At 39.8% G+C, this 72,089-nt stretch overlaps 2 long non-coding RNA genes and 2 other non-coding genes across 4 annotated transcripts; 3 read left to right on the top strand and 1 right to left on the bottom strand.

The window, feature by feature from the left end:
* Positions 1–11,742: 11,742 nt before the first annotated feature.
* On the bottom strand, positions 11,743–11,850 carry LOC130978287 (small nucleolar RNA R71). The gene has a single exon (XR_009085939.1). It is a non-coding gene; the product is annotated as a small nucleolar RNA R71 (small nucleolar RNA).
* A 7,136-nt stretch (positions 11,851–18,986) lies between these two features.
* LOC130977146 (uncharacterized) lies at positions 18,987–20,655 on the top strand. Its single transcript, XR_009084859.1, has 4 exons — positions 18,987–19,001; positions 19,098–19,223; positions 19,318–19,404; positions 20,562–20,655. It is a non-coding gene; the product is annotated as an uncharacterized LOC130977146 (long non-coding RNA).
* Positions 20,656–20,744: 89 nt separating this feature from the next.
* On the top strand, positions 20,745–21,838 carry LOC130976852 (uncharacterized). Its single transcript, XR_009084780.1, has 4 exons — positions 20,745–20,845; positions 20,947–21,060; positions 21,158–21,233; positions 21,724–21,838. It is a non-coding gene; the product is annotated as an uncharacterized LOC130976852 (long non-coding RNA).
* Positions 21,839–27,299: 5,461 nt separating this feature from the next.
* Positions 27,300–27,407, top strand: LOC130978701 (small nucleolar RNA R71). The gene has a single exon (XR_009086319.1). It is a non-coding gene; the product is annotated as a small nucleolar RNA R71 (small nucleolar RNA).
* Positions 27,408–72,089: the final 44,682 nt, after the last annotated feature.

The following is a 72,089-nucleotide window of genomic DNA, read 5'->3' on the forward strand; positions in this document are numbered from 1 at the left end:
GGGAGGCTGGCCATTCGGCCATGCCTGGACCCTATTCTTATGTATTTTCAACGGTGGAGTTTCTACACACCATAGATTAAGGTGTGGAGCTCTGCTGTACCTCAAGTATTAATGCAATTACTATTGTTCTTCTATTCAATTCCGCTTGTTCTTTGTCCAAGATATCACTTGTTCTTCAACTTGATGAATGTGATGATCCGTGACACTCATCATCATTCTCACCCATGAACAAAGTGACTGACAACCACTCTTGTTCTACAAGCATTCGAGGCTCTAGTGAATATCTCTTGCATTCACTAACGCCCCGCCTTCAGGAGTTTGAAGCATGTCACAGTCATTCGATCATTGAATCCTACTCAGAATACCACAGACAAGGTTTAGACCTTCCGGATTCTCTTGAATGCCGCCATCAGTTCTAGCTTATACCACGAAGACTCCGATTAAAGAATCCAAGAGATATCTACTCAATCTAAAGTAGAACGGAGGTGGTTGTCAGTCACACGTTCATAGTTGAGAACATGATGAGTGTCACGGATCATCATATTCATCCGGGTTAAGAGCGAGTGATATCTTAGAATGGAAGCAAGCATGATTGAATAAGAAACAGTAGTAATTGCATTAATCCATCAAGACACAGCAGAGCTCCTCACCCCCAACCATGGGGTTTAGAGACTCATGCTGTGGAAGGTACACAAAGAGACGTGTAAAAATGTCATGAGGTCATAAGGTTCTCATACAATGTTTAAAAGATCCTATTAATAGTAAAACTAGTAACCTAAGGTTTACAGAAATGAGTAAATGACATAAAAATCCACTTCCGGGCCCACTTGGTGTGTGCTTGGGCTGAGCAATGAAGCATTTTCGTGTAGAGACCTTTTCTGGAGTTAAACGCCAGCTTTCATGCCAGTTTGGGCGTTTAACTCCAAGTTTTATGCCAGTTCCGGTGTTTAACGCTGGAATTTCTGAGGCCGAATTGCTACGCAGGTTTGGGCCATCAAATCTTGGGCAAAGTATGGACTATTATATATTGCTGGAAAGCCCAGGATGTCTACTTTCCAACGCCGTTGAGAGCGCGCCATTTGGGCGTCTGTAGCTCCAGAAAATCCACTTCGAGTGAAGGGAGGTCAGAATCCAACAGCATCTGCAGTCCTTTTCAGTCTCTGGATCAGATTTTTGCTCAGAACCTTCAATTTCAGTCAGAAAATACCTGAAATCACAGAAAAACACACAAACTCATAGTAAAGTCCAGAAAAGTGAATTTTAACTAAAAACTAATAAAAATATACTAAAAACTAAATAAAAGATACTCAAAACATACTAAAAACAATGCCAAAAAGTGTACAAATTATCCGCTCATCACAACACCAAACTTAAATTGTTGCTTGTCCCCAAGCAACTGAAAATCAAAATAGATAAAAAGAAGAGAATATACTATAGACTCCAAAATATCAAAGAAACATAGTTCCAACTAGATGAGCGGGACTAGTAGCTTTTTCCCTCCGAACAGTTTTGGCATCTCACTCTATCCTTTGAAATTCAGAATGATTGGCATCTATGAGAACTTAGAACTCAGATAATGTTATTGATTCTCCTAGTTAAGTATAATGATTCTTGAACATAGCTAGTGTATGAGTCTTAGCTGTGGCCCAAAGCACTCTGTCTTCCAGTATTACCACCGGATACATACATGCCACAGACACATAATTGGGTGAACCTTTTTAGATTGTGACTTAGCTTTGCTAGAGTCCCCAATTAGAGGTGTCCAGGGTTCTTAAGCACACTCTTTTTGCCTTGGTACACAACTTTATTCCTTTCTTTTTCTTTTTCTTTTTCTTTCTTTTTCTCTTTTTTTTTCGAAATTTTTTTTGAATACTGCTTTTTCTTGCTTCAAGAATCAATTTGATGATTTTTCAGATCCTCAATAACAGTTCTCTTTCTCCTCATTCTTTCAAGAGCCAACAATTTTAACATTCTTAAAACAACAAATTCAAAAGACATATGCACTATTCAAGCATTCATTCAGAAAACAAAAAGTATTGTCTCCACATCAAACTAATTCAACTAGTTTCAGAGATAAATTCGAAATCCTGTACTTCTTGTTCTTTTGTGATTAAAGCATTTTTCATTTAAGAGAGGTGATGGATTCATAGGACATTCATAACTTTAAGGCAGAATATTTAAATTTTATTAATTATGAACTAAGAACATGATTCAAAAATAAATATAAGATTAGACTATAATAAAAAAAATGCAAAAATAGGCTCCTAATGATAGAGGTTTTCACAGAGTTAGGACTCAACAACCTTGATTTTGAGAAGTGGATGCTCCCTCAGCTTGAGAGGAGAGCTTTTGGCGTTTCATCTCTTGGAGTTCACGCCCCTGCTCCTCTTGCTCCTTCCATTGACTTCTTGGTGATTGAATGTTCAATGGGTATGAATTCATCTGCTTCCATCTTCACCCCAGCCTCTTTACAGAGCAAGGAGATCAAGCTTGGGTAAGCTAATTTGGTTACAGTGGAATTCCTATTTGCAATTGTGTAGATCTCACAAGCAATCACATGATGCACCTCCACTTCTTTTCCAAGCATAATGCAATGAATCATCACTGCTCTCTTGATGGTGACCTCAGAACGGTTGCTAGTGGGCAATATGGAACGCCCAATGAAGTCTAGCCAACCTCTTGCAATTGGTTTGAGGTCTCCCCTCTTGAGTTGGTTTGGGACACCCTTAGAATTGGTTATCCACTTAGTTCCAGGGAGGCATATGTCTTCTAGAACTTGATCCAACCCTTTATCTACTCTCATCATCCTCCTATTAAAGGAGTCCGGATCATCTTGTAGTTGAGGTAACTTGAAGATTTCTCTTATTTTGTCCAGATGAAAGTACATAACTTTCCCTCTGACCATGGTTCTGTAGGTATGGTAAGCAGTTCCAGTAGGTATGGTAAGCAGTTCCAGTCATTCTCTGCTTATCTGTTAGCCACAGATTTGAGTAAAATTCCTGAACCATGTTCCTTCCAACCTTTGTCTCAGGATTGGTTAGAACTTCCCATCCTCTGTTTCGAATTTGCTCTTGGATCCCCGGATATTCATCTTCTTTCAGATCAAATTTAACTTCCGGGATCACTGACCTCAGACCCATTATCTTATGATAATGGTCTTCATGTTCTTTGGTTAAGAACTTCTCTTGATTCCAAAGATTCTTTGGAGTAGTCTCTTTCTTTCCTCTTAAATTGGTTTGTTTTCCCTTAGGAGCCATGATCTTGATGAATCTTGGCTTAGTGATCACGGAAAAGCACACCAAACTTAGAGGTTTGCTTGTCCTCAAGCAAAAGAAAGGAGAGAAGAGAAGGGGAGGAAGAGGAAATTCGAATGGTGTGATGGAAAGAGGGAGCCAAACGTGTATTTATAAGGTGGGGAGGGAGTTTTCGAAAAAAAAGAGAGAAATTTGAGAAGATATGGAGAAAATTTGAAGAGAAAGTGAGTTTTTGAATGAAATTTGGAATTGATTTGAGATAGATTTGAAGAATGGTTTTGATTTGTGAAGATTTGAAAGTGAATGATGAAAGGTTGAAGTGCATTTATGTAGAGGAGATTGGGTAAGAAAAGGAAAGTTTGAAAAAATTTGAGTTGAAAACGAAATTGTGGTCCCCCCACCTTTCTGGCGTTAAACGCCCAAAATGGCACCCATTCTGGCGTTTAACGCCCATTTGCTACCCTTTTTGGGCGTTTAACGCCCAGCCAGGTACCCTGGCTGGCGTTAAACGCCAGAAATCCTTTATCACTGGGCATTTTTCTAAACGCCCAGGATGCTGCACACCTGGCGTTAAACGCCCAGAATGGTGCCCATTCTGGCGTTTAACGCCCAAAATGGCACCATTCCTGGCGTTAAACGCCCAGAATGGTACCCATTCTGGCGTTTAACGCCCAAAATGCCCCTTAATGGCGTTTTTTTTTCGCCAGTAAGCTTATTTTCTGCTTTTGAGCTGAATCCTTCTGTAACTCTGTGAATTCCTTCATTTTTGATACTTGCCTCTGTAAGACTAATCATATACCCTCCTAATGACTGGGTTGCCTCCCAGCAAGCGCTTCTTTACTGTCTTTAGCTGGACCTCTGCTGAGGATCACTCAAGCCTCAGTTTTGAGCATTCCTGCTCAAATTTCCTTCAAGATAATGCTTGATTCCTGTCCATTAACAATGAACTTCTTGTCAGAATCAATATCCTGAAGCTCAACATATCCATATGGTGACACTCCTGTGATCACATACGGACCCCTCCACCGGGATTTGAGTTTTCCTGGAAACAACTTGAGCCTGGAGTTGAAGAGCAAGACTTTTTGGCCTGGCTCAAAGACTCTGGTTGACAATTTCTTGTCATGCCACTTCTTTGCCTTTTCCTTATAAATTTTTGCATTTTCAAAGGCATTGAGTCTGAACTCTTCTAGCTCATTTAGCTGGAGCAGTCTTTTCTCACCAGCTAACTGTGCATCCATGTTTAGGAATCTGGTTGCCCAGTAGGCTTTATGTTCCAGTTCCACTGGCAAATGACAGGCCTTCCCATACACCAATTGGTATGGAGAGGTACCTATAGGAGTCTTGAATGCTATTCTGTATGCCCACAGAGCATCATCCAAGCTCTTTGCCCAATCCTTTCTCCGGGCCATCACAGTCCGTTCTAGGATTCTCTTTAGCTCTCTGTTAGAGACTTCAACTTGCCCATTTGTCTGTGGATGATACGGAGTAGCCACTTTATGGCTAATCCCATATCTGACCATAGCAGAGTATAGCTGTTTGTTGCAGAAATGAGTGCCCCCGTCACTGATTAGTATTCTGGGAACACCAAATCTGCTGAAGATGTTTTTCTGGAGGAATTTTAGCACAGTCTTGGTATCATTAGTTGGTGTAGCAATTGCTTCTACCCACTTAGATACATAGTCCACTGCCACCAGAATGTAAGTGTTTGAGTATGATGGTGGGAATGGCCCCATGAAGTCAATTCCCCATACATCAAACAATTCTATCTCTAATATCCCTTGTTGAGGCATGGCATATCCGTGAGGCAGGTTACCAGCTCTTTGGCAACTGTCACAGTTACGCACAAACTCTCGGGAATCTTTATAGAGAGTAGGCCAGTAGAAACCACATTGGAGGACTTTAGTGGCTGTTCGCTCACTTCCAAAATGTCCTCCATACTGTGATCCATGGCAGTGCCATAGGATCCTTTGTGCTTCTTCTCTGGGTACGCATCTGCGGATCACTCCGTCAGCACATCTCTTAAAGAGATATGGTTCATCCCAGAGGTAGTACTTGGCATCTGAAATTAATTTCTTTCTCTGCATGTAACTGTACTCCTTGGGAATGAACCTCACAGCTTTATAATTTGCAATATCTGCAAACCATGGAGCTTCCTGGATGGCAAAGAGTTGCTCATCCGGGAAAGTCTCAGAGATCTCAGTAGAAGGGAGGGACGTCCCAGCTACTGGTTCTATTCGGGACAGATGATCAGCTACTTGGTTCTCTGTCCCTTTTCTGTCTCTTATTTCTATATCAAACTCCTGCAGAAGCAACACCCATCTGATAAGCCTGGGTTTTGAATCCTGCTTTGTGAGTAAGTATTTAAGAGCAGCATGGTCAGTGTACACAACCACTTTGGATCCCACTAGATAGGATCTAAACTTGTCAATGGCATAGACCACTGCAAGTAATTCTTTTTCTGTGGTTGTGTAGTTCTTCTGTGCGTCATTTAGAACACGGCTGGCATAGTAAATGACGTGCAGAAACTTGTTATGCCTTTGTCCCAACACTGCACCAATGGCATGGTCACTGGCATCACACATTAATTCAAATGGCAATGTCCAATCTGGTGCAGAGATGACTGGTGCTGTGACCAGCTTAGCTTTCAGGGTCTCAAATGCCTGCAGACACTGTGTGTCAAACACAAATGGTGTGTCAGTAGCTAGCAGGTTACTCAAAGGTTTTGCAATTTTCGAAAAATCCTTTATAAACCTTCTGCAGAATCCTGCATGCCCCAGAAAGCTTCTGATTGCCTTAACATTGGCAGGTGGTGGCAATTTTTCAATTACCTCTACCTCTGCCTTATCCACCTCTATTCCCCTGTTCGAAATTTTGTGCCCAAGGACAATTCCTTCAGTCACCATAAAGTGACATTTCTCCCAGTTTAAAACCAGGTTAGTCTCTTGGCATCTTTTCAGGACAGTGTAGGTGGTTAAGACAGGAGCTGAATGAGTCTCCATATACTGAAAAGTCATCCATGAAGACTTCCAGAAATTTCTCTACCATATCTGAGAAGATAGAGAGCATGCACCTCTGAAAGGTTGCAGGTGCATTGCACAGACCAAAAGGCATCCTTCTGTAGGCAAACACGCCAGAAGGGCAAGTAAATGCTGTTTTCTCTTGGTCTTGAGGATCCACTGCAATTTGGTTGTAGCCTGAATAGCCATCCAAAAAGCAGTAATAATCATGACCAGCTAGTCTTTCTAGCATTTGGTCTATGAATGGTAAAGGAAAATGATCCTTTCTGGTGGCTGTGTTGAGCCTTCTGTAGTCAATACACATGCGCCACCCTGTGACTGTCCTTGTAGGAACCAGTTCATTTTTTTCATTATGAACCACTGTCATGCCTCCCTTTTTGGGAACAACTTGGACAGGGCTCACCCAGGGGCTATCAGAAATAGGATAAATAATCCCAGCCTCTAGTAATTTAGTGACCTCTTTCTGCACCACCTCCTTCATGGCTGGATTTAGCCTCCTCTGTGGTTGGACCACTGGTTTAGCATTATCCTCCAACAGGATCTTGTGCATGCATCTAGCTGGGCTAATGCCCTTAAGATCACTTATGGACCACCCAAGAGCTGTCTTGTGTGTCCTTAGCACTTGAATCAGTGCTTCCTCTTCCTGTGGATTCAAAGCAGAGCTTATAATCACTGGAAAAGTGTCACCCTCTCCCAGAAATGCATATTTCAGAGATGGTGGTAGAGGTTTGAGTTCAGGTTTGGGAGGTTTATCCTCCTCCTGTGGAATTTTCGAAAATTCCTTTATTTCCTCTGGTTTTTCTTGATCAGGTTGGGCATCTTTGAAGATGTCCTCAAGCTCTGATTCTAGGCTTTCAGTCATATTGACCTCTTCTACCAGAGAGTCAATAATGTCAGCGCCCATGCAGTCATCTGGTGTGTCTGGATGCTGCATAGCTTTTACAGCATTCAACTTGAACTCATCCTCATTGACTCTCAAGGTTACTTCCCCTTTTTGTACATCAATGAGAGTTCGTCCAGTTGCTAGGAAAGGTCTTCCTAGAATGAGAGTTGCACTCTTATGCTCCTCCATTTCCAGCACCACAAAGTCAGTGGGAAAGGCAAATGGCCCAACCTTGACAATCATGTCCTCTATTATGCCTGATGGGTGTTTATTGGAGCCATCAGCAAGTTGGAGACATATCCTGGTTGGTTTGACTTCTCCAGCCAACCCAAGCTTTCTAATAGTGGATGCAGGTATTAGATTGATGCTTGCCCCAAGATCACATAGGGCTGTCTTGGTGCAAGCACCTTCTAATGTGCATGGTATCATAAAGCTCCCAGGATCTTGAAGCTTTTCTGGTAAGCTTTTCAGAATAACTGCACTGCATTCTTCAGTGAGAAATACTTTTTCAGTTTCTCTCCAATCCTTCTTATGACTTAAGATCTCTTTCATGAACTTAGCATAAGAAGGTATTTGCTCAAGTGCCTCTGCAAACGGAATCTTTATTTCAAGAGTCCTTAGGTAGTCTGCAAAGCGGGCAAATTGCTTATCCTGTTCCGCTTTGCGGAGTTTCTGAGGATAAGGCATCTTGGCTTGATATTCTTCAACCTTAGATGCTGCAGGTTTATTCCTTACAGAAGTGGTTGAAGAAGCCTTGTTAGAGGGATAATTATCAGCACTCTCAGGTGTCTGATCTTCCCTTGGCGTTTGAACGCCAGGAATGGGTGAAGATTGGGCGTTAAACGCCAACTTCTCCCCCTTTTCTGGCATTTGAACGCCAGAACTGGGCAAGGAATGGGCGTTTAACGCCAGCTTTCCTTCCCTTTCTGGCGTTTGAACGCCAGAACTGAGCAAGGAATGGGCGTTTAACGCCAGCTTTCCTTCCCTTTCTGGCGTTTGAACGCCAATAACATTCCTCTCTGGGCTCTTACTGTCCTCAGAGGGATTTTGAACAGTGGTTTGGTCATCCTCTGTCAACTGTTCCTTAATTGACTTTTTACTCTTTTGAGCAGTGTTATTCAATGTTTTCCCACTCCTTAGTTGAACTGCTTGACATTCTTCTGTTATCTGTTTAGATATTTGCTGTTTTGCTTGATTCAACTGCAGTTCTATGCTCTTGTTAACAACTTTAGTATCATGGAGCATTTCTTTAAATTCTGCTAACTGTTCTGTCATCAGGAGCAATTGTTGATTAAGCTCAATTATCTGTTCTTGAGGACTAGGGTCAGTGACTATTGCCATGACATCCTCTTTTGGAGAGAACTCATTGCTAGAATATAAGTGTTGGTTTCTAGCAACAGTGTCTATAAGTTCTTGAGCTTCTTCAATTGTCTTCCTCATGTGTATAGATCCACCAGCTGAGTGGTCTAAAGACATCTGAGCTTTTTCTGTAAGCCCATAGTAGAAGATGTCTAACTGTACCCACTCTGAAAACATTTCAGAGGGGCATTTTCTAAGCATACCTCTATACCTCTCCCAGGCATTATAAAGGGATTCATTATCCTCTTGTTTAAAGCCTTGGATGTCCAGCCTTAGCTGTGTCATCCTCTTTGGAGGGTAAAAGTGATTCAGGAATTTGTCTGATAACTGTTTCCATGTCTTTATGCTTGCTGTAGGTTGGTTATTCAACCACCTTTTAGCTTGATCTTTTACAGCAAATGGAAACAGTAATAGTCTGTAGACATCCTGATCTACCTCTTTATCATGTACTGTGTCAGCAATTTGTAAGAACTGTGCCAGAAACTCAGTAGGTTCTTCCTGTGGAAGACCGGAATACTGGCAATTTTGCTGCACTATGATAATGAGTTGAGGATTTAGCTCAAAGCTGCTTGCTTTGATGGGAGGTGTACAGATGCTACTCCCATATGCAGCTGTAATGGGGTTAGCACATGACCCCAGAGTCCTTTTGGACTGATTAATCCCACTTAAGTCCATTATGGACAAAAGGGAAATGATAATGATTGCAAAGAGATAAATTTTGTTTTTTTTTTTTTTTTTGAATTAACCGAAAATTAAAATAAAAATAAAAGGAAAATAAAATGAAAAATTCGAAAATTAAAAGAAAATAAGATCGAAGCAAATTGAAAACTGAATCAATTAGTTAATTAAAAAGATTTTGAAAACAGCAATTAAGAAGATATGATTGAAAAATTTTTATGAAAAAGTTTTGATTTTTGAAAAGAGGAAAGAGAAAAACAACAAATGACACCAAACTTAAAATTTTAGAAAATCAAACACTAATTTTTTTCGAAAATTTTAAAGAGAAAAACACAAAGAGGACACCAAACTTAGAACTTTTTTGAATCAAAAAGGGACTAAGAACATGCAAAAATCGAAAATTAAAAGAAAAACAAAGGCATGCAAATGACACCAAACTTAAAATATGAACTAGACTCAACTAAAAGACTCTAAACCAACAAAAATAAAACAGTCCTAATCTAAGCAACAAGATAAGCCGTCAGTTGTCCAAACTCGAACAATCCCCGGCAACGGCGCCAAAAACTTGGTGCACGAAATTGCAATAACACTTTTGCAATCCCGCACAACTAACCAGCAAGTGCACTGGGTCGTCCAAGTAATACCTTGCGTGAGCAAGGGTCGATCCCACGGAGATTGTCGGCTTGAAGCAAGCTATGGTTATCTTGTAAATCTTAGTCAGGATATCAGAAGTTATCAGGATTGATTGTGAAAAGCAAAAGAACATGAATTGATTACTTGTTTTGCAGTAATGGAGAATAGATTGAGGTTTTGGAGATGCTCCATCTTCTGAATCTCTGCTTTCCTACTATCTTCTTCTTCAGTCACGCAAGTCTCCTTCCATGGCAAGCTGTGTGTAGGGTTTCACCGTTGTCAATGGCTACCTCCCATCCTCTCATTGGAAAGATTCCTAATGCCCTGTCACGGCACGGCTATCCATCTGTCGGTTCTCAATCAGGCCGGAATAGAATCCAGTGATTCTTTTGCGTCTGTCACTAACGCCCCGCCTTCAGGAGTTTGAAGCACGTCACAGTCATTCGATCATTGAATCCTACTCAGAATACCACAGACAAGGTTTAGACCTTCCGGATTCTCTTGAATGCCGCCATCAGTTCTAGCTTATACCACGAAGACTCCGATTAAAGAATCCAAGAGATATCTACTCAATCTAAGGTAGAACGGAGGTGGTTGTCAGTCACACGTTCATAGTTGAGAACATGATGAGTGTCACGGATCATCATATTCATCCGGGTTAAGAGCGAGTGATATCTTAGAATGGAAGCAAGCATGATTGAATAAGAAACAGTAGTAATTGCATTAATCCATCAAGACACAGCAGAGCTCCTCACCCCCAACCATGGGGTTTAGAGACTCATGCTGTGGAAGGTACACAAAGAGACGTGTAAAAATGTCATGAGGTCATAAGGTTCTCATACAATGTTTAAAAGATCCTATTAACAGTAAAACTAGTAACCTAAGGTTTACAAAAATGAGTAAATGACATAAAAATCCACTTCCGGGCCCACTTGGTGTGTGCTTGGGCTGAGCAATGAAGCATTTTCATGTAGAGACCTTTTCTGGAGTTAAACACCAGCTTTCATGCCAGTTTGGGCGTTTAACTCCAAGTTTTATGCCAGTTCCGGCGTTTAACGCTGGAATTTCTGAGGCCGAATTGCTACGCAGGTTTGAGCCATCAAATCTTGGGCAAAGTATAGACTATTATATATTGCTGGAAAGCCCAGGATGTGTACTTTCCAACGCCGTTAAGAGCGCGCCATTTGGGCTTCTGTAGCTCCAGAAAATCCACTTCGAGTGCAGGGAGGTCAGAATCCAACAGCATCTGCAGTCCTTTTCAGTCTCTGGATCAGATTTTTGCTCAGAACCTTCAATTTCAGTCAGAAAATACCTGAAATCACAGAAAAACACACAAACTCATAGTAAAGTCCAGAAAAGTGAATTTTAACTAAAAACTAATAAAAATATACTAAAAACTAAATAAAAGATACTCAAAACATACTAAAAACAATGCCAAAAAGTGTACAAATTATCCGCTCATCAACAACTCTCTGTTAAGGACCTGACCGAATTCTTCAAAGAAGAAGAAGCCATGGCAGCCGAAAACAACAACAATGCCAACAGTGCAAGGAAGGTGCTGGGTGACTTTACTGCACCTACTCCCGACTTCTATGGGAGAAGCATCTCTATCCCTGCCATTGGAGCAAACAACTTTGAGCTTAAGCCTCAATTAGTTTCTCTGATGCAACAGAATTGCAAGTTCCATGGACTTCCATTGGAAGATCCTCATCAGTTCTTAGCTGAATTCTTGCAAATCTGTGACACTGTCAAGACTAATGGGGTAGACCCTGAGGTCTATAGACTTATGCTATTCCCTTTTGCTGTAAGAGACAGAGCTAGAACATGGTTGGACTCACAACCTAAAGAAAGCCTGGACTCATGGGAAAAGCTAGTCAATGCCTTCTTGGCAAAGTTCTTTCCACCTCAAAAATTGAGTAAGCTTAGAGTGGAAGTCCAAACCTTCAGACAGAAGGATGGTGAATCCCTCTATGAAACTTGGGAAAGATACAAACAATTGATCAGAAAATGTCCTTCAGACATGCTTTCTGAATGGAGCATCAGAGGTATTTTCTATGATGGTCTCTCTGAACTATCTAAGATGTCCTTGGATAGCTCTGCTGGAGGATCTCTTCATCTGAAGAAGACGCCTACAGAGGCTCAAGAGCTAATTGAAATGGTTGCAAATAACCAATTCATGTACACTTCTGAAAGGAATCCTGTGAACAATGGGACTAATCAGAAGAAAGGAGTTCTTGAGATTGATGCTCTGAATGCCATATTGGCTCAGAACAAGATATTGACTCAACAAGTCAATTTGATTTCTCAAAGTCTGTCTAGAATGCAAAATGCACCAAGCAGTACTAAGGATGCTTCATCTGAGGAAGAAGCTTATGATCCTGAGAACCCTTCAATGGAAGAGGTGAATTACCTAGGAGAGCCCTATGGAAACACCTATAATTCTTCATGGAGAAATCACCCAAATTCCTCATGGAAGAATCAAGAGAGACCTCAACAAGGTTTCAACAACAATAATGGTGGAAGAAACAGGTTTAGCAATGGCAAGCCTTTTCCATCATCTTCTCAGCAACAGACAGAGAATTCTAAGCAGAACCCCTCTGACTTAGCCACCATGGTCTCTGATCTAATCAAAACCACTCAAAGTTTCATGACTGAAACAAGGTCCTCCATTAGGAATTTGGAGGCACAAGTGGGACAGCTGAGCAAGAAAGTTACTGAACTCCCTCCAAGTACTCTTCCAAGCAATACAGAAGAAAATCCAAAAGGAGAGTGCAAGGCCATCAACATGGCCGAATTTGGAGAAGGAGGAGAGGCAGTGAACGCCACTGAGGAAGACCTCAATGGGCGTGCACTGACCTTCAATGAGTTCCCTAATGAGGAACCATGGGAATCTGAGGCTCAAAATGAGACCATAGAGATTCCATTAGACTTACTTCTGCCATCCATGAGCTCTGATGAGTATTCTTCCTCTGAAGAGGATGAGTATGTCACTGAAGAGCAAGTTGCTAAATACCTTGGAGCAATCATGAAGCTAAATGACAAGTTATTTGGAAATGAGACTTGGGAGAATGAACCTCCTTTGCTCACCAAAGAACTAGATAACTTGTCTAGGCAGAAATTACCTCAAAAGAGATAAGATTCTGGGAAGTTTTCCATACCTTGTACCATAGGCACCATGACCTTCAAGAAGGCTCTGTGTGACTTAGGGTCAAGTGTAAACCTCATGCCTCTCTCTGTAATGGAGAAGCTAGGGATCTTTGAGGTACAAGCTGCAAGAATCTCACTAGAGATGGCAGACAATTCAAGAAAACAAGCTTATGGACTTGTAGAGAATGTTTTGGTCAAGATTGAAGACCATTACATCCCTACTGATTTCATAGTCCTAGAGACTGGGAAGTGCATGGATGAATCTATCATCCTTGGCAGACCCTTCCTAGCCACAGCAAAGGCTGTGATTGATGTTGATAGAGGTGAACTGATCATTCAAGTGAATGAAGAATCCTTTGTGTTTAAGGCTCAAGGATATCCCTCTGTCACCATGGAGAGGAAGCATGAACAGCTTCTCTCAAATCAGAGACAAGCAGAGCCCCCACAGTCAAACTCTAAGTTTGGTGTTGAACCCCCACATTCAAACTCTAAGTTTGGTGTTGGGAGGTTCCAACATTGCTTTGAGTATCTGTGAGGCTCATTGAGAGCCATCTGTCAAGCTACTGACATTAAAGAAGCGCTTGTTGGGAGGCAACCCAATGTTATATTTTATCTATTTTCCTTTGTTATTTTACTTTATTTTGTAGGTTGATGATCATGAGAAGTCACAAAATCAATTGAAAAAGCAAAAACAAAATGAAAAACAGGAAGAAAAATAGCACACCCTGGAGGAAGAACCCACTGGCGTTTAAACGCCAGTGAGGCTAGCAGTTGGGCATTTAACGCCCAGTCTGGCACCATTCTGGGCGTTTAACGCCTGAAAGGGGCACCAGACTGGCGTTAAACGCCAGAAAAGGGCAAGAACCTGGCGTTAAATGCCAGGAATGGGCACCAGCCCGGCGTTTAACGCCAGAAATTGCTCAAAACGCGATTTTGAATGCCATTTGGTGCAGGGATGACTTTTCCTTGACACCACAGGATCTGTGGACCCCACAGGATCCCCACCAAACCCACCACTCTCTCTCTCTTCTTCACCCATTCACCAATCACCTCAACACCTCATCCCCAAAAATCCTTCACTCATCAAACCCATCTTTCTCTTCACCACTCACACCTTAAACACTACTTCTTCCTACAGGATCCCCACCAACCACAAAGCCATCTCACTCTCCTCTATTTCTTCTTCTTCTACTCCCTTCCTTCTTCTTTTGCTCGAGGACGAGCAAACTTTTTAAGTTTGGTGGGGTAAAAGCGTTGCTTTTTCGTTTTTCCATAACCATTTATGGCATCCAAGGCCGGAGAAACCTCTAGAAAGAGGAAAGGGAAGGCAAAAGCTTCCACCTCCGAGTCATGGGAGATGAAGAGATTCATCTCAAGGGATGCACTTTCCTCCACAAGACTATTGGGAGCAAATCAACACCTCCCTAGGAGAATTAAGTTCCAACATGGGACAACTAAGGGTGGAGCACCAAGAACATTCCATCCTCCTCCATGAAATTAGAGAAGATCAAAGAATCATGAGAGAGGAGCAACAAAGACAAGGAAGAGACATTGAGGAGCTCAAGCACTCCATAAGACCTTCAAGAGGAAGAACAAGCCGCCATCACTAAGGTGGACCCGTTCTTTAATCTCCTTGTTCTTTATTTTCCTGTTTTTCGAATTTTCATGCTTATGTTTATCTATGTTTGTGTCTTATGATCATTAGTGTCTTAGTGTCTATGCCTTAAAGCTATTAATATGAATCCATCACCTTTCTTAAATGAAAACTGTTTTTATCACAAAAGAACAAGAAGTACAGGATTTCGAATTCATCTTTAAAACTAGCTTAATTAGTTTGATGTGGTGACAATATATACTTTTTGTTTTCCGAATGTATGCTTAAACAGTGCATATGTCTTTTGAATTTGTGGTTCATGAATGTTAAAATTGTTGGCTCTTGAAAGAATGATGAAAAAGGAGACATGCTACTGAGGATCTGAAAAATCATAAAAATGATTCTTGAAGCAAGAAAAAGCAGTGAATACAAAAAAAAAAGAGAGAAGGAGAAAAACAAAAAAAAAGGGGGAGAAAAAGAAAAAGAAAGAAAAAGAAAGAAATAAAGGTGTGATCCAAGGCAAAAAGAGTGTGCTTAAGAACCCTGGACACCTCTAATTGGGGACTCTAGCAAAGCTGAGTCACAATCTGAAAAGGTTCACCCAATTATGTGTCTGTGGAATGTATGTATCCGGTGGTAATACTGGAAGACAGAGTGCTTTGGGCCACGGCCAAGACTCAATAAGTAGCTGTGTTCAAGAATCATCATACTTAACTAGGAGAATCAATATCACTATCCGGATTCTGAGTTCCTAAAGAAGCCAATCATTCTGAATTTCAAAGGATAAAGTGAGATGCCAAAACTGTTCGGAGGCAAAAAGCTACTAGTCCCGCTCATCTAATTTGGAGCTAAGTTTCATTGATAGTTTGGAGTCTATAGTATATTCTCTTCTTTTTATCTTATTTGATTTTCAGTTGCTTGGGGACAAGCAACAATTTAAGTTTGGTGTTGTGATGAGCGGATAATTTGTATGCTTTTTGGCATTGTTTTTAGTATGTTTTTAGTAGTTTTAGTTGAGTTTTTAGTATATTTTTATTAGTTTTTAGTTAAAATTCACTTTTCTGGACTTTACTATGAGTTTGTGTGTTTTTCTGTGATTTCAGGTATTTTCTGGCTGAAATTGAGGGACCTGAGCAAAAATCTGATTCAGAGACTGAAAAGGACTGCAGATGCTGTTGGATTCTGACCTCCCTGCACTCAAAGTGGATTTTCTGGAGCTACAGAAGCCCAATTGGCGCGCTCTTAACGGCGTTGGAAAGTAGACATCCTGGGCTTTCCAGCAATATATAATAGTCCATACTTTGCCCAAGATTTGATGGCCCAAATCGGCGTTCAAAGTCACCCTCAGAATTCCCAGCGTTAAACGCCGGAACTGGCACAAGAATGGGAGTTAAACGCCCAAACTGGCACCAAAATGGGAGTTAAACGCCAAGAAGAGTCTCTACACGAAAAATGCTTCATTGCTCAGCCCAAGCACACACCAAGTGGGCCCGGAAGTGGATTTTTATGTCATTTACTCATCTCTGTACACCCTAGGCTACTAGTTCTCTATATATAGGACCTTTTACTATTGTATTTTCATCTTTTGATCATACTTTGATGATTAAACCCTCTTTGGGAGGCTGGCCATTTGGCCATGCCTGGACCCTATTCTTATGTATTTTCAACGGTGGAGTTTCTACACACCATAGATTAAGGTGTGGAGCTCTGCTGTACCTCAAGTATTAATGCAATTACTATTGTTCTTCTATTCAATTCCGCTTGTTCTTTGTCCAAGATATCACTTGTTCTTCAACTTGATGAATGTGATGATCCGTGACACTCATCATCATTCTCACCCATCAACAAAGTGACTGACAACCACTCTTGTTCTACAAGCATTCGAGGCTCTAGTGAATATCTCTTGGATTCTTTAACCGGAATCTTCGTGGTATAGGCAAGAACTGATGGCGGCATTCAAGAGAATCCGGAAGGTCTAAACCTTGTCTGTGGTATTCTGAGTAGGATTCAATGATTGAATGACTGTGACGTGCTTCAAACTCCTGAGGGCGGGGCGTTAGTGACAGACGCAAAAGAATCACTAGATTCTATTCCGGCCTGATTGAGAACCGACAGATGAATTCCGCTATGCTGTGACCAGAGCATATGCAATCGTTTTCAATGAGAGGATGGGAGGTAGCCACTGACAACGGTGAAACCCTACACGAGCTTGCCATGGAAAGGAGTAAGAAGGATTGGATGAAGACTGTAGGAAAGCAGAGAGACGGAAGGGAAGGCATCTTCATACACTTATCTGAAGCTCTCACCAATGATATACATAAGTATCTCTATCTTTATCTTTGTGCTTTATTCATTCATCATCTATACCCATTGAGTCTGCCTGACTAAGATTTACAAGGTGACCATAGCTTGCTTCATACCAACAATCTCCGTGGGATCGACCCTTACTCGCGTAAGGTATTACTTGGACGACCCAGTGCACTTGCTGGTTAGTTGTGCGAAGTTGTAGTGATCACAATTTCGTGCACCACCTGGCCGTGCCAAGATGCTGCGCCATGCACCAAGAAATGCTGCCCTGCCCTTGTGGAGGGTAGGGCAATGTGCCAATGGTGAAGTCCCACGTTCGAAACTCGGTGGAGGCACATGTTGCTCCTTTTTCCTTGGTTTTCTTGGCACCAAAGTCACGCCTAGTTCCTTACTTTCTCATGGTGCCGTGTTCGATCCTGGGCGATTGAAAGCAAGCCAATTTTTGGTTGTTTTCATTGTGCTTGAGCGCTACTCCTTTCCTTTTTGTCCTTGGGTTCGAAACCCATAGGAAGCATTATGAAGCAATTTCTTTTGAATTGTTCTTGGATGAAGCCCGATATTGCTCTTGAGGAGGGCAGGGCAGAGTTTTTGCTCCCTTTGGTCCTTGGCATCAAATTGTGCTCTGCCCTTGTTGTGGGCAGGGCAATGATGCTTTTCAAGGTTTGGCTCATTATGTTGCTCTCCTGGAGAGCAGTGTGCTCTCCTGGAGGGCAGTGTAGCTTCCTCCCTTCCATGCGCCACACTTCTTATCTCTTGGCCACACTTCTTAAGCCACGTTTTTCTTCTTTTCTTCCTTTCTTCACCTAAATGAAACCAAAACAACCACTCAAAGTATCTCTAAATTCATAAGGTTTATAATTCATTAAAAATCAATTAATTTTAGCTCAAACCTCATGATTTAGCATCAATTTAATGGTAGTTGCTTGATTTAAAGAAGTTATGCATTTTAATTCCAAATCACTTACTTAGGATGCAAGAAAGTGCATAAAGACTAATAAAACAAGTGAAATTACACTACAAGAAAAACACCCATTCAGCCACACTTTTTTTAAGCTACATTTGAAAAGCGTAGCCTATTCATAGAATAGGCTACGCTTTTCTCCGTGTTCCCCTTTTATAAGAGAGTAGGAAACACAATTATAGCATCATTTAAAAAGTGTAGCCTTAGATACAATAAAATTCACTTATAAAGCGTAGCCTTATGTTAATATCTATGGGTACACTTTTCATACCAAAGGGAACGCTTTTGAAGAGTGACATATTTGTTAGGATTTGGGTGCGCTTTAAAAGCGTTGCCTAATGTAAAAACCCCAAATACGCATAGAACACTTAGTGAAATTTTATTTTGTTTCCTTTTCATCATCGAAGCTTTGCACTCCCAAATAACAAAACCCAGCCGCTTCTCCAATCTCCCCGTCGTTGTGCCTTCCATTGTCGTGCGCCACTGTCGCCGTCTCGCTTGTCTACTCGTCGCCCTTAGTCGCGCTTCTGCCGCCGTCCGTCCATCTTCGCAGCTCTTCCTTGAAAGGATGTGAAAACCCTAGCCTCCATCGCGCCGCCATCAATCTCACCATCGCCACTCGTCGCGCTCAAGATCGGCACTAGGTTCGTCGTGGTCGTTCGTAATCCTCATGGTTCGTTGTTCTCGAGGGCCCTTGATCCCCTCGTTCGCCAATGTTTGCTCTCTTGTCCTGTTTCGCAGCTCTTCACCGTTGTCTGTCGTCGTGTTTATCGCCAGCTCGCCGTCATCGAAGGTCAATGCTCTGTTCGTGGCTCACTGTAATAGTGTAATGACATTGTTATTCGTTTTTTTTGCTCTGTTCATAAGGGTTATTGATCTTTGAATTATTCTTGAATGTTTTTTTTATCAATTTTTCATTCATTGATTAATTGATTGTTGAGTAGCTCTTACTGCTGTTTGTGATTTTCATTATAAATATGCTGCTATCCTGCTATTCTTTGTGCTTTTGTGGCTGTTTGTGATTAAATTGTGCTGTTTGTGATTATTTCATCCCATATTATTGATAGTTAACTGGATTTAATTTTGTTCCTGGGGTTTGAGTTTCTTCTCCAAACTCCCCAGTTGCCTTCACTACCTCTCTCTTGGTCCAGAAATTCCGTCTCCACAGGTTTTTTTTTTACTATTTTATTTTAATTAACAAGATTGAAGTGAATGTACTATAATTGCTTGAGGTGTGTGATATATTTGATTAATGTGAATAAAGAACACTAGGTTGAATTGAATTGAATTGAATCATGGATAAGAGCATGTTAGCTGGTTTGGAATCACTTCCAGAAGCTGATCAGCAAAGAATGGCGTCCATGATGTAACAGGTTCAAATCCGTGACAGGTACCTCCTCTTCACTCTATCTGTTAACTAATTCCATGCGTTTTGATTTGAACTTCATGTTCCTAAATTCTTGGCCTTGGTTATTCATCATCAGTTACTGGTTCGGGTTCGGGTTCCGGTGAAGCCAAGCTTGCAGATGGTTCATATTTAGCTGGTTTAGCCATGGGAGACTCACCTAGGAGTACAACCTTTTCCTCTGCATTTCTTTATTCTGCAAGCTTTTTTCTTATTCTATCTTGTTATTTCCTTTAGGTTTTAGCTGCTATTATTGCACAATTTTAATGGACTTTGGTTTGTTAAATTAAATGTAAATGGTTCTTAGGGATATTTTCAAGTGTTTAATGGTGGGTTCGATGAATTTTGGCTCTTTCCAACTAAAGCTGGCACAGATTCTTCTTGCATTATGTAAACCACTCACCTCAATATTCTCCCCTCTTCATGGAAAAAATGAAGGGAAAAAAATTCATGCTTCACGTTAAATTGCTTTTCTCTTTTTTAATATTAATGTTAGGAGTGTTTATGTCTATCTCTCTGCAATGGGAGGAGAGCTTTTTAGGGTTCTATGATTGTTGGAGGATTCAAAAATGTTAACACATTGTATGTAATTTTGGGCTGTCTTTGTTGGTTTCACATGTATCATATTCATTGGTAATGATTATTTAAATTAATGTTTACTCCATTGTTATGTCCGTGAGAGATTTGTTTGGGAGTTTGATTTTTTCATTGGCGAAGAAAGATTTTTGAGACATAATAATAATGTGAACGATATGATTTAAGAGACTTTGATTTGTGTCTGAATTGGGGTCTTAACTTTGCCCCTGGCACAAGTAGTGTGCCTCAGCTTTTGTCTTAGAGTAACATCAAAAGTAAGCATATGATTCCTGATGGTACAAATTGAAAATGAACCTTTTTATATGTATATTTTTCTTGACAAATATGTGCATCAAGTTAAGCAAGTTTTACTTACAAGAAATTGCTTATTCTTCCTCTGACCTATCCATTTAATAGCAAAGGTTGTTCATATGCCAAATTTTCTTCTCTGCTGGTCGATTATTTTCTTGCTTATTGGTTGTTAACTACTTTGGTGCACTCTTTAGAATCACTTGAATTGATAGAGAAATATGCATGATTTTACATATAAAATGTCTTTCACTTCTTTTCACTGTACATGCACCAGTGAAACACAAGTGTTTGATGAACAAAGTCCATCAAGAAACAGCTTTTCAAGTTTTGTTTTCAGTTTGAATGTGTTGATAAGAGAAGAGAAAATGGAGAGTTTGGTGATGAGTGGGAAGAAGCTTTGTGTAATGGTGTTATGTTTGTGCTGGGTTCATGCAGTGACAGCTTCTGTTACATATGATCACAAAGCAATTGTTGTTAATGGGCAGAGAAAGATTCTGTTTTCTGGTTCTATACACTACCCCAGAAGCACCTCAGGTACTTTCTTTCTTAATTATATTTTTCTTTTATTAATCATTCTTTTAATTGTATTTTCTCATTGTTCATTGATGGGGAAATACATGTAGATATGGCCAGAGCTTATTCAAAAAGTTAAAGAGGGAGGGTTGGATGTTATTCAAACCTATGTGTTTTGGAATGGCCATGAACCTTCTCCAGGAAAAGTAATTCACTTTCCAAAAAATTTGCAGGGTTTTATTCTTTCATTTGTAAAAGAATTGGAAAGAAATTAAAACTAACATACATTTGCTTACAAAATCTTTAGTATTATTTCGAGGATAGGTACAAACTTAGTTAAGTTCATCAAGGAAGTGCAGCAAGCTGGACTTTATGTTAATCTCCGAATTGGTCCCTACATATGTTCTGAATGGAACTTTGGGTAATGATCTTCATAATTTGGCTTATAATTCATATAATATTAAGAGTGAAAGGAGATTATTGTAATGCTTATTGCTAAGTAAACACTTCTCTTGCAGGGTAACTTTGCAGCCATCTTGAAGGCAATGCATTCTTTTAGTGCTGAATCAGAAAAGGAGTTGAGCTTTTCAAAGGGTGATTTCATTGTTGTGCGAAAGCTTTATTTTCTCAGTTAATGTCATTGTACTGTTATACTTTGTTTTCTATGTGAATATCCTCAAACATGCCAGGTGGCTAGCTACTAAATGAGTTTCGTTATCTATTTTAATTTGATACCTAAATTATAGCTACTTTGATACCTTTCATCAGGTGGCTATCTATTTTTTGATAAACTGCTCTGCATAGTGAAATATAAGTTATCCATTTCTCATTTTGTGAGATTAAATCTCTACTATTGTCGACAATTGCTTCCTACTACTTTCATAATGAAATTTGTTTCAGTAAATGAATTTAAATCTCTCACTTATGTTGATTTAATGGGACTGTTAGTGATTACACTTAGTTGCTTCCTTCACTTGAATTTACTTACTGTTAAGAGATTAACTTGCTATCATTTCAGAACATTGTCATGGTTTTACTTTACATTTTCCTGATTTTTATTTATTATTTATTTTTTGTTGTTCAGTTTGACATATTTGCTGAATTTGAAATAGAATTGTTGGGATCAGAAGGGATTGTGAATAAGGAGGACTCTAAATTTTGAAGGGTGTGGAGTTGGTGCGGTTGAGAGAAGGGCTTTTGGACCATTGGCATTTTGGCTATTGCAAATGACCAACTTTCTGAACTAACACCAATTATTTCCGTCTTTCAAATTATGGAAATGGAACCTCAACTACTACAACTATTACTACTTCTACTTCTACTTTCTTCTGTGTTGATGAAACTAGGTACTATTAACTAATGAATCATCATCATTCATATTTGTTTCTTCCTTTATTAGGAGAAAGTGACAAAATATATGAGTTGTTGGATAATAATGCAGGTCATCAAAGGCACCTGATGTATCAAAGCTAGTTTTCGGAAGCAAATTGCCTGTTCTAAGTGATGAAAAACTATCATTGAAGGTATTGATATGTAGTGTCAATTAACCTATTTGGTCTCACGTGACTTGATTCCCGAGATAATATTTAAATTGGATTATCAAAAATCACACATAATTCGATATGGTTCATTAAACTGATTAAAGATTCAATACTTTCAATTTAGTTCTTAAAAGATATCACTATGAGTCAAGTTGGTAAGTTAACTTTACTATTATGTCACTAATGATCGCTGACATATGGAGACACCTGCACTCTTTTCTTTGAAGGCATGTTAAGCATATCATCTAATTCACTTGTGGCAATGACTTCTCAGCTTTCCGAGGCAAAAAAAACGAGAGCGAGCCTTTACGAATAGAGGACACCGGAATCAGTTGCGCTCAATGGGAGAAGCCAAGAATTTGCTTCAATATATGTTCAATTCAGCCGCAGATGTTAGCTGCTCTATTTGACATCAATTTATTTTTTTCTCTTCTATCAGAAGATTAATAACTTTTATTAGAAGATACTTATGTAGGATACAATATTTTGGTTTTTTATAGTTATTAGTAGTAAATTCTAAGTGGTCTAATGTATATTTTAATATGGGTATGTTTAATTTAGTGTGAGATGTATGAATACTCATTTATGATCATCCCAATATTTTTAGTTCATTATAAATATATTTTGTTAAAGGATAATTTTTATTATTTAAAGAATATTGTATGGTATTATTATGTATTTTTTTATTTTATAATTTTTGACTAATTTAATTAAAAAAATAAGATATATATAATCATATTAATAAAAATATTAGGTTTTAAAAAAAAAGATTATTAGAATATATATATATATATATATATATATATATATATATATATAGAAAATAATAAAAAAAAAAACAATGAGGGATCTAAGGCTACACTTATATACAGTAGCTATAGTATTAAAAAAAAGAGGGACCTAAGGCTACGCTTATAAAAAGTAGCTATGATATACAATGTGGCTACGCTTTACAAGTGATGCAGTAGCGTTGAAAAGCGTAGCCTATTCTGGAAAAATGAAAGCTGAAAAGCGTAGCCTTTGGTCCTAGACAGCATCACTTAAAAAGCGTAGCCTATTCCTAAACGCCAAAAACGTAGCCCTTGATGCAGAAAAGCGTAGCCTTTGAGAATAGGCAACGGCTGAATAGGAATCACCCCAAAAAGTGTAGCCATAGCTCAAAAAGCGTAGCCGTAGCCTAAGGCATCATTTTTTTTCACTTTTGGCTACACTTTTCAAGTGTACCTGAATGGGTGTTTTTCTTGTAGTGTTAGCTTGAAAAATGGGTATATGATGACCTGTCATCAGTGGGTTCGGGCCATCAAATCTTGGGCAAAGTATGGACTATCATATATTGCTGGAAAGCCCAGGATGTCTACTTTCCAACGCCGTTGAGAGCGCGCCAATTGGGCTTCTGTAGCTCCAGAAAATCCACTTCGAGTGCAGGGAGGTCAGAATCCAACAGCATCTGCAGTCCTTTTGAGTCTCTGGATCAGATTTTTGCTCAGATCCCTCAATTTCAGCCAGAAAATACCTGAAATCACAGAAAAACACACAAACTCATAGTAAAGTCCAGAAAAGTGAATTTTAACTAAAAACTAATAAAAATATACTAAAAACTAACTTGATCATATCAAAAACATACTAAAAACAATGCCAAAAAGCGTACAATTTATCCGCTCATCACAACACCAAACTTAAATTGTTGCTTGTCCCCAAGCACCTGAAAATCAAATAAGATAAAAAGAAGAGAATATACTATAGACTCCAAACTATCAATGAAATTAGCTCCAAATTAGATGAGCGGGACTAGTAGCTTTTTGCCTCCGAACAGTTTTGGCATCTCACTTTATCCTTTGAAATTCAGAATGATTGGCTTCTTTAGGAACTCAGAATCCAGATAGTGTTATTGATTCTCCTAGTTAAGTATGATGATTCTTGAACACAGCTACTTATTGAGTCTTGGCCGTGGCCCAAAGCACTCTGTCTTCCAGTATACCACCGGATACATACATGCCACAGACACTAATTGGGTGAACCTTTTCAGATTGTGACTCAGCTTTGCTAAAGTCCCCAATTAGAGGTGTCCAGGGTCTTAAGCACACTCTTATTGCCTTGGATCACAACTTTATTCTTTCTTTTTCTTTTCTCCCTTTTTTTTCGTTTTTCTCCTTCTTTTTCTCTTTTTTTTTGTATTCACTGCTTTTCTTGCTTCAAGAATCATTTTTATGATTTTTCAGATCCTCAGTAACATGTCTCCTTTTCATCATTCTTTCAAGAGCCAACAATTTAACATTCATGAACAACAAATTCAAAAGACATATGCACTGTTTAAGCATACATTCAGAAAACAACAAGTATTGTCACCACATCAAACTAATTAAGCTAGTTTTAAAGATAAATTTGAAATCCTGTACTTCTTGTTCTTTCGTGATAAAAATAGTTTCATTTAAGAAAGGTGATGGATTCATATTCATAGCTTAAGGCATAGACACTAAGACACTAATGAATAAGACACAAAAACATGGATAAACATAAAGCACTAAATTCGAAAAATAGGAAAATAAAGAACAAGGAGATTAAAGAAACGGGGTCCACCTTAGTGATGGGGTCCACCTTAGTGATGGCGGCTTTTTCTTCCTCTTGAAGGTCTTATGGAGTGCTTGAGCTCCTCAATGTCTCTTCCTTGTCTTTGTTGTCCTTTCTCATGATTCTTTGATCTTCTCTAATTTCATGGAGGAGAATGGAGTGTTCTGGTGCTCCACCCTTAGTTGTCCCAGTTGGAACTTAATTCTCCTCGGGAGGTGTTCAGTTGCTCCCAAAAGTGCATCCCTTGAGATATCTCAGGGATCTCATGATGAGAGGGGTCTTGTTTGCTCCATCTTCTTCTTAGTGATGGGCTTGAGGTCATGCCTTCTCAGTTGAACCGGCTTTGGATGCCATAAATTGTTATGGAAAAACAAAAAGCAATGCTTTACCACACAAACTTAAAGGTTGCTCGTCCTCGAGCAAAAGAAGAAAGAAAGAGTAGAAGAAGAAGAAATGGAGGAGAGGGAGATGGCTTTGTGGTTAGGCCAAAAGGGGAAGAAGTAGTGGTTCGAATTTGGATGGTGAGGTAAGTGGGGTTTCATGGAGGTGAGTGTGAGAGAGAGATGGGATTTGATAGGTGAGGGGTTTGTGGGGATCCTGTGGGGTCCACAGATCCTTAGGTGTCAAGGAAAAGTCTCCCTGCACCAAATGGCATCAAAAATCACGTTTTGAGCCATTTCTGGCGTTAAACGCCGGGCTGGTGCCATTCCTGGCGTTTAACGCCAGGTTCTTGCCCTTTTCTGGCGTTTAACCAGTCTGGTGCCCTTTCTGGCGTTAACGCCCAGAATAGTGCCAGACTGGCGTAAACGCCCAACTGCTAGGCTTACTGGCGTTGAACGCCAGTAGCATCTTCCTCCAGGGTGGCTATTTTTCTTCCTGTTTTTCATTCTGTTTTTGCTTTTCAATTAATTTTGTGACTTTCATGATCATAACCTACAAAAAACATAAAATAACAAAAGAGAAATAGATAAAATATAACATTGGGTTGCCTCCCAACAAGCGCTTCTTTAATGTCAGTAGCTTGACAGAGGGCTCTCAATGAGCCTCACAGATACTCAGAGCAATGTTGGAACCTCCCAACACCAAACTTAGAGTTGAATGTGGGGGTTCAACACCAAACTTAGAGTTTGGTTGTGGCCTCCCAACACCAAACTTAGAGTTTGACTGGACTGTGGGGGCTCTGTTTGTCTCTGATTTGAGAGAAGCTCTTCATGCTTCTTCTCCATGGTGACAGAGGGATATCCTTGAGCCTTAAACACATAGGATTTTTCATTCACTTGAATGATCAGTTCACCTCCTCAACATCAATCACAGCCTTTGCTGTGGCTAGGAAGGGTCTACCAAGGATGATGGATTCATCCATGCACCTCCCAGTCTCTAGGACTATGAAATCAGTAGGGATGTAATGGTCTTCAACTTTTACCAAAGCATTCTCTACAAGTCCAGAGCTTGTTTTCTTGAGTTGTCTGCCATCTCTAGTGATTCTTGCAGCTTGTACCTCAAAGATCCCTAGCTTCTCCATTACAGAGAGAGGCATGAGGTTTACACTTGACCCTAAGTCACACAGAGCCTTCTTGAAGGTCATGGTGCCTATGGTACAAGGTAGGGAAAACTTCCCAGGATCTTGTCTCTTTTGAGGTAATTCTGCCTAGACAAGTCATCCATTCTTTGGTGAGCTTTGAGCCTCAGATTCCCATGGTTCCTCATTGGGGAACTCATTGGAGGCTAGTGCACGCCCATTGAGGCCTTCCTCAGTGGCGTCCACTTCCTCTCTTCCCTCTCTAGATTCGGCCATGGTTATGGCTTTGCACTCTCCTTTTGGATTTTCTTCTGTATTACTTGGGAGAGTACTAGGAGGGAGTTCAGTAACTTTCTTGCTCAGCTGTCCCACTTGTGCTTCCGAATTCCTAATGGAAGACCTTGTTTCAGTCATGAAACTTTGAGTGGTTTTGATTATATCAGAGATCATGGTTGCTAAGTCAGAGGGGTTCTGCTTAGAATTCTCTGTCTGTTGCTGAGAAGATGATGGAAAAGGCTTGCCATTGCTAAACCTGTTTCTTCCATTATTATTGTTGAAACCTTGTTGAGGTCTCTCTTGATTCTTCCATGAGAAATTTGGGTGATTTCTCCATGAAGAATTATAGGTGTTTCCATAGGGTTCTTCTAGGTAATTCACCTCTTCCATTGAAGGGTTCTCAGGATCATAGGCTTCTTCCTTAGATGAAGCATCCTTAGTACTGCTTGGTGCATTCTGCATTCCAAACAGACTTTGAGAAATCAAATTGACTTGTTGAGTCAATATTTTATTCTGAGCCAAAATGGCGTTCAGAGTGTCAATCTCAAGAACTCCTTTCTTCTGACCAGTCCCATTGTTCACAGGATTCCTTTCAGAAGTGTACATGAATTGGTTATTTGCAACCATTTCAATTAGCTCTTGAGCCTCTGTAGGCGTCTTCTTCAGATGAAGAGATCCTCCAGCAGAGCTATCCAAAGACATCTTGGATAGTTCAGAGAGACCATCATAGAAAATACCTATGATGCTCCATTCAGAAAGCATGTCAGAAGGACATTTTCTGATCAATTGTTTGTATCTTTCCCAAGCTTCATAGAGGTATTCTCCATCCTTCTGTCTGAAGGTTTGGACTTCCACTCTAAGCTTACTCAATTTTTGAGGTGGAAAGAACTTTGCCAAGAAGGCATTGACTAGCTTTTCCCAAGAGTCCAGGCTTTCTTTAGGTTGAGAATCCAACCATGTTCTAGCTCTGTCTCTTACAGCAAAAGGGAATAGCATCAGTCTGTAGACCTCAGGGTCAACCCCATTAGTCTTGACTGTGTCACAGATTTGCAAGAATTCAGCTAAGAACTGATGAGGATCTTCCATTGGAAGTCCATGGAACTTGCAATTCTGTTGCATTAGAGAAACTAATTGAGGCTTAAGCTCAAAGTTGTTTGCTCCAATGGCAGGGATAGAGATGCTTCTCCCATAGAAATCAGGAGTAGGTGCAGTGAAGTCACCCAGCACCTTCCTTGCATTGTTGGCATTGTTGTTGTTTTCGGCTGCCATGGGTTCTTCTTCTTTGAAGAATTCGGTCAGGTCCTCAACAGAGAGTTGTGCCTTAGCTTCTCTTAGCTTCCGCTTCAAGGTCCTTTCAGGTTCAGGGTCAGCTTCAACAAGAATGCCTTTGTCTTTGTTCCTGCTCAATGAAAGAGAAAAAAATAAGAAAATATGGAATCCTCTATGTCACAGTATAGAGATTCCTTGAGGTGTCAGAGGAAAAGAAAAGTAGAAGACAGAAGTAGAAAATTCGAACTTATCAAAGAAGATGGAGTTCGAATTTTGCATTAAGGGATAGTGTTAGTCCAAAAGTAGAAGGATGTGAGAAGAAGGGAAGTAATTTTCGAAAATTAAGTAAAAGATTTTGAAAACATTTTGAAAAACACTTAATTGATTTTCGAAAATAAGAGTGAAAAAGAAATCAAGTGATTTTTGAAAAAGATTTTGAAATTAGAAATCAAAAAGATTTGATTGAAAACCAGTTTGAAAAAGATGTGATTAAAAAGATATGATTTGAAAACAATTTTAAAAAGATATGATTTGAAAACAATTTTAAAAAGATATGATTTGAAAACAATTTGAAAAGATATGATTTTAAAAATTAATGACTTGCCTAACAAGAAAAGATATGATTCAAACATAAAACCTTCCTCAACAGAAAAGGCAAAAAATGTTCAATCAAATCATTAATTGTTAGTAAGTATCTTTGAAAAAGGAAAGAAATTAATTTTGAAAACATTTGATTGAAAAGATATGATTTGAAAAAGATTTGATTTTGAAAAACTTTGAAAACTTGAAAAAAATTGATTTTGAAAACAAAATCTTCCCCCTTGTGCCATCCTGGCGTTAAACGCCCAGAATGGTGCACATTCTGGCGTTTAACGCCCAAACTACTACCTTTTGGGCGTTAAACGCCCAACCAGGCACCCTGGCTGGCGTTTAAACGCCAGTCTGTCTTCTTCACTGGGCATTTTTGAATGCCCAGCTTTTTCTGTGTGATTCCTCTGCAGTATGTTCTGAATCTTCAATTCTCTGTATTATTGACTTGAAAAGACACAAATAAAAAATATTTTTGGATTTTTAATAATGAGGAATAATCAAAATGCAACTAAAATCAAATAACAATGCATGCAAGACACCAAACTTAGCAGTTTGTATACTACTGACACTAACAAGATGAGAATGCATATGAGGAACAACAAAATACTCAAGTCAATAGAATTCAAAGATCAAAACAAGGAAATCATCAAGAACAACTTGAAGGTTAGTGAAGACACATGCATAAATTCGAAAAATGCAAGAAAAACAGAAACATGCAATTGATACTAAACTTAAGATGAGACTCTAGACTCAAACAAGAAATATTTTTTTTGGTTTTTATGATTTTGTAAATTTTTTTGTGCTTTTTCGAAAATTAAGTGAAAAGGAAAATAAAGGTATCAAAATTCTTAATGAGAATTCCAGGAATCATGCAATGTTAGTCTAAAGCTTTAGTCTAAAGGAATTAGACATGGCCGGCCAAGCTTCAGCAGGACATTGCATTCAAGAGCTAAATTGATGAGAATCAATCAGCCTTGGTGATGATAAGAACATCACCTTGAAACACTAGAATTCATTCTTAAGAACTCTGAAGAAAAATACCTAATCTAAGCAACAAGATGAACCGTCAGTTGTCCATACACAAGAACAATCCCCGGCAACGGCGCCAAAAACTTGGTGCACGAAATTGTGATCACTACAACTTCACACAACTAACCAGCAAGTGCACTGGGTCGTCCAAGTAATACCTTACGCGAGTAAGGGTCGATCCCACGGAGATTGTTGGTATGAAGCAAGCTATGGTCACCTTGTAAATCTCAGTCAGGCAGACTCGAATGGGTATAGTGATAAACGAATAAAGCATAAAGATAAAGATAGAGATACTTATGTATATCATTGGTGAGAGCTTCAGATAAGTGTATGAAGATGCCTTCCCTTCCGTCTCTCTGCTTTCCTACAGTCTTCATCCAATCCTTCTTACTCCTTTCCATGGCAAGCTCGTGTAGGGTTTCACTGTTGTCAGCAGCTACCTCCCATCCTCTCAGTGAAAATACGTCCCTGATGCTCTGTCACAGCATAGGCTAATCATCTGTCGGTTCTCGTTCAGGCCGGAATAGAATCCATTGATTCTTTTGCGTCTGTCACTAACGCCCTAGCCTGCTAGGAGTTTGAAGCACGTCACAGTCATTCAATCATTGAATCCTACTCAGAATACCACAGACAAGGTTTAGACCTTCCGGATTCTCTTGAATGCCGCCATCAGGTCCTGCCTATACCACGAAGATTCCGATTAAAGAATCCAAGAGATATTCACTAGAGCCTTGGTTGCTTGTAGAACAAAAGTGGTTGTCAGTCACCTTGTTCATAAGTGAGAATGATGATGAGTGTCACGGATCATCACATTCATCAAGTTGGAGAACAAGTGATATCTTAGAACAAGAACAAGCGGAATTGAATGGAAGAACAACAGTAATTGCATTAATACTCGAGGTACAGCAGAGCTCCACACCTTAATCTATGGTGTGTAGAAACTCCACCGTTGAAAATACATAAGAACAAGGTCTAGGCATGGCCGTGAGGCCAGCCTCCCAATGATCTAAGAACTAGATGTCCAAAGATGAAAAATACAATAGTAAAAGGTCCTATATATAGAGAACTAGTAGCCTAGGGTGTACAGAGATGAGTAAATGACATAAAAATCCACTTCCGGGCCCACTTGGTGTGTGCTTGGGCTGAGCAATGAAGCATTTTCGTGTAGAGACTCTTCTTGGAGTTAAACGCCAGCTTTTATGCCAGTTTGGGCGTTTAACTCCCAATTAGGTGCCAGTTCCGGCGTTTAACGCTGGAATTTCTGTAGGTGACTTTGAACGCCGGTTTGGGCCATCAAAGCTTGGGCAAAGTATGAACTATCATATATTGCTGGAAAGCCCAAGATGTCTACTTTCCAACGCCGTTGAGAGTGCGCCAATTGGGCTTCTGTAGCTCCAGAAAATCCACTTCGAGTGCAGGGAGGTCAGAATCCAACAGAATCTGCAGTCCTTTTGAGTCTCTGGATCAGATTTTTGCTCAGATCCCTCAATTTCAGCCAGAAAATACCTGAAATCACAGAAAAACACACAAACTCATAGTAAAGTCCAGAAAAGTGAATTTTAACTAAAAACTAATAAAAATATACTAAAAACTAACTTGATCATATCAAAAACATACTAAAAACAATGCCAAAAAGCGTACAATTTATCCGCTCATCATGCCCCTTGTCCCTACGTTAGAGTTCACGTTAGTGTAACTAACGTGGCTCTTAACGTGGGTATGCCTCATCTTCGAGAGCGTTAGTGACACTTACCCTTGTCACTAACGCTCCAAGTGCCCCTACTCTCCATGTTAGAGCTCACGTTAACTAAGTTAACATGGCCACTAATGTGGTAGTGAATGCCATCTCCAACGTTAGTGACAAAGGTGAGTGTCACTAACGTTGGCTCATCAATCTTAGCTCCACGTTAACTTTCACGTTAGTGGTCTTAACGTGACCACTAACGTGAGCAATGCTAGTTTGATCCATCGTTAGTGACAAAGGTGAGTGTCACTAACGTTGGCATTGTTCCTCTCTTCCACGTTAGAGTTCATGTTAACTAAGTTAACGTGACTCTTAACATGGTTTATTGCCACATTTTGGAGCGTTAGTGGTGTTCACATTTACCACTAATGTTGGAGCTTTCTTTGTCTCCACGTTAACTACCACGTTAATCTAGTTAACGTGGCAATTAACGTGGGCTTATGATGGCTTCGCAGGCATTATTGGTGATCACTTTTCTCATTAACGTTGCAATCTCTTTCCCATTCCACGTTAGTGGTCACGTTAACTAGGTTAATGTGGCTACTAACGTGGTTCTTCCTTGCTTCCTTTATCCTGAAATCAAGCAAATAAAGTGCATCAAAGCTCTAGTCAAAGTTATGAGATTATGCATCATCAATTTGTCATTCAATTCTTGCAAAATCCTCATAAAATCATGTGAAATTCATAATAGTTGCTTGAATCAAGGTGTGAGTATATTTTCATCCAAAACTTGCCTTATTCTCTAAGAAAATGCATGAAACTACCCTAAAACAGTAAAGAAAAGGTCAGTGAAACTGGCCTAGATGCCCTGGCATCAGCAAGTGCACTGGGTCATCCAAGTAATAAACCTCACGTGAGTAAGGGTCGATCCCACGGAGATTGTCAGCTTGAAGCAAGCTCTGGTCATCTTGTAAATCTCAATCAGGTGGATTCAAATGGTTATGGAGTTTTAATAATTTAAAAGATAAATAAGCATAAAATAAAGATAGAGATACTTATGTAATTCATTGGTGGGAATTTCAGATAAGCGTATGGAGATGCGTTGTTCCTTCTGAATCTCTACTTTCCTACTGCCTTCATCCAATTCTTCATACTCCTTTCTATGGCAAGCTGTATGTTGGGTGTCACCGTTGACAATGGCTACTTCCCGTCCTCTCAGTGAAAATGGTCTTCTACAGTTTCTGTACGGCTAATCAACTGTCGAATTACTCGTCTCGAATGAAAAATACTATGCACAAATATCGTATGGCTAATCAGCTGTTGGTTCTCGATTGTGTAGAAATAGGATTTACTATCCTTTTGCGTCTGTCACCACGCCCTACAGTCGCGAGTTTGAAGCTCGTCATATTCATCCCTTCCCATATCCTACTAGGAATACCACAGACAAGGTTTAGACTTTCCGGATCTCAGGAATGCTGCCAATGGATTCTAGCCTATACCACGAAGATTCTAATCTCGGATTCAGATGCCCATTGTCAAAGGGGAGTCGATGTGAATTGTTGATTAGAAACCCAAGAGATATACCTTCAAGCTTGTTTTCATGTAGAGCGAAAGTGGTTGTCAATCACGCGTTCATAAGTGAGAATAGTGATGATTGTCACATAATCATCACATTCATCATGTTCTTGTGTGCGAATGGATATCTTATAATAAGAATAAGTATGAATTGAATAGAAGAACAATAGTACTTTGCATTAATACTCGAGGAACAGCAGAGCTCCACACCTTAATCTATAGTGTGTAGAAACTCCACCGTTGAAAATACATAAGTGATAATGGTGTTCATTGGCTTCGGCCCCAGAGAGGGAACCAGAATAACCAAGACGTCGGTCTAAGGAATAAACGTCCAAAGATGTCTAATACAATAGTAAAAAGTTCTATTTATACTAAACTAGTTACTAGGGTTACAGAAACAAGTAAATAATGCAGAAATCCACTTCCAGGGCCCACTTGGTGTGTGGTTGGGCTGAGTATTGAAGCTTCCACGTGTAGAGGCCTTTCTTGGAGTTAAACGCCAGTTTGTAACTTGTTTCTGGCATTTGACTCTAGCTTGCAACTTGTTTCTAGCGTTTAACGCTAGAATAGGGCAGAAAGATGGCGTTGAACGCCAGTTTGTGTCGTCTAAACCTGGGCAAAGTATGGACTATTATATATTGCTGAAAAGCCCTAGATGTCTAATTTCCAACGCAATTAAGATCGTGCTATTTGGGTTTCTGTAGCTCCAAAAATTCCATTTCGAGTGCAGGGAGGTTAGAATCTAACAGCATCTGCAGTCCTTTGTCAGCCTCTGAATCAGATTTTTGCTCAGGTCCCTCAATTTCAGCCAGAAAATACCTAAAATCATAGAAAAAAACACAAAATCATAGTAAAGTCTAGAAATGTGAATTTTGCTTAAAAACTAATTAAAATATACTAAAAAGTGACTAAATCATACTAAAAACTATGTAAAAACAATGCCAAAAAGCGTATAAATTATCTGCTCATCATCCTCCTTAGATGATGATGCATATTCCTCCCAAAAGCTTAACTATTTTTCCTACAAAGGTATTGAAAGTTTCTTTTTTCACTTGAGTGGTTAGCATTCATGTATGTTTGTATGTGTCTGAGCTCACCTTGGTGTGTGAAATCCAAACTTAGTTCCTTACCTACTTCTTGACAGGTGGTTTGCTACCTTGTTCTCTACCCTTTTTCTATCTTTAATCTCAATATTGAACTCCTGAAGCAGTAAGATCAACCTTATCAATCTTGGTTTTGATACTTGCTTAGCAAGTAGATATTTCAGTGCTGCATGATCAGTAAAAATAATCACTTTAGAACTAATGAGGTATGATCTAAATTTATCAAATGCAAACACTGTGGCTAGTAATTCCTTTTCAGTGGTGGTGTAGTTCTTTTGAGCTTCATTAAGGACTTTGCTGGCATAGTATATAACATGCACTAACTTGTCTTTCCTCTATCCCAATATTTCCCCAATAGCAAAATCTGATGCATCGCACATCAGCTCAAAAGGTAAATCCCAGTTTGGTGGGGCTATGATGGGTGCTGAGGAAAGTTTTCTTTTGAGATCTTCAAAAGCCAGCATGCATTCTTGATAAAAAATAAAAGGTGCATCAAAGACAAGTAGATTGCTCAAAGGTTTGACAATTTTTGAAAAATCCCTAATGAATCTTTTGTAAAACCCGACATGTCCTAGGAAGCTCCTAATTGCTTTAACATTATTGGGTGGAGGTAATTCCTCAATTATTTCCACCTTAGCTCTGTCCACCTCTATGCCTTTATTAGAGATTTTGTGGCCAAGGACTGTCCCTTTCGTTCCCATAAAATGGCATTTTTCCAAGTTTAAAACTAGGTTAGTCTCTTGACATCTCTTTAGCACAAAGGCAAGATGGTGTAAGAAATTAGGGAAAGAGTCACCAAACACTGAAAGATCGTCCATAAAAACTCCAATGAATTTTTCAATCATGTCTGAAAAGATAAACAACATGCATCTTTGGAAAGTGGCGAGTGCATTGCACAATCCAAAAGGGATACGTCTATAACCAAAGACCCCATATGGGCAAGTAAAAGATGTTTTCTCCTGGTCCTTTGGGTCAACCGCAATCTGGTTGTAGCCTGAGTAGCCGTCCAGGAAGCAATAGTATGCGTGCCCTGCAAGTCTCTCCAACATCTGGTCCATGAAGGGAAGTGGAAAGTGGTCCTTTCTTGTAGCCTCATTGAGCTTTCTATAGTCAATGCACATTCTCCATCCCGTGATAGTTCTTGTAGGGATGAGTTCATTCCTCTCATTAGGCACCACAGTGATGCTTCCTTTCTTGGGAACTACTTGAACAGGGCTCACCCATGGGCTGTTTGAAATTAGGTAAATCACCTCTGCCTGCCACAGCTTCATTACCTCCTTTTGTACCACCTCTTTCATGATTGGGTTCAACCTTCTTTAGGGTTGAATGAAGGGCTTAGCATCATCTTCCAACAGGATCTTATGCATGCAAATGGAAGGGCTTATCCCCTTCAAGTCAACAAGGGTCCATCCAATCGCATCTTGGTGCTTTTGTAGCACTTTAATTAACTCCTTCTCTTGCTCTTTACTTAGAGAAAAATTGATGATCACTGGGTAGCTCTCATCACTTCCCAAATATGCATACTTGAGAGTGGGAGGCAATGCCTTCAGTTCAATTATTGGTGCTTCCTTTTCTTCCTTCCTCTCCACTAATGTGCTCGGAATGAGTACCTCGGTTGATTGAATTGATGCAGTCTCATTGGTTGATGGGGGATCTTCTTCTAACACCTCTTCAAATTCTTCTTCTTCAAGGGTTTCTTGTACCAAGGCTTCCACTACATCCAACCTCATGCATTCTCCCAGTGGTTCCCGTGGGTAACTCATGGCCTTGAACACATTGAATACCATTTTCTCATCGTGTAGCATAAGGACCAGTTCTCCTTTTTGAACGTCGATGACGGCTCCACCTGTTGCCAGAAATGGCCTTCCAAGAATGATTGAAGTTTTGGCCTTTTCCTCCATATCCAACACCACAAAATCTGCTGGGAAGATGAAGTTCCCACCTTCACCAACAAGTCTTCTACTATTACATGGGGAAATTTGAATGATCTGTCTTTTAATTAGAGAGCCATTGATGAGCGGATAATTTATACGCTTTTTGGCATTGTTTCCAGTATGTTTTTAGTATGTTTTAGTTAGTTTTTATTATATTTTTATTAGTTTTTAGTTAAAATTCACTTTTCTGGACTTTACTATGAGTTTGTGTGTTTTTCTATGATTTCAGGTTTTTTCTGGCTGAAATTGAGGGACCTGAGCAAAAATCTGATTCAGAGGCTGAAAAGGACTGCAGATGTTGTTGGATTCTGACCTCCCTTCACTCAAAGTGGATTTTCTGGAGCTACAGAAGCCTAATTGGCGCGCTCTTAACTGCGTTCGAAAGTAGACATTCTGAGCTTTCCAGCAATATATAATTTTCCATACTTTGCCTGAGATTTGATGGCCCAAACCGGCGTTCCAAATCAGCTCAAGACTGCCCGGCGTTAAACGCCGGAACTGGCACAAGAATGGGAGTTAAACGCCCAAACTGGCACAAAAGCTGGCGTTTAACTCCAAGAAAAGTCTCTACACATGAAAGCTTCAATGCTCAGCCCAAGCACACACCAAGTGGGCCCGGAAGTGGATTTTTATGTAATTTACTCATCTTTGTAAACCCTAAGCTACTAGTTCTCTACAAATAGGACCTTTTGCTATTGTATTTTCATCTTTAGATATTTGAATCATTTGATCATGTTTTGGGGGCTGGCCTCACGGCCAGGCCTAGACCTTGTTCTTATGTATTTTCAACGGTGGAGTTTTTACACACCATAGATTAAGGTGTGGAGCTCTGCTGTACCTCGAGTATTAATACAATTACTATTGTTCTTCTATTCAATTCAGCTTATTCTTGTTCTAAGATATCACTTGTTCCTCAACTTGATGAATGTGATGATCCGTGACACTCATCATCATTCTCACCTATGAACGTGTGCCTGAAAACCACCTCCGTTCTACCTTAGATTGAGTGAATATCTCTTGGATTCCTTAATCAGAATCTTCGTGGTATAAGCTAGAATTGATGGCGGCATTCAAGAGAATCCGGAAGGTCTAAACCTTGTCTGTGGTATTTTGAGTAGGATTCAAGGATTGAATGACTGTGACGAGCTTCAAACTCCTGAAGGCTGGGCGTTAGTGACAGACGCAAAAGAATCACTGGATTCTATTCCAACCTGATTGAGAACCGACAGATGATTAGCCGTGCTGTGACAGAGCGCGTTGAACATTTTCACTGAGAGGACGGGACTGTAGCCATTGGCAACGCTGATGCCCAATATACAGCTTGCCATGAAAAGGAGTAAGAAGGATTGGATGAAGACAGTAGGAAAGCAGAGAGACGGAAGGGACAAAGCATCTCCATTCGCTTATCTGAAATTCTCACCAATGAATTACATAAGTATCTCTATCTTTATTTTATGTTTTATTTATCTTTTAATCATTAATACTCCATAACCATTTGAATCCGCCTGACTGAGATTTACAAGATGACCATATCTTGCTTCATACTAACAATCTCCGTGGGATCGACCCTTGCTCGCGTAAGGTTTATTACTTGGACGACCCAGTGCACTTGCTGGTTAGTTGTGCGAAGTTGTGATAAAGAGTTGAGATTCTAATTGAGCGTACCATGTTGATGGCGCCATTAATGATCACAATTTCATGCACCAGCCATTCTTGTTGGTTTGGCTTATTCAATCTTCATTCTTTTCATCATTGCCAAAGACATCAAATTAATGTTGGATCCCAAATCACAAAAGGCCTTTTCCACGCTGATTTCTCCTATAACACAAGGGATTTGGAAGCTCCCAGGGTCCTTCAGTTTCTGGGGTAGTTTGTGTTGAATGATAGCACTGCACTCTTCTTTTAACACTACATTTTCAGTGTTTCACCAGCTCCTTTTCTTGGTCATTAACTCCTTCGAAAACTTGGCATAGAGTGGAATTTGCTCTAGCGCTTCCGCAAAGGGGATGTTGATTTGGAGTTTCTTGAAAATCTCCAAGAATCTGGAGAATTGGTTGTCATTTTCACTCTTCCTCAATCGTTGAGGGTAAGGAGCTTTTGGAACATATGGCCTCAGGATCTCTTTTTCTTGGGGAGGGTTGAGAGTAGGTGCTTCTGTTTCTTCTTTGTCACTTATACCTTTATCAACTTCCTTCTTTTGTGTTTCCCTTGGGGCTTCCTTCACTTCCTTTCCACTCCTAAGTGTAATGGCCTTACATTCCTCCCTTGGGTTTGCCATGGTATCTCTAAAAGAATTATGGGTAGGGATTTGCTTTGATAGATATCCAACTTGTGCCTCAAGCTTCTTAATGGCAGCCCCCTGGTTTTGCACATTGGATCTTACTTCCTCCTTGAAAGTTCTCATGTCCTTAGATTCTTCCAAAAGTTTTGCCAATAGGTTCTCTATCCTTGATAGCTTGTCCTCAAGAGGAGGGTGTGCAGCTGGGTTGGAATTTGGAGGTTGAGAATGACTATTTTGTGTTTGATATGGAGGCTGGAAAATGTTTGATATGTGAGGCTTGATATGGTCTTTGGTTGGAGTGTTGATAAGTGGAATTGTTGTAATGGTTGGAGTTTTGAGGCCTATGGTCTTGGATTTGGCCTTGCTGGCTTCCCCACCCAAAGTTTGGGTGGTTCTTCCTACCAGGATTGTAGGTTTTAGAGTGTGGATCATAAGGTTGTCTTGATGAGTTTCCAACATAATTGGCCTATTTCCAATCACATCTTTCCTCTGTATTCACCCCTTCTTGAGCAGGTGGTTGAGTATTGACTGCTGCAACCTGATTTCTCTCCATCTGCTAGGTGAGTTCTGCCAATTGGTTAGTAATAAACTTGTTCTGAGCTGGCAATGCATCCATGTGGCTTAACTCCATTACTCCTCTATTATTGGTGCTCCGATCTGAGGCATATAAGTACTCATTATTAGCCACTGTTTCACTGATATCTATGGCCTCTTCTATGGTCTTTTTGGTATTGAGAGAGCCTCTTGAAGAGTGATTCAGGTCTTTCTTTGCTTCAATAGAAAGACCTTCATAGAAAATGTGCAGCTACATCCATTCGTTGAACATATCAGGGGACATCTTCTTATTAGCTCCTTATATCTTTCCCAGGCTTCATACAAAGTTTCTCCATCTAGTTGCCTGAAGGTTTGCACCTCCGTTCTCAACTTGATTATCCTCTATGGAGGGTAAAACTTTGTTAGAAACTTGTTGACAACATCCTCCCATGTGGTAAGACTCTCCTTAGGAAAGCACTCAAGCCACTTAGATGCTTTGTCTCTAAGAGAAAAGGGAAACAAGAGCAGTCTATAGGTGTCAGGATGAACACCATTGGCCTTTATTGTGTCACAAATTTTCAGGAATGTAGTTAGATATTGGTTGGGGTCCTCTTGGGTACTTCCTCCAAATGAACAATTGTTTTGAACCAAGGTGATGAGATGAGGTTTTAGCTCAATGTTGTTGGCATGAATGGTTGGTTTTAGAATGCTAGTTCCACAATTCACTGGGTTTGGGTTAATGAAAGAGCCTAAGACTCTTCTCTCCTGCCCAACATGATTACCAGCACCCTTTCCAACATGATTGTGTAGTTCTTCCTCCATGGTGACGTCTAGATCTTATTCCACCTCTTCCTCACCAACTATTCCTTTACCTCTTGCTTCCCTCCTTAGTCTAAGCAAGGTCCTTTCAGGTTTAGATTCAAAAGAAGTTGAAGCTACTCTTCTTCTACCTGTCATATACATAGCCAAAAATAAGAAAAAGCAAGTGGAGAAGTCACTTTGTTAAAAATTTTGGTTAGAGTGGTTGGTGCAATTTGTCAAACAGTTAGTGGATTAGTGTGCAAGTATGTAAGTAAACAATGAAAAGTAATTGAGATTGCTGAGAATTAAAGTAAACAATCTGAAATTTAAATAATCAACAAAAGAAAAGGAAAGTGTTCAATCTAGTTATCCTCTGATTTAATCATTGTCAATGCAAAATCAATCCCCGACAACGGTGCCATAAACTTGATGTGTGAAATATGTATCTCTACAAATTCTATTTGGCAAGTATACCGAATTTGTCGTCAAGTAAAAACTTGCAGTAGAGTGAGGTCGAATCCCATAGGGATTGATTGGTTGAGCAACATTAATCAGAGGACTGGTCTAGTTAAACGAAATAGATTTGAATTGAGAGTGTAGAAAATTAAATAGTGGAAAACGTAAATAGCAAGAAATGTAAATGATGGAAAAGGTAAATAGCTGAATGTAAATTGCAGAAAGTAAATCACAGAAAGTAAATTGCAAAAAAGTAAATAAGAGTGGGGATGATGAACATCAAAGTAAACAACAGAATATAGAGAATGGGAAGGTAAGAATGGGAAAGCTTATTGGGTTAAGGAGATGTGCATTCTCCGGATCAATTTCATTCTCATCTTTTCCTCAATCCATGCAACTCATTGATCTCTTGGCAATCTTAGGTGATTGAATCCCAATTCATTGGCAATTTAATTTCTCTAAACTTAAATAATTGCCCAATTCTTTGATCTAATTGCTCATGGGAAGAAATGACTAATTATACCACATGTTTTTCTAGATCAAAGTATTGGGAGGATTATATGTCACTATATCCATCCAACCCCCAACCAAGTCCAACATGAGAAAGCATTTCTAGCATGATTTCCTCATTCCTCTTCCAAGGTTTAGAGGAAATCCAAGTATGAACAATTTCTCTTTCGAGACAATTGCACAATTGGATGAAGATCAAAAGCTTTCAAGCAAATCAAAGAGAATGAAAAAGGCGAAGAATAATAAGAACTATAATTAATCCATTGAATTACAACAGAACTCGCTCCCCCAATGAAGTGGGGATTAGTTGATCATAGGTCTGAGAAATGGAAATTGAAATGTAAAATGCATCAGAAAGTAAATTGAGTACAGAGAAAAGTAAATTAAGTGTTTACAATCCTTGATCCCTTCCAGGTTCCAATCCCCATTTTCCAGTTCAAAACTACTCCTATATATACTACTTCTCTGATCCTCAGTTGAGTCTGTAAGTATCTGGATGTGAGCCCTTGGCCTTAGTTGAAGCAGTTAACAAACTCATTGGGCTTTGCTCAGCTTGCTGGAGGAGTTTGAGTGAGGTAGTAGTCACGTTAGTTAGGCCGCTAGTGTGATTAACGTCATGTACAAATTCCTAGCTCAAAGATGTTAGTAACACAAACGCGGTCACTAACGTCCCAAAATCTCCTTGAAGCCCACGTTCATGCCTCACGTTAATGGCATTAATGTGGCCAATAACGTGGCCTTCCTTGACTTTGCCTCATGTTAATGGTGTCAACGTCACCATTAACATCCCAAGCTACCCTTCTCGCACGCTAATGGCTCACGTTAGTGGCACTAACGTGGCTTATCTTTCCCTTGAGCTTGCCATCGATCACGTTAGTGGCACCAACGTTGCCACTAACGGTGCTTCTCTTCCTCTTGCCCATGGACACTAACGTGGGTTTCCTCCATTGAGTTTGTTTTCGATTACGTTAATGGCACCAACGTTGCCACTAACGGTGCTCATTCTTGCTTTCCTCTACTTTAGTGCCCACGTTAGTGGCACTAATGTGGCCACTAATATGGCTCTTCTCTGCTTCTTCTCCCCTGAAATCAATCAAACAATTTGCATTAAAGCCTTGCTCTAATCATAAGATAATGCATCATTCATTACATTATTTAATCTTTGCATTATTCTCATGAAATTGTTTAGAATTCACAATGTTTGATTGAATCAATACATAAATGCATAACTCATCCAAATGCTTGCTTATTACCTAAGAAAATGCATGAAACTAACTTAAAACATACTCAAAATGGCTTGTTGGTGCACGAAATTGTGATCATCAATGGCGCCATCAACATGGTACGCTCAATTGCAATCTCAACTCTTTATCACAATTTCACACAACTAACCAGCAAGTGCACTGGGTCGTCCAAGTAATAAACCTTACGCGAGTAAGGGTTGATCCCACGGAGATTGTTGGTATGAAGCAAGCTATGGTCATCTTGTAAATCTCAGTCAGGCGGATTCAAATGGTTATGGAGGATTAATGATTAAAAGATAAATAAAATATAAAATAAAGATAGAGATACTTATCTAATTCATTGGTGAGAATTTCAAATAAGCGTTTGGAGATGCTTTGTCCCTTCCGTCTCTTTGCTTTCCTACTGTCTTCATCCAATCCTTCTTACTCCTTTCCATGGCAAGCTGTATGTTGGGTATCACCGTTGTCAATGGCTACAGTCCCGTCCTCTCAGTAAAAATGTTCAACGCGCTCTGTCATAGCACGGCTATTCATCTGTCGGTTCTCGATCATGTCGGAATAGAATCCAGTGATTCTTTTGCATCTATCACTAACGCCCCACAATCGCGAGTTTGAAGCTCGTCATAGTCATTCAATCCCTGAATCCTACTCAGAATACCACAGACAATGTTTAGACCTTCCGGATTCTCAAGAATGGCCGCCAATGGATTCTAGCTTATACCACAAAGATTCTGATTAAGGAATCCAAGAGATATACATTCAAGCCTTGTTTGCATGTAGAACGGAGGTGGTTGTCAGGCACGCATTCATCATGTTCTTGGGTGCGAATGAATATCTTAGAACAAGAATAAGCTGAATTGAATGGAAAATAGTAGTAATTGCATTAATACTCGAGGTACAGCAGAGCTCCACACCTTAATCTGTGGTGTGTAGAAACTCCACCGTTGAAAATACATAAGTGATAATGGTTATCATTGGCTTCGGCCCCAGAGAGGGAACCAGAAGAACCAAGATGAAAATACAATAGCAAAAGGTCTTATTTATAGAGAACTAGTAGCTTAGGGTTTACAGAAATGAATAAATGACATAAAAATCCACTTCCGGGCCCACTTAGTGTGTGCTTGGGCTGAGCATTGAAGCTTCCATGTGTAGAGACTTTTCTTGGAGTTAAACGCCAGCTTTTGTGCCAGTTTGGGCGTTTAACTCCCACTTCTATGCCAGTTCCGGCGTTAAACGCCGGGAATTCTTAAGCTGATTCGGAACGCCGGTTTGGGCCATCAAATCTCAGATAAAGTATGAACTATTATATATTTCTGGAAAGCCCTAGATGTCTACTTTCAAACGCAATTGAGAGCGCGCCAATTGGGTATATGTAGCTCCAGAAAATCCACTTCGAATGCAGGGAGGTCAGAATCCAACAGCATCTGCAGTCCTTTTCAGCCTCTAAATAAGATTTTTGCTCAGGTCCCTCAATTTCAGCCAGAAAATACCTGAAATCACAGAAAAACACACAAACTCATAATAAAGTCCAGAAAAGTGAATTTTAAATAAAATCTAATAAAAATATAATAAAAACTAACTAAAACATACTAAAAACATACTAAAAACAATGCCAAAAAGCATATAAATTATCCACTCATCACAACACCAAACTTAAATTGTTGCTTGTCCCCAAGCAACTGAAAATCAAATAGGATAAAAAGAAGAGAACATACTATAGACTCCAAATTATCAATGAAACTTAGCTCCAATTAGATGAGCGGGACTAGTAGCTTTTTGCCTCTGAACAGTTTTGGTATCTCACTTTATCCTTTGAAGTTCAGAATGATTGGCATCTATAGGAACTCATAATTCAGATAGTGTTATTGATTCTCCTAGTTAAGTATGTTGATTCTTGAACACAGCTACTTTATGAGTCTTGGCCGTGGCCCAAAGCACTCTGTTCTCCAGTATTACCACCGGATGCATATATGCCACAGACACATAATTGGGTGAACCTTTTTAGATTGTGACTCAGCTTTGCTAGAGTCCCCAATTAGAGGTGTCTAGGGTCCTTAAGCACACTCTTTTTTTTGCTTTAGATCACGACTTTAACCGCTCAGTCTCAAGTTTTCACTTGACACCTTCACGCCACAAGCACATGGTTAGGGACAGCTTGGTTTAGCCGCTTAGGCCAGGTTTTTATTCCTGTAGGCCCTCCTTTCCACTGATGCTCAAAGCCTTGGATCCTTTTTATTTTTATCCTTGCCTTTTGGTTTAAAGGGCTATTGGCTTTTTCTGCTTGCTTTTTCTTTTTCTTCTTTTTTTTCTTTTCTTCTTCTTCTTTATTTTGAATATTCACTGCTTTTTCTTGCTTCAAGAATCAATTTGATGATTTTTCAGATCCTCAATAACATTTCTCCTTTTTCCATCATTCTTTCAAGAGCCAACAATTTTAACATTCTTTAAACAACAAATTCAAAAGACTTATGCACTGTTTCAAGGATGAATTTAAAATCATGTACTTCTTGTTCTTTTGTAATAAAAATATTTTTCATTTAAGAAAGGTGATGGATTCATAGGACATTCATAACTTTAAGGCATAGACACTAAGACACTAATGATCATGTAATAAGACACAAACATAGATAAACATAAGCATAAAAATTCGAAAAAACAGAAAAATAAAGAACAAGGAGATTAAAGAACGTGTCCACCTTAGTGATGGCGGCTTGTTCTTCCTCTTGAAGATCTTATGGAGTGCTTGAGCTCCTCAATGTCTCTTCCTTGCCTTTGTTGCTCCTCTCTCATGACTCTTTGGTCTTCTCTAATTTCATGGAGGAGGATGCTTGGTGCTCCACCCTTAGTTGTCCCATGTTGGAACTTAACTCTCCTAGGGAGGTGTTGATTTGCTCCCAATAATTTTGTGGAGGAAAGTGCATCCCTTGAGGTATCTCAGGGATTTTATAATGAGGAGTTTCCTCATGCTCATGTCCACGAGTGGGATCTCTTGTTTGCTCCATCCTTTTCTTAGTGGTATCCATGAGGACTTGGTCAAACCTTTGATCAAAGTTTACCCTTTTTGATTTTGAAAGGGACCTCGGGGATCACCTTCTTCATGGTCACAACTTCATAGAAGTGGTCTTGATGCACCATTGAGATGAATCTCTCCATCTCCCATGACTCGGAGGTGGAAGCTTTTGCCTTCCCTTTCCACTTTCTAGAGATTTCTCCAGCCTTAGGTGGCATAAATGGTTATGGAAAAACAAAAAGCAACGCTATTACCACACCAAACTTAGAAAGTTTTCTCGTCCTCGAGCAAAAGAAGAGAGAAGAGAGTAGAAGAAGAAGAAATAGAGGAGATGGAGGGGGGCTCTGTATTTCGGCCAAGGGGGAGAAGTAATGTTTAGGTTGTGTGAAAATGAAGGAGTGAAGATGGGTTTATATAGGAGTGGAGAGGGGGGTATGGTTTGGTCATTATGGGTGGGTTAGGGAGGGAAAGTGGTTTGAATTTGGATGGTGGGGTAGGTGGGGTTTTATGAAGGATAGATGTGAATGGTGAAGAGAATGGTGGGATTTGATAGGTGAGGGGATTTTGGGGAAGAGGTATTGAGGTGATTGGTGAATGGGTGTAGAAGAGAGAGAGGGGTGGGGTAGGTGGGGATTTTGTGGGGTCCACAGATCCTGAGGTGTCAAGGATATCTCATCCATGCACCAAGTGGCATGTAAAACGCCCTTTCTGCCAATCCTGGCGTTAAATGCCGGGCTGATCCCCTTTTCTGGCGTTAAACGCCAGTCTGGTGCCCCTTTCTGGCATTAAACGCCAGTTTGGTGCCCCTTTCTGGCGTTAAACGCCCAGAATGGTGCCAGACTAGGCGTTAAACGCCCATTTGCTGCCCTTACTGGCGTTTAAACGCCAGCAAGCTTTTCCTCCAGGGTGTGCTGTTTTTCTTTCTATTTTTTATTCTGTTTTTGCTTTTTCAATTATTTTTGTGACTTCACATGATCATCAACCTATAGAAAACATAAAATAACAATGGAAAATAGATAAATATAACATTGGGTTGCCTCCCAACAAGCACTTCTTTAATGTCAGTAGCTTGACAGTGGGCCCTCTTGGAGCCTCACAGATGTTCAGAGTAATGCTGGAACCTCCCAACACCAAACTTAGAGTTTGACTGTGGGGGCTCTGTTTGACTCAATTTTGAGAGAAGCTCTTCATGCTTCCTCTCCATGGTTACAGAGGGATATCCTTGAGCCTTGAACACAAAGGATTCTTCATTCACTTGAATGATCAATTCTCCTCTGTCAACATCTATCACAGCCTTTGCTGTGGCTAGGAAGGGTTTGCCAAGGATGATGGATTCATCCATGAACTTTCCAGTCTCTAGGACTATGAAATCAGCAGGGATGTAATGGTCTTCACTCTTTACCAGAACATCCTCTACTAGTCCATAAGCTTGTTTTCTTGAATTGTCTGCCATCTCTAGTGAGATTCTTGCAGCTTGTACCTCAAAGATCCCTGGCTTCTCCATTACAGAGAGAGGCATGAGGTTTATGCTTGACCCTAGGTCACACAGAGCCTGCTCGAAGGTCATGGTGCCTAATGTACAAGGTATTGAGAACTTTCCAGGGTCCTGTCTCTTTTGAGGTAATCTCTGCCTAGTCAAGTCATCCAGTTCTTTGGTGAGGAAAGGGGGTTCATCCTCCCAAGTCTCATTTCCAAATAACTTGTCATTTAGCTTCATGATTGCCCCAAGGTACTTAGAAACTTGCTCTTCAGTGACATCTTCGTCCTCTTCAGAGGAAGAATACTCATCAGAGCTCATGAATGGCAGAAGTAAATCCAATAGAATCTCTATGGTCTCAGTGTAAGCCTCAGATTCCCATGGTTCCTCATTAGGGAACTCAATGGAGGCCAGTGGACGTCCATTGAGGTCTTCCTCAATGGCAATCACTGCCTCTTCCTCCTCTCTAAATTCGGCCATGTTGATGGCCTTACACTCTCCTTTTGGATTCTCTTCTGTATTGCTTGGAAGAGTACTAGGAGGGAGTTCAGTAACTTTCTTACTTAGCTTACCCACTTGTGCCTCCAAGTTTCTAATGGAGGACCTTGTTTCAGTCATGAAACTTTGAGTGGTTTTGATTAGATCAGAGATCATGGTTGCTAAGTCAGGGTGGCTCTGCTTAGAATTCTCTGTCTGTTAATGAGAAGATGATGGAAAAGGCTTGCCATTGCTAAACCTGTTTCTTCCACCATTATTGTTGTTGAAACCTTGTTGAGGAAATTGTGATTCCTTTGTTATTGTATTTTGTAAAATTCATTGATTTTCCTACTATGTGTGGACACAACTCCGTTCAACTTAACCAGCAAGTGTACTGGGTCATCCAAGTAATACCTTACGTGAGTAAGGGTCGATCCCACAGAGATTGTTGGTATGAAGCAAGCTATGGTCACCTTGTAAATCTCAGTTAGGCAGATTAAATTGGTTTATGGGTTTTCGAATAATTAATAATAAATAGAAAATAAAAAGGGATAGAAATACTTATGTAAATCAATAGTGGGAATTTCAGATAGGCGTGCGGAGATGCTGGAATCCTTTCGAATCTCTACTTTCTTATTGCTTTCATCCAATCCTTCTTACTCCTTTCCATGGCAAGCTGTATGTAGGGCATCACCGTTGTCAATGGCTGCATCCCATCCTCTCAGTGAAAACGTTCCTATGCTCTGTCACAGCACGGCTAATCATCTGTCGGTTCTCAATCAGGTTGGAATAGAATCCCTTGATTCTTTTGCATTTGTCATCACGCCCAGCCTTCAGGAGTTTGAAGCTCGTCACAGTCATTCAATCCCAGAATCCTACTCGGAATACCATAGACAAGGTTTAGACTTTCCGGATCCTTATGAATGCCGCCATCTATCTAACTTATACCACGAAGATTTTGTTGGGGAATCTAAGAGATATGCGCCCGGCCTAAAGTAGAACGGAAGTGGTTGTCAATCACGCGCGTTCATAGGTGAGAATGATGATGAGTGTCACGGATCATCACATTCATCAAACTGTGGTACAACGTATATCTTGGAATAAGAATAAAAGAGAATTGAATAGAAAGTAATAATAATTGTATTGAAACTTGAGTTACAGCAGAGCTCCACACCCTTAATCTATGGTGTGCAGAAACTCCACCGTTGAAAATACATAAGTGAAAGGTTCAGGCATGGCCGAATGGCCAGCCCCCTGAATGATCAAGAGACCGAATAATCAAAGGCTAAACAGTCAAAAGATTAAACTGTCAAAAGATGTCTAATACAATAGTAAATCATCCTATTTATAGTAGACTAGCTACTAGGGTTTACATGAGTAAGTAATTGATGCATAAATCCACTTCCGGGGCCCACTTGGTGTATGCTTGGGCTGAGCTTGATCTATCCACAAGCTGAGGCTTTTCTTGGAGTTGAACTCCAAGTTATAACGTGTTTTGGGCGTTCAACTCCGGATCATGACGTGTTTCTGGCGTTTAACTCCAAACAACAGCATGTACTTGGCGTTCAACGCCATGTTACGTCTTCAATTTCCGAATAAAGTATGGACTATTATATATTGCCGGAAAGCTCTGGATGTCTACTTTCCAACGCCGTTGAGAACGCGCCAATTGGAGTTCTGTAGCTCCAGTAAATCCATTTCGAGTGCAGGGAGGTCAGATTCCAACAGCATCAGCAGTCCTTTTGTCAGCCTTTTTCAGAGTTTTGCTCAAATCCCTCAATTTCAGCCAGAAATTACCTGAAATCACAGAAAAACACACAAACTCATAGTAAAGTCCAGAAATGTGAATTTAACATAAAAACTAATGAAAACATCCCTAAAAGTAGCTTGAACTTACTAAAAACTACCTAAAAATAATGCCAAAAAGCGTATAAATTATCTGCTCATCATATTGGCTGCTGGATCTCTGTGGTCTCTGTAGTGACATGTGTCTCTGGTGGTGCATCCTGCTGAGCTGGCTCCTCAACATCCTCCTCCTCCTGATCCTGCTCATCAGAGGCCGGAGAATCTAGGAGCGGAGGTAGCTCAATATCCTGTGAGATAAACACCTGGCCAATCCGATCCAGGCGACGCATGAGCTGGCGCTTGCTGTGCTCCATGAATCGGAAAAGACGCTAAACCAGTAGGTATGTCGGCTCAGGTGCTGGTGGTGGTGGTAAAGGAAGTGCTGCTATGGCTGCAGATGTAGATGCTCCTGCTGGGGCTGATGATGAAGAGGGTCCAGCTCCCTCAACTGTTGTTCTAGCCCGAGATCGGTGTCAGGAGGCAGGCTTCTCGTGCACCCATGATCCCCATGGAATAGTAACTGGCTCATTCACAGGGAGGGGTGGGGTGGTGATACATCATCCTGGTGCCATGGAACTCCGGCCCTCTGAATCATCTGAGTGATCATAACTGGGAAAGGAAAGGTACCTCGGATATGGGCTCTCCACATAAATTGCCTGATAAGCTGGGGGTAATAAACCTCCTTCCCCACTAGCACACAGCTGATCAAGATCAGCATAACAACCGGGATCTATGTAAAATCGGTAGTAGGCATGAGGTAGTGAGTGAAGATCTGCCGCCAAGTCTTGGCCTCTCAGCTCAGATAACTGAAGTGCTTCCCCTTGGGTGCCTTGTTCTCAGCATCCATAACCCAAGGAGCCTCCAGAGTAGCTACCACTGCTCTTAGTGCATCAAAATCAAAGGTCATGCAGTGAAGCTCTATCTCAGCTTGTAGGAAGGCATCAGTGTCACCGGTCTTAGGCCAGCAGGTAAGGGCATCCTCGATGGCTTGCTCTGTGATAGGTATCTCAATCCCTCTAACAAGTACCGAGTCAAGGGTGTGGCGGAAGAAATTACAGTAAAACTCCTGCACCCAAGACCGGTTCATCCGGCTCAACTCTCTATCCACAAAAGCTAAACCCATCCGGTCAATGCGTTGGTGGATGATGTCGGTCAAATCCGATGGGATAACTAGCTTCTTCTCAATATTCAGATTCTTTGAATTGTAGCTTGGGAATCTGAGTTCACAATAGAGATTGGAAAACTTGACCATATCCTGGGCCGGTAGTAACTGGTTTACCTTTTCTATGTCATTTAGAGGGTTTTGAGCATAAGCTTAAAGTGAGGCAAGAGTGGGGTCCGGTGTTCTCTTCCTCTTTTTGGAGGATGATGCTTTCCTCTTTCCTTTGTCTGACATCCTGAAAATTAGAATAAGCAATTAAGCAAGTAGGCAAATAGCAAGTGGGAGCATGTTCAAGATGCAAGGGAAATGGCGAGTAATCATGTTGTGAACCAAAATTGAAAACTTGGAATGCAAGTAAGCACAGAAAACATCGGTATAAACCAATAATTCAATTATTGCACACAAGGTAGGACAAAACTCATGTATTAGGCATATTCAACACCATTCCCAAAAAAATTGGTCAAAGAAGTAAGAGAGGTGAGAAAAGAAGTTAGGAAGCAAAACAAGTTAGAGAGTTAGAAAGTTACGATTGAAAATTAGTGGAATGATGGGGAGTAGCCTAATCAAAAGAAATTTGCAATTTGTGCGCAACAATCATGTTTACAAGCATGACAATATAGAAATGTCAAAAATGCATGAAAATAGATTTGCAATAGTTGGTGGTACAAGCAATAAGGTGTAATTGTGCAACTATGAAAGGTTAAAAAATAAGTTGGGTTAAAAGGAGTTGCACAATCAAAGCATACTAACTATTGTAAGAAAATGAGCATTATGTAATGATCACGGGAACCAAAAATAAGAGTGGAAATGCTGGCCCAAAAACCCCGGGTATTGAATGTAACGACCCAACTCCCAGTATGCCATGGTCATACAAGAAGCTAAGTGTTACTAACTTATCCTTCGTAATTATTAACTATTATTTTACATATGACCCTGTTCCTTGTTAGAGCAATGCCAATTTTACGAGTAACTTTTTTTTTCCGTTGCGGATGTTTAGGTAAAATAAACAAGCATACATTGAGAGTAATAGAAAAGCGGCATAAAGAAACATAGAAAATACAGCTGATAATATACATCATGTACACTATAACAAAACATGTAGCGTTTATACAAGATCAAGTCAATCTACATCCTCGTCATCCTATGTAGCTAATATATACACGACACTCCCAGGGCCTGGCCCATGCAAAAAGCAACTAAATTGGCACCCAGGCTAGCCTAACCACTATATAGCTCCTAGCTCTCGGGTGTACTAACACAAGTGAGAGACTAACTAACAGATAATGTCAGACTAGAGTGTCATAAAAAAAATGCCCCTTTTGCAGTCAAACTATATCTACACGTGGCCGTTCGGAGAATCGCCGTGAGGCTCGTCCTTCTCCTCATCCTGCTCTATCTCTATCTCAGGATCCTCCTCCTCCTCATTGTCCACAGCTACAGCTATACCCTCAGATCCACCAGAAACACTGCTGTCACTATGTACAAAACCATTCGCGAGCACAGGTCTATTCGCGTATATAGGGGCTACCCCACCGTCCGGTAGTGCCGACTCATCAGGCTGTGGAAAATTAGGGATCGACTCAGGGGGAAAGTCCCACTCTGGTGGTATCACAGGTACGTAATCACTAGCTAACTCGGGCTCATGAGGAATGATAGGCTCAGGTTCCACCTCATTCAAAGGTTGAGCGGGTATAGGGTGCTCAGGATCATCAGGAAAAGGATGTACAGGTGCGTTAAGATGTAACCAGGATAAGGGAAAGTCGTAAGGAGCATTCGGATTAAAATACGGGCTAGACAGAGGATGTTGAAAGGCTCGATTAGGTAACGCATATCGTCTAATACGAGGTTCCAATCCCATGATAAAGTAATTGTGATGTACCGGATCCTCGTAGACGTAAGGGTCCTCGAACTCATAGAAGATCACGCCCATCTCCATCTGAGGGGGAGCAAGGGAGAGAAGGGGTAGGAACTGGGGAGTTCTTCTTCTTTAATCTCCATGTCAGGTCCAATGGTAGAGGATTCAAATGTAGATAAGAATTCATTAATGATTGAATCTATCTCTTGATCATCCCCTTCAAAGCCTTCAACCATGATATGCTTTGGAGGTTGTACACCCTTCTCAACATCAAATTCAAACTCTTTAGAAGGGGCTCTGTGACTTGAGTTTCCATGGAGGTTCTGCATTTCCTAAGTCTTCAACCACTGCTTTATCTTCAATGGTAGGCATAGTTTCTTCCAATTGTTCCAATACCAAATCGTGCTGCTCACTGTCCACCGGAGTGCCTAACTTCTCCTTCCTGCCACGTTCTTCAGTAGATTCTCCATATGAAGCCATGGGGGTTCCTTGAATGTCCGAACGTCGGATTCACGAAGATAATCCCTTCCTCTATCTCTTTATGACGTATGGATTCACGAAGATAATCCCTTCTCTCTTGTTCCATGTCAATAGCATCATTGGGATCATGTTGCTCTTGGATTGATGGATGTGGGTGCTCTTCCATGGATGGTGGTGATGGGATGGAGAGATCATTCTGTGGCTGAGATGGAAGTGCACTGGAGCTTGAGGGTTGAACATTAGAGGTAGAGGGTTGGTCCATACGGGATATAAGATTTTGGAGTGTAGAGGTGAGACTAGTGAGAGAAGTAAGTGTGTTCTCCATGGAGGTTTGGGGTGGATAGGAGGGTTCAGCTTGATAAGGATAAGGAGATGGTGTATATTGAGGTGGTGGTTCATGAGAGTAATTGTGTTGGAATGGAGGTGGTTCTATGTATGGTTCATTTGACTCATAAGGTGGTTGGTATGGTGGATAGGGGTTAGGGTCATATGGAGGTGAATGGTGGAAAGGGGCTTGTGAGTATGGTGGTCCAAAGTCATGTTAAGGAGGGGGTTCATAGGCATATAGTGGTGGTTGTTGATAATCAAAAGAGCGCTCACTATAGCCATTGCCTTGATATGCATCATAGAACGGTTGTCGATAGTCCATTGGAGGTGGTTGTTGCCATGAGGATTGATTAAATCCTTGTGGCTCCTCCTATCTTTGATTTTTCTAACCTTCATGCCTGTTCTCATTGTAATCTCCTCTTCCTGCAACATAGTTGTAACCAAACTCATAGCCAAAGGGGTGAGAGTTCATAGTAGTAGGAAAAAATAAAAACAAAAACTAACAAAAAGAAAATATTTTGAAAAAGATATTATTTTTGAAAAAAGATAAGATAAGATTTTGAAAAAGATATTATTTTTGAAAAAAGATAAGATAAGATTTTGAAATAGATATGATTTTTGAAAAAGGATAAGATAAGCTTTCGAAAAAGATATGATTTTTGAAAAAAAATTAAGATAAGATTTTGAAAAAAGATTTGATTTTTTTGAAAAAGATTTGAATTTTGAAAAATAAGATAAGATAAGATAAAAATTTTAATATCTGAAATATTTTTTTTTGAAAAATATTTACAATAACCAATAATAAGGCACACGTTTGCAATTTCCCGGCAACAGTGCCATTTTAAAGAACGGAAGATTGATGGTTTAGAAGTTATAATAAATTCTCGTTGTAAGTATAGTTTCTAAACCAAGCAATCAACCTTTCTTACAAACGTTTTGGTAGTCACAAGTAACAAACCCAATAAAATTTATAAACCGAAGTATTCAAACCTCGGGTCGTCTTCTCAAGGAATTACAGGGAAATATGATTTATTATTGGTTATGTAAAAAGATACAATTTTGGATTTTTAAAAGGGTTTGAACAAGAGAAATAAATTGCAGGAATTAATAAATTAATAACTAATAAACTCTTGGCAAGGTATGAAAACTGGAAGTCCTATCCTAGTTATCCTTATCAATGGTGATGAGAATTTTATTTTTGCTACCACTAAGTCAACCTCTAACTATGAAGGTCAGTTAAGTGGACAAATTAATTTAACACCTAAAGTCCTAGTCAACTCCTTAAGGAAAGACTAGAGTTATAGGAATCTAAATTAATCAGCAGGAATAATAATTATCAATCACGATGAGTTTGATAACTCAAGAGTTACCAATTAATCAACCAAAACCAAGAATATAGAAAACTAAATTAAAATCATAAATATCTGGAATACCTCAAATTATATTGAATGAAGATGTCAATTCTAACATGGAAAAGTTCATAAGCCAATTGGGCAACATAAATCAAATACAATAAAAGCTTCAGAGTGAGCAAAAATAGAAGAGAAACATAAATTATTGAACCTGGTAGGAAGAAATAATCCTAATGACTAAAAGAAATCCTAATCCTAAAACCTAAGAGAGAGGAGAGAACCTCTCTCTCTCTAAAAACTACATCTAAATTATGAAAAATGAATAACTGAGGATCTCCTCAATTCCTTATGTTCCTTCCATTTTTGCACGCTTCCTCTTCATTCCTTACTCCATCCTTGCCTTATGGAGCCTGGAACACTTAACACACAGTTCACGGCATCGAATGGTACGAATGAAAATAAAAATATACAACTAAAAGGTCTTCAGGAAGCAAGTTTTCAATCATAGAACAATTTGGAAAGAAATTGTAAATACATGCTAATCATATGAACAAGTGGGTGAAAAGCTTGATAAAACCACTCAATCAAACACAATATAAACTATAAAATAATGGTTTATCCCAATTCAAAGACTAACTATGTTGCCCTAGTTCGTTCGCTAGTCTTTGTCTGTTTTTCTGTCATTAATACTTTACAGACTTTGACTTCGATTTTTATCTTTTCTTCAACTTTTTATCTTTTATTTATCTTTGCCTAACTAATATGTTCTTACCACTCCCTAAGTGTCTTATGAAGGTAATTATGAGATCCTGTGCTTAAAGCTGTCTTTCTAAAGCTTTTACAGAAAACTGCCTTTTCCGCATTATTTTATTATTTTTATTAAAATATTATTTTTAATTAAATATTATTATTTAATATTTATTATTATTTATTATTAATTTTCGAAAATTAACTTACCTTTTGATGACAAGTCATCTTAACCTAGTTTTACTAATCTTTTTCTTCTGTTTTCACTTGAATTATGCACTTTCTTAAGCTACAAGCAAGCCAATATAGGTAGATTTTCATGCTTCCTTTGATTGAATCAACCATAGATAAATTAATGCAATTTCATGAGGTTTGATGCCATAATTGGTGCATATTAGGAGAGAATGATCATCTCATGATTTTTGAGCATAGCTTTGATGTGTTTGGTTGATTTATGATAGGTGAAGAAAGCTTGGAAAAGGGTTGAAGTGAGAAGGAATGGCTAGAAGCTAAGAGAAGACAATGAAACAAAGTGAAATTGAACCAGGAAGAATAAAGTTGGACTTGAAGTTAGCCCCCAAACGTTGGCACAAACTTTTGGATGAAAAGTTAGCCTCAACGTTAGCCCCCTAACTTGGAGGCTAACGTTGGAAATTGAAAATGCTTCCCAGGGTGTTCCACGTTTGCGCCAACGTTAGCCCCCTAACTTGGAGGCTAACGTTGGCATGAGAACTCTCCTCCAGGGCTGCCAACGTTTGCGCCAACGTTAGCCCCCTAACTTGGAGGCTAACGTTGGCGCCACACCAACACAAAGCAAGACCAACGTTAGGGTCAAAGTTAGCCCCCTAACGTTGGCACCAACGTGAGATGCAGCAAGCCCACTTTGCTGATATGAAAAGTTGGCCTCAAAGTTAGCCCCCTAACTTTGAGGCTAACTTTGAATCCAACTTTGCAAAACCCAAATCCGGTTCAATTGGTTCACTTGGATTTCTCTCCAAACTTCAAGAGCAATCAACCAAGGCCTCTTTCAACCCAATTCCACCAAGAGCAAAGGCCCAAATCAAGGCTTGAAGATCAATTGAAGAAAGTGTATAAATAGGCTAGAATTCAAGTTAATCGGGGAGTTCCCTTTTTAGAATTTTTGATAGAGCTTTCCTTTAGTTTTTAGTTACAGAGTGATCTTTAGTTTCTTAGTTTGGGGAGGGAGAATTCCATTCTCTTCCTCTTAGTTTTATTGCTTTTAAGTTCAATTACAATTGTCTTGGATCTTGGGTTGGAGAATTGAAGGAATTCTGTTTCAATCTCATCCTTGGATCTCTTTTTACTGCTTAATTGAATTTAGTTCTCTGTCAATTGTTCTTCCTCTATTTTCTCTGCAATTTACAATTTCATTGCTATTGTTCTTGTTGGATCTAGGAAGGCATTGAGATCTAGACTTGGTTTTCTAGTCTCTGGGACCTGAGATCTAAATTTACCATTTCAATTTTCTGTTTCTTGCACTAATTGTTCATTTTACTTGTCTGTTTGCATCTAAATCAAATCCCAATTCCCTTTTACTCTTCTGTCTAATGCAATTTAATTTCTCTTGGTTTAATTCCTGCAAATCTAAGTCCCAATCCCCTTTACATTTCAAGCCATTTACATTTCTTGTCATTTAAGATTCTTGCAATTTACATTTCTTGCACTCTAAGTTTCTGCCATTTAATTTCTTGTTCTTTAAGATTCAGCAATTTAATTCTTGTTCTCTTTACTCTCATTGCAATTTAAATTCTGCGCCAATCAATCAACCAAATCTTGATTCGCTTGACTAAATCAACCACTAAACTAAAATTGCTCAATCCTTCAATCCCTGTGGGATCGACCTCACTCCCGTGAGTTTTTATTACTTGATGCGACCCGGTGCACTTGCCGGTTAGATTGGTGTGTTGTTTTGGGAGAGATTCTTGTCTTCACCAAAACAAAATCATCATCAAGTTTTTGGCGCCGTTGCCGGGGATTGATTAGATTGACAATGATTAAGTGAGGTGGTTATTTAGATCAAGCACTTTTTCTTAATTTTGATTAACCCACTAACTGTTTGACTTTTTGCTTAAACTAACTAAAACTTCAATTTAGCAGTAGATTGAAGTATCATTGGTGTGTACATTTCTTATGTTATGCTTGTATGTCAGGTACACGAAGAACCACACTAAATTTTCATGAACAAGGTGAGAGGACCCTCAGGAGGTTAAGGAGAGCTGAAAGAGGAAAAAATATTGTTGGAGAAGAGGAATCAGAAGAAGAATTTCATGAGATGGAGGAACATTCAACTAATCCACCAGGTGGAGCAGACAACAACAATGGCAACCCACCTCAGAGGAGAGTTTTGGCTTCCTATACCTTTGCCAATCCTAGACATTGTGGAAGCAGCATCTTGGCTCCAAATGTCAATGCAAACAATTTTGAACTTAAGCCACAACTCATCACTTTGGTTCAGAATAATTGCTCTTTTGGTGGAGGATCACTTGAGGACCCGCACCAACACTTATCCACCTTCTTGAGGATATGCAACACTGTCAAAACTAATGGAGTACCTCCTGACAGCTACAAATTGATGCTATTCCCATTCTCTCTCAGGGATAAGGCCACACAATGGTTGGAATCATTTCCAAGAGACAGCATCAACAACTGGGATGATTTGGTAACCAAGTTCCTTGCCAAGTTCTATCCACCACAGAGGGTTATAAGGTTGAAGGCCGAGGTACAAACATTCACACAAATGGAGAATGAACCCATCTATGAGGCATGGGAGAGGTACAAGGCTCTAGTCAGAAAATGCCCTTCTAACATGTTTAATGAATGGGAGAAGCTGCAAAACTTCTATGAAGGCTTAACACTGAAGTCTCAGGAATCCTTGGATCACTCAGCTGGAGGTTCCTTGCAACTCATGAAAACTGCAGAGGAGGCTCAAGAACTTATTGATATGGTGGCCAACAACCAATACTTCTTTGCTCATCAAAGAAGTCGCCAACCATCACAGAGAAGAGGGGTAATGGAGCTAGAAGGAGTGGATTCAATCCTGGCTCAAAACAAATTAATGCAGCAGCAAATTCAACAACAATTTGAGCAAATGACCAAGAGGATTGACAACCTCCAAGTTGCAGCAGTCAACACTAGCCAACCATCAGCCGCATGGGGACAAAATGAAGAAGTTCAAGAAGAGCAACAGCAAGAACAAGTTCAGTACATGCACTCTAATCCAAATGAAGTCTATGGTGATACATACAACCCCTCATGGAAGAATCACCCCAACCTCAGATGGGGAGATACTCACAACCAAAACCAACAACCATGGCAGAGGAACTCAAACCAAAACAACCCAAGACACAATCAAAATTTCAACCAGCAGCAAGCAAACCAAAATACCTACAGAAAACCTCAAAACAACTACTCCAATCTCAACCAGTACCAACCCACTAACCAAACCACCAATCAAAATTCCTATCATCCACCAACCACAGCTCATAACCCACCACAAGCACCACCTGAACCCCAAAGACTCACCAACTTGGAAACCATGATAGAAAAAATGATGAAACTCCAAGAAATGACAAACAAAAACCATGAGGCCTCCATAAAGAACCTAGAAAGGTAGATCGGGCAAATTTCCAAGCAAATGTCTGTTGAGAGACCTTCAAGCTCACTGCCTAGTGACACAATCCCAAATCCCAAGGAGGAGTGCAAGGCAATCCAATTGAGAAGTGGGAGAATATTGATGAGCAACAATGACACTACAAAGAAACAAAAAGAGAGCATCAAAGAACCAACAGAGGATGAGAAGCAAACAAAAGCAGATCAAGCTGAGGAGCAAGTTGTGGTGCCAACCAAAAGCAATGAGAACCTCAAAGAACAGAAGAACCAGCCACATAGCTCAAAGGAAAAGACTCAAGGACAGCAGCAAATCGGGAAGAACATCACACCTCCACTGCCATATCCTCAGAGATTCAACAAAGAGGTTAAGGACCAACATTTCCACAAATTCCTTGAGACCTTCAAGAAGCTGGAAATCAATATCCCTCTAGCTGAAGTACTTGTGCAAATGCCTTTATATGCCAAGTTCTTGAAGGACCTTATCAATAAGAAAAGAAGTTGGGATGAGAAGGAAATCGTATCACTCACTGAGGAATGCAGAGTCTTAATTCAAAAAGGGCTGCCTCCTAAGCTTGAGGACCCAGGGAGTTTCTTGTTACCCTGCACCATTGGGGAAGTGACCATCACTAAAGCAATGTGCGATCTCGGAGCAAGTATTAATTTAATACCATCCTCCCTGGTGAAAAAGCTGCTTATAGAAGAAGTCAAACCAGTACAAATGTCACTAGAGCTGGTGGATAAGTCAATGGTGCACCCTAGGGGTGTAGTTGAAAATCTGTTGGTCAAGGTGGACAGCTTTATATACCCTGCTGACTTTGTGGTTCTAGAGTCAGACGAGGATGATAGTGACTCTGTTATACTAGGACGACCATTCTTGGCCACGGCTAGAGCCATCATAGACATAGAGAAAGGGGAGTTAACTCTCAGGATGCATGATCAGAGTGTCATTCTGAAGGTCTTACCAGAGGCACAGTTTAGTGAAAAGAAGAAAGACTCTATGGAAATTGATAAGGGAGGATCACAGCTGAAGGAAGAAAAGGACAAGGAAAGTCACAGCAACACCCCAAGGACAAGGATTGTGCAAATTAACGAAGAAGCTCAAGAAGATATTGGAATATTAGCTACAGAGAAGAGAGGTCCCCAAGAGAAGGCCATGGGCAGAAAAGGAAGATCAACAAAAGGAAAGATGAAACACAAAAACAAAACAAAAAGGGGTTGGAAAAACAGGAGGATCCCAACAGAGGGGCTGTCCAAAGGTGACAAAGTGCAACTGATATATCAACAGTCGGGTGCAAACCAACAAACTGATGACTACTACACTGTCAGCAACATACTCTCTTTAGAGCATGCTGAGATTGAACATCAGAAAACAAGGAAGAGGATCACAGTTAGGGGAGACAAATTGAGGCCCTACAAGCACCAACCACCATAAAAGAGAGCCTCAATGTCAAGCTAATGACAATAAAAGAGCGCTTCATGGGAGGCAACCCATGCTTTAAAATTCATGTCATTTTAAATTCAATAAGTTATGATCATTTGAGCATGAACTCCTTTTCCTTTCATGAACAAGATCATTAACTGCATGCATTGTCTAAAGTTGGTATGCTTTCAAGCAATAATTCCGTTTTACATGCTTAAAGTGTCTTGATAAAGCATATAGCCAAACACTAAGTTTGGTGTTCACATAACTTCATGAAAGTTAGGAATTCATGCATCAATAATCATACAATTGTTATTTTCCAAAATCTCATACATAGAAAAATTCTTTTCGGTAATGAAGGCATCAATTGTGAGGCACCCTTTGTCAAGAAACAAGTTTGGTGTCCATCAAGCTTTGATGTACCAATTTAGAGACACAATTGATCCTTCATGAAAAAAAAAAGAGAAAAAGAAAGTGTAACAAAAACAATTCTTATGAACATGTGACGTTTGAATTGCACTAATTGGAGGAAGAGACTTATTTTCTTTTTACATGACCAAACACTAAGTTTGGTGTCCTCCTAAGAGAGTGTCACGGTTCAAATATTTGTTTTGTTATAAAAAGAACAACTCTAGTCACGGTTGGATAAGCTAATGTGTGTTGTCTTGTTGTGATGATTAGGTAGTCAAAGAATCTTCAATGAAAGAGACAAGACAAAGGAAAGCATAACATGAGGACAAAATATCATCACATCAAAAAAGGAATCTGCCATTCCTCAGAAGATGGTCACGGCAAAGGCAAGGCAAGGAGTATATTTTGTCTTCATTCATCCTTACATACATACCTTTGATTCCCTTAAGTCCAATTGCATCCTAGCCTTTCATTGCTCATTTAAAAAGCTCACCACCTTTAAGCCATGCACATAACCGAATCCTTGTGGCTTTGAAACCTAAATTCTTTCACCCTTCATCATAAGCTACACTTCTTTCCAACAATTTAAACCTCCCTTCATCAATTCTTACCCCAACCAATTCTGTCTCACCTCTTTGTGCTCCAAACTCACATCAAACTCTCCAACACTCTTCACACCCCCTCTAACCTTACAAAACTTCACCAACTAAGTGATCATGGCCTCCTCATCAAGAACCAAACGAAGAAAAGGAAAAGAACCTATGGTGGAGGAGAGCACCCCTGAATATGACCGATGGAGATTCAAGTCTTCATACCATCAATTTCAAATGGAGTGGATGAATGACAAGAAGATCTATCCAGAAATTCCATTCTTATTTCCGGATGATGGATGTCAAGAAATGAAGAACAAAATTCAAAAAAGGAGGTGGGAGGAGCTTACATCACCAGATACCCGAATCAATGCTAATATTGTAAGAGAGTTTTATGCCAACGTCCCAAGACTTGACATGCGTGAGCCACCAACATACAAGAGTTATGTGCGGGGAGTGGAAGTAGATTTTAGCTCGAATGCAATCAAGAAAGTCTTGGGGCTAAAGTCAGTCCGCTTTAACGAACCAGGATACCAACAAAGGCTGAATGAGGATCAGGATTATGATGAGATTGCCAGGGATATCTGTATGGAGAACTCTGAGTGGGAAGGAGATGACAAGAATAGATATAAGTATTTGAAGAGATGTGACCTCACCCCGGAAGCTAAAGGATGGTATGAGCTGATGAAAAGATCAATTCTGGGCACAGTAAACACCTCAGAAGTTAACAAGGAGAGAGCTGTGATGTTGCATTGCATCATGGTAGGAGGAGAGATCAAAGTCCAAGAGATCCTTGCAAAAGATATCCAACGGATTGCTGAGAAGAATTCGGCCGGATCTTGGTTGTACTATCCAAGTACCATTTGGAGGTTGTGTGTGAAGGCTAAAGTACCACTGGAAGATGAGAATCCAAAGTGGATAAGCCAAGGCTTACCCATAACCATTGAAAGAATGACAACGACTCCCGAAGCACATCATGGCCGAAGACCAAGAAGGCAAAGAGAAGAAACAATGGAAGAAGATGAGCTACAAACAGAAGAAGAACCACAAGAGGAGGAGGAACGGCCACACTTTGTCCCACATGGCAATATGGATATGACTCAAATGCAAGAAGCAATTGGAAGACTGTCACACCAATACACAAGAATTCAAGAAAGGCAAGAAGAGTACCATTCACAATACTTGAAGCATCACCAAGAACAAAAAGAATGGCAACTGGCAATGATGAACCAACAAAATGAGTTTGAGTCAAAATTCATTGCAATGCAAGAGGAGCATGCCTTTCAATCTCATGAGGCATTTGGGAAGTTAGCACAAATGCAGGCCGAAACCATGAGGGCTCTCAATGAGTTTACGACCCTCCAAGATGCACGATATGAAGTCCAAGCCGATTACAACATTAATAGTCAAATCAAACTGAATTATATTGGTAAACATCTGCACAACATGGATCCAGCATTCCCAACATATGAGGAGTTCTTCAAAAATAAAAGTGAAATAGAAGCAAACAAAGCCATGATGCTTGAAGATAGAGTAGAGGAGACGATGAACAAAGCTGGGTTTTGGAGGGGTCAACAGACAACAAACATGGACACATGGAACGCCAACAACCAAGTATATGAAAGAAGAAAGAAGAAGCATGACAAATAAAAGGTGGACTTGCTCCTTATTCATCACTACAAAGAAAAAGCATGCATTTTGTCTGGTTGAAGTGTCCTTGCATCTTTAAGTTGTTGTTTTAATAGTCTTTGCATTTTGTGTGTTTACCTTAAAATAAGTAAGTTAGTTTAAGTTTGTGCTTGTGTGTTCACTTTCACTTAACTAAGAGCATGTTCTGTCCCCTGCATCTTTAATTCAATAAAAGAAGTGTTTGAATGTGGCATGAGATAGTTCTCTGTTAGAAAGATGTAGAATAATAGTAAGTGGTGGTATGTGTGTGATTGTATAAAAACTCATCTTTAGTGAATAAAGGGCTAGGATGTCTTTTTCTAAGTATAGAGTGACTTACTGTCTATGAATCTCAATAAAGAAAATCCTTGGTTCAAAAGAAAAATAAAAAGAAAGAAAGAAAAGAGATAGCCAAAAGATGGCAGAACCAAAGGAAACAAAAAGAAACAAAGCTGGACACCAATAGCTTGAACCTTAAAAATATATGCCTGTGGTGTCTGTGTATTAGGATCTGCTTGGACTACTAAGCTCTTTGGAGTGCTTCAACACTCGGTGACTTGGATTAACTAATCCGGGATCATCAGCTGAAAATCCACTATCAAGAGCAACCTAACTACAAGGCATTTAGTAACCCAAAAAGGTGCTAGGCATCAATGTTTAAAAGGAAAGGTGAGCCAAGTGTCCATGGTGAATAATGTGTCAAGTATACAGAAAAGAAAATGAACTTGCTACACATGACACTCAAATAAAGCTTTGAACAAAGTAATAGCCAAGGATAAAGGAATAATGAGAAGTCATAGCAGTAGGTTACTTGAAGCTTGAAGGAGACTTTCTAGGCCTTGGAGTCAATAAGAAGTGAGTATTGCATATCCACACAAAATCCCATGAACTACCAATAACTTTCTGCTAGCATGAACACCCTCTTCCATTTCATTCTTTCTTCTTAATAATTCATTTCTTGCTTGGGGACAAGCAAGCTTTAAGTTTGGTGTTGTGATGACAAGTCATCTTAACCTAGTTTTACTAATCTTTTTCTTCTATTTTCACTTGAATTATGCATTTTCTTAAGCTACAAGCAAGCCAATATAGGTAGATTTTCATGCTTCCTTTGATTGAATCAACCATAGATAAATTAATGCAATTTCATGAGGTTTGATGCCATAATTGGTGCATATTAGGATAGAATGATCATCTCATGATTTTTGAGCATAGCTTTGATGTGTTTGGTTGATTTATGATAGGTGAAGAAAGCTTGGAAAAGGGTTGAAGTGAGAAGGAATGGCTAGAAGCTAAGAGAAGACAATGAAACAAAGTGAAATTGAACCAGGAAGAATAAAGTTGGACTTGAAGTTAGCCCACAAACGTTGGCACAAACTTTTGGATGAAAAGTTAGCCTCAATGTTAGCCCCCTAACTTGGAGGCTAACGTTGGAAATTGAAAATGCTTCCCAGGGTGTTCCACGTTTGCGCCAACGTTAGCCCCCTAACTTGGAGGCTAACGTTGGCATGAAGATTTGCTCCCAGGGTGTGCCAACGTTTGCGCCAACGTTAGCCCCCTAACTTGGAGGCTAACGTTGGCATGAGAACTCTCCTCCAGGGCTGCCAACGTTTGCGCCAACGTTAGCCCCCTAACTTGGAGGCTAACGTTGGCGCCACACCAACACAAAGCAAGGCCAACGTTAGGGTCAAAGTTAGCCCCCTAACGTTGGCACCAACGTGAGATGCAGCAAGCCCACTTTGCTGATATGAAAAGTTGGCCTCAAAGTTAGCCCCCTAACTTTGAGGCTAACTTTGAATCCAACTTTGCAAAACCCAAATCCGGTTCAATTGGTTCACTTGGATTTCTCTCCAAACTTCAAGAGCAATCAACCAAGGCCTCTTTCAACCCAATTCCACCAAGAGCAAAGGCCCAAATCAAGGCTTGAAGATCAATTGAAGAAAGTGTATAAATAGGCTAGAATTCAAGTTAATCGGGGAGTTCCCTTTTTAGAATTTTAGATAGAGCTTTCCTTTAGTTTTTAGTTACAGAGTGATCTTTAGTTTCTTAGTTTAGGGAGGGAGAATTCCATTCTCTTCCTCTTAGTTTTATTGCTTTTAAGTTCAATTACAATTGTCTTGGATCTTTGGTTGGAGAATTGAAGGAATTCTGTTTCAATCTCATCCTTGGATCTCTTTTTACTGCTTAATTGAATTTAGTTCTCTGTCAATTGTTCTTCTTCTATTTTCTCTGCAATTTACAATTTCATTGCTATTGTTCTTGTTGGATCTAGGAAGGCATTGAGATCTAGACTTGGTTTTCTAGTCTCTGGGACCTGAGATCTAAATTTACCATTTCAATTTTCTGTTTCTTGCACTAATTGTTCATTTTACTTGTCTGTTTGCATCTAAATCAAATCCCAATTCCCTTTTACTCTTCTGTCTAATGCAATTTAATTTCTCTTGGTTTAATTCCTGCAAATCTAAGTCCCAATCCCCTTTACATTTCAAGCCATTTACATTTCTTGTCATTTAAGATTCTTGCAATTTACATTTCTTGCACTCTAAGTTTCTGCCATTTAATTTCTTGTTCTTTAAGATTCAGCAATTTAATTCTTGTTCTCTTTACTCTCATTGCAATTTAAATTCTGCGCCAATCAATCAACCAAATCTTGATTCGCTTGACTAAATCAACCACTAAACTAAAATTGCTCAATCCTTCAATCCCTGTGGGATCGACCTCACTCCCGTGAGTTTTTATTACTTGATGCGACCCGGTGCACTTGCCGGTTAGATTGGTGTGTTGTTTTGGGAGAGATTCTTGTCTTCACCAAAACAAAATCATCATCACCTTTTACTTTTAACCTTTAAAATTCACTTTTTACCACCTGTAACTTTTAATATTTCTACTTTAACCACCCTAACTTTCAGAAATTACTAAATAACCCCTTAAACACCAAAATTTTTACTTCCTTGCCCTTTTGAGGATCTAAAGCCTGTTCTTCATTGTTCTTCATCACACTTAAAGTGTTCTTCATGTTCTTCATAAATTCTTCAGATTCTTTCTCTGTTTTTACCCGTTTCTTAGTCTTTTCAGCAACCGATTTTTACCATAATTCATAATAAATTAGCATCCACTAAAACCCCATATTTTCGACATGATATTAACACAAATTGAGCCTCAATTTAGGCCTAGGGTTTCGTTTTCCCAGCTGCTCCAAGAACATGAACTTAAAGCTTGAATTTCATCAAATTTCATCAAAATCCCACCAAATTTTCACAAAGAATCAATCATATATGCAACCAATTTTTAGCACAGCCAAATTATACAACATTCACACAACTAAAACACAAATAATCAAGATTAATTTCGTGACACCCTACCTGGTTTTGCTGCTCCTAATTCAGTTAAACTTTCAGGTGGTCCGTAAGCACTTTTTCCTCCTAAATCACATCAAGAACAACTTTAGATCCAAAAACCCTCAACTAACCAAATCTCCCTCAGAACGTCAGGAGGTGATTTCTAACCTTAGACATGCTGGAAAGTCACGTTTCTTGGCCCTCAAGTCAAGTTAAGCATGATTCCTAAGGAAGAATATCAAGAAAACACATATTTAAGCATGTTTCCTTGAAACCGAATCAAGAGAGAGATGGTGCAGCCAACTCACCTTGATTCCAGCCTTGATAAGTCATATGATCATGTAGAGAAAGAAGAGAGGATCATTTTGGTCGGATTATAATTTTGATTTGAGTTTTAGTTCAGTAGAAATCAAGCTTTGAAGATTTGGAACTAAGAACTTTTCTCCCTTTTTCTCTTTACCTATTTTCGGCCACAAAGTGAAAATGAGCCATCCTTGGGGGTTTTGGGGCTGTAGGGTGAGTTGTGATTGGTTGGCTTGGAGGTGGATTAAAATAATATTAAAATATCTCAGGTGTATAACTACTAAAACTAGATGTATCGGAACACTTGCAAAAACATCTCTAAAAATTATTTTTTGAGCTACTAGCATAAATGACACTAGTAACATATTTATTATGAGAATAAAACATGTATAATGAGGCCTTAACATTGCTAAAGTCATGAGAAAGTGCTAGTGCTAAGCTCAACCAGTAAACTGTGAACCCGGTTAAACCGATTTTCTGTTTTTAACTAAAACTGACCAGGTAACCTTATAATATTATTCAAGAAGCTTCTAATACTAATATATTGATAATATTACCCTATTATATCTCTTCTCTAATGAATCGAGTCCGGTTCGTCAAACTGAGACTATTTACGAAAAATCGGATCAAAATTCCTAACCGATACTGTTCAAAAACTATGTTCTTCGTGACTGCGTTATCGAGCTTGCCTCGGAAAAGGTTCTAACTTAAAGATGGCATAATGACAATAAGGATTGAAATACTTGATGATATATCAGAGCTTCTCCCCTTACTGATCCTCCGGAGTTCTCCGTACTTTCAGAAAAGATCTCGTTTACTCGAAAACCGGGGTTGTTACATTCTACCCTCCTAAAAGAAAATTTTGCCCTCAAAATTTCAGTTACCTGAGAATAGATGCGGGTAATCAGCTTTCATCTTATCTTCCAGTTCCCAAGTGTGCTCTTCTTTTCCTCTTTGTCCCCAAGCTACTTTGACTAAGCGAACATTTTTGCCTCTTAACTGCTTATCACTTCTTTCTACGATCTGAACTGGTGATGCTTGATATGTCAAATCATTTCGTAACTGTACTATTTTTGGTTGTAAAATGTGACTCTCGTCGGGAATATATTTCTCAAGTTGCAAGACATGAAAAACATCATGAAGGTTTGATAGATATGGAGGAAGGGCTACTTGATAAGCTATTAGACCGACTCTTTTAAGGATTTGGAAAGGTCCTATGTATCGAGGGTTAAGCTTTTTAGTCTTAAGGGCTCTACCTATTCCAGTAGTCGGGGTTACTTTAAGAAAGACATGATCTCCCTCACTAAACTCTAAGGCTCTATGTCTATTATCGGCATAGCTCTTTCGACGACTCTGTGCTGTCTGGATCCTCTGGCGAATCCCTTTTATCTTCTCAGTAGTTTCTTACACTAAGTTTGGACCTAAGACACTAGCTTCTCCGTCATCATTCAAACATAATAGTGTCTGACATCTCCTTTCATAGAGAGCTTCATATGGTGCCATCCCGATACTTTGTTGGTAACTATTGTTCTAGACGAACTCGACCAATGGCAAATACCTATCCCAACTGCCTTGGTTATCCATCACACAAGATCTTAGCATGTCTTCTAATGTCTGGATTGTCCGCTCTGATTGTCCGTCTGTCTGAGGATGGTATACTGTACTCATATGTAGTTCTATTCCTAAAGCTTTTTGAAAAGCTCCCCAGAATCTGGAAGTAAACTTCGGATCTCGATCTGAAACAATTGACGAAGGTATTCCGTGCAATCATACGATTTCTTGAATATATATCCATGCCAGCCTTTCTAATGTATAGTCAACTCGAATCGGAAGGAAGTGCGCTGATTTTGTCAACCTGTCCATAATGACCCAAATGGCATCGTGTCCTGTTGAGGTCCTTGGCAATCCCATGACAAAATCCATAGTGATCTGCTCCCATTTACATTGTGGTATTTCTAAGGGTTGCAGGGTTCCTGACGGTTTCTAGTGTTCCACCTTCACCTTCTGGCAGGTTAAACATTTTGAGACATAATCAGCTACCTCTTTTTTTAAGCCCGACCACCAGAACATTTGTTTCAAATCTTGATACATCTTTGTTACTCCAGGATGCATAGAAAATCTACTTTGATGAGCTTCTGCAAGAATCCTTTGCCGCAAATCTCCCGAGCTAGGCACACAAATTCTGTTCTTGTATCTCCAGAGACTGCTACGATCTAGTCTTAGCATCGTCTCAGCATATCTCCCGCCAATAATTCTAGCTTATACCACGAAGATTCTGATCAAGGAATCCAAGAGATATGCGCTCGTTCTAAGTTAAAACGGAAGTGGTTGACAATCACGCGTTCATAAGGATTGATGATGATGAGTGTCACGGATCATCACATCCATCAGGTTGAAGTGCAACATATATCTTGGAATAAGAATAAGCTAAACTGAATAGAAAATAGTAGTAATTGCATTAAAACTCGAGGTACAGCAGAGCTCCACACCCTTAATCTATGGTGTGTAGAAACTCCACCGTTGAAAATACATAAGTGATGAAGGTCTAGGCATGGCCGAATGGCCAGCCGCTATGAATGATCAAAAGACCGAATGGTCAAGAGACTATACTGTCAAAGACACCTAGTACAATAGTAAAGAGTTCTATTTATACTAAACTAGTTACTAGGGTTTACAAAAATAAGTAAGTGATGCAGAAATCCACTTTTGGGGCCCACTTGGTGTGTGCCTGGGCTAAGCTTGAGCTTTACACGTGCAGAGGCTTCTCTTAGAGTTAAACGCCAAGTTGTAACGTATTTTTTGGCGTTTAACTCTGGTTTGTGACGTGTTTCTGGCGTTTTACTCCATAATGCAGCATGGAACTGGCGTTGAACGCCAGTTTACGTCGTCTAATCTCGAATAAAGTGTGGACTATTATATATTGCTGGAAAGCACTGGATGTCTACTTTCAAACGCCGTTAAGAGCGCGCCATTTGGAGTTTTGTAGCTCCAAAAAATTCATTTCGAGTGCAGGGAGGTCAGAATCCAACAACATCAGCAGTCCTTTGTTAGCCTTTTATCAGAGTTTTGCTCATGCCCCTCAATTTCAGCCAGAAAATATCTGAAATCACAAAAAAACACACAAACTCATAGTAAAGTCCAGAAATGCGAATTTAGCATAAAAACTAATGAAAACATCCCTAAAAGTAGCTAGATCCTACTAAAAACTACCTAAAAACAATGCCAAAAAGCATATAAATTATCCGCTCATCACAACACCAAACTTAAATTGTTGCTTGTCCCTAAGAAACTAAAAATAAAATAGGATAAAAAGAAGAGAATATACTATGAATCTCAAAACATCAATGAATATTAGTTCTAATTTAGATGAGTGGGACTTGTAGCTTTTTACTTCTGAACAGTTTTGGCATCTCACTTTATCCTTTAAAGTTCATAATGATTGGATTCTATAGGAACTCAGAGTTCAGATACTGTTAATTGATTCTCCTAGTTAAGTATGTTGATTCTTGAACATAGCTACTTTTATGAGTCTTGGCCGTGGCCCTAAGCACTTTGTTTTCCAATATTACTACCGGATACATAAATGCCACAGACACATGATTGGTTGAACCTTTTTAGATTGTGACTCTGCTTTGCTAAAGTCCCTAGTTAGAGGTGTCCATAGCTTTTAAGCACACTCTTTTTGCTTTGGGTCACAACTTTAACCACTCAGTTTCAAGCTTTTCACTTGGACCTGCATGCCACAAGCACATGGTTAGGGACAGCTTGATTTAGCCACTTAGGCCTGGATTTACTTCCTTGGGCCCTCCTATCCACTGATGCTCAAAGCTTTGGATCCTTTTTACCCTTGCCTTTTGGTTTTAAGGGCTATTGGCTTTTTCTGCTTGCTTTTTCTTTTTCTTTCTATAATTTTTTAGCCACTCTTTTTTTCGCAAGCTTTGTTCTTCACTGCTTTTTCTTGCTTCAAGAATCAATTTTATGATTTTTCAGATCATCAATAACATTTCTCTTATTCATCATTCTTTCAAGAGCCAACAATTTTAACATTCATAAACAACAAGATATAAAATATGCACTGTTCAAGCATTCATTCAGAAAACAAAAAGTATTGTCACCACATCAATATAATTAAACTAATTTCAAGGATAAATTCGAAATTCATGTACTTCTTGTTCTTTTGTATTAGAAACATTTTTCATTTAAGAGAGGTGAAGGATTCATGGAATTATTCATAGCCTTAAGACATAGTTACTAATGATCATGAAGTAAAGACATAAAACATAGATAAACATGAAGCTTAAAAACCAAAAAATAGAGAAATAAGAACAAGGAATGAGTCTACCTTAGTGATGGTGGTGCCTTCTTCTTGAAGGACCAATGATGTTCTTGAGCTCTTCTATGTCTCTTCCTTGCCTTTGTTGCTCCTCCCTCATTGCTCTTTGATCTTCTCTAATCTCATGGAGAATGATTGAGTGCTATTGGTGTTCCACCCTTAGTTGGTCCATGTTATAACTCAAGTCTTCTAGAGAACTGTTGAGTTGTTCCCAATAGTTGTTGGGAGGAAAGTGCATCCCTTGAGGCATCTCAAGGATTCCTTGATGATGAGCTTCCTCATGCATCTCTTGAGATCCATCGATGCCCTCTCTTGTTTGCTCCATACTTTTCTTGGTGATGGGCTTGTCCTCTTCAATGAGGATGTCTCCTTCTATGATAACTCCAGCTGAGTAGCATAGATGGCAGAGGAAAAGCTAGCCTTGCCATGGTGGAGGATTTTTCGGCTATTTTGTAGAATTCAAGAGAGATGACTTCATGAACTTCTACTTCCTCTCCAATCATAATGCTATAGATCATGATGGCCCGATCCACAGTAACTTCAGATTGGTTGCTAGTGGGGATGATGGAGTGTTGGATGAACTCCAACCATCCTCTAGCCACAAGCTTAAGGTCCAATCTTCTCAATTGAACCGGCTTGCCTCTTGAGTCACTTTTCCATTGAGCTCCTTCCACACATATGTCCATAAGGACTTGGTCCAACCTTTGATCAAAGTTGACCCTTCTATTGTAGGGGCGTGCATCTTCTTGCATAATAGGCAAGTTGAATGCCAACCTCCCATTTTTAGGACTAAAATCTAAGTATTTCCCCCGAACCATTGTAAGATAATTCGTTGGATTCGGGTTCATACTTTGATCATGGTTCCTAGTGATGCATGTATTGGCATAGAACTCTTGAACCATTAAGATTCTGACTTGTTGAATGGGGTTGGTAAGAACTTCCCAACCTCTTCTTTGAATCTCATGTCGGATCTCCAGATACTCATGTTTCTTGAGCTTGAAAGGGACCTCAAGGATCACCTTCTTCTTGGCCACAACTTCATAGAAGTGGTCTTGATGGGCTTTAGAGATGAATCTCTCCATCTCTCATGACTCGGAGGTGGAAGCTTTTGTCTTCCCTTTCCCTTTTCTAGAGGTTTCTCCGGCCTTAGGTGCCATATGTGGTTATAGAAAAACAAAAAGATATGCTTTTACCACACCAAACTTAGAATATTGCTCGCCCTCGAGCAAAAGAAGAAAGAAGAAGAAGAAGAAAAAGAAAATATGGAGGTAAGGGAGAGGTGTGTGATTTCGGCCAAGGTTAAGAAGAGAGGGTTGTGGTGTGTGAAAATAAAGAGGGATAGAGGGTTTTAAATAGTGAAGGGAGAGGGAGTAGTTTCGGCCATTTAGGGTGGGTTTGGGTGGGATTTTGAATTTTGAAGGTAGCTGGGGTTTATGGGGAAGAGTGGATGGATGTGAGTGGTGAAGAGGTGATGGGGAAGAGAGATTTGAGGTGATTGGTGAAGGGTTTTAGGGAAGAGTGTTTATTGGATTGTGCAAAAAAGAAAGAGAGGTTGAATTGAGGTAGGTAGGGATCCTGTGGGGTCCACAGATCTTGAGGTGTCAAGGATTTACATCCCTGCACCAATGAGGCGTGTAAAATGACCTCTGCATGTAATCCTGGCGTTTAACGCCAGATTGATGCTTGTTTCTGGCGTTAAATGCCAGCTCTATGCTTGTTTTGGGCGTTCAACGCTAGTCTGTAGCATGTTTCTGGCGTTGGACGCCAGCTTTCCTCAGTGTGCAATCCTGGCGTTTAAACGCCAGATTGTTGCATGTTTCTGGCGTTCAACGCCAGATCCATGCTCTGTTCTAGCGTTGAACGCCAGCTAGATGCTCCTTACTGGCGTTTAAACGCCAGTAAGCCCTTCCTCCAGGGTGTGCTGTTTCTTCTGCTGTTTTTGATTCTGTTTTTAATTTTAGTATTTGTTTTGTGACTCCACGTGATCATGAACCTATTAAAACATAAATGAACAATAAAATAAAAATAAAATTAGATAAATAAAAATTGGGTTGCCTCCCAATAAGCACTTATTTAATGTCACTAGCTTGACAGTGGGCTCTCATGGAGCCTC

This window comes from Arachis stenosperma, chromosome 4, assembly GCF_014773155.1.
Source record: "Arachis stenosperma cultivar V10309 chromosome 4, arast.V10309.gnm1.PFL2, whole genome shotgun sequence".
NCBI lineage: Eukaryota > Viridiplantae > Streptophyta > Magnoliopsida > Fabales > Fabaceae > Arachis > Arachis stenosperma.